Here is a 72,089-nt window from a genome sequence, read left to right as displayed (position 1 = left end):
TTGATTTGAACCAGGTTCTTTTGACATTTCATATTTGTATGTGGTTCCCTCTAGTGCCAGGAAGCTTTACTATCTGGAGCTGCTCAGCTTCTGGAGTGATGGCAGGGGTCACAGGTGAGCAGTGCTGGTGCCTGTTGGGACTAAAGAGCTGTTTCCTGCTTCCCAGCTGCAGTGCCTGTCTGCCTGTCTCTACTTCCAGGGCCTGTTGGCCAAGCATGCAGGTAGAAGCCTCTATACTTTGCACTTGTATCTGCTGTAGGCAGGGTCTCCCTCTGTCTGGCCTGGTGCAATGGCAGTGGCAGCCAGTTTTCAAACTGGTGCTGGTCAGGAGAAAGGTGTAGCAGGATGTGTATCACAGTGGGGTCCTTGGAGCTGCTTAGCCATCCAGGGGGATGGAGTACCTGAAGCTCCTGTTTGTTCCCAACCTGCTGGGTAGAGTGTGCTCAGACAACTTTTCCACCTATCCTTTCTCCTGAGTAGCAAGTTCTGTGCGACCCTTGTGCCTTTAGCAATCCTCTCACTGTTAGGAAGTCTCTCAGACTGCCTGCCTTTCTTTTGTCCCAGAACAGCTGGATGTGGATCCCTGTTTTCCACAAGCAGAGGGAATCTCAGTCTCTGTAAGTATTCCACCTGCCCTAGCTTTCCAACCCCACTTATCACCAGAACACCATGCAATGTAGGTTCTTTCTCCCAGAGCAGATCTCCAGAGCTAGGTGTTCTGCAGTCCTAGGCCTCCACCCCCTCCCTGCTCCATTTGTCTTCTTCCCTCTGGTGAGCTTGGGTTGGGGAGGGGCTTGGGTCCCACCAGGTCACGGCTTTGGTACATTACCCTGCTCCATGAGGCCTGTTCTTTTCTCCAGGTGTATACTGTCTGGTGCAGCCTTCTTTCCTGTTGCTCTTCCAGGATTAGTTGTATTAACTATATTTTTGTATTATATGTGGTCGTGGGAGGAGATTTTTGCCTCACCTCTCATTCTACCATCTTTAATCCATCAGGACCTCTCTGTGTTAGTCATTTTACAATGACATTTTTATGCATGTGGCTAAGTTTTAATAGTAAGAGTTGACCTGTGGCATCTTTCTATTCATTCAGGAATGTCTAGTCTTTCTTTTGAACTTTGCTATCTTTGTGTTACCTCTGTGCATATTTATAAGAAAAGGATATGGTGTCAGAGCAGAGTGAAAATTGAAGTCAATGCAAAAATAATCAGTTTTAAGGTCCTATTTAGAATCTCATTTTCTATGTGAATTAAAAGGAATATCTGTTTCTCAATCTTACCTTTATCTAAATTTAGGTATTCAGGAAGCATATGTTTCTAGATTAAAACTAAGATTCACATCCACTTTATAGAAAAACAGTTTTTAAATTATTTCACCAGAAAGCCCTCACCAGTTACAGTTGAGTCTTCTAAGGTGGCAAAGGTCCTAAACAGCTTTGTCCTCTCCCGTGTGGTTCATTCCTTTTGACTATAACAGAAGACAGCTTCTGGGCCAACTCTTGCCCACCCACCTTACAATAACTAAGTGAAATGGTGTGAGAGACAGAAACTTTGGCTTGGAGAAATGGAGGAAGAGGATGAGAGATTAGCTGGAGACTAGAACAAATGCATGTTAACAAGGGTTGGAGAAGCTTTTAGTGCTTATTGCACCAAAAGAAGGACAGAGAAGGAGCTTTGAATGAGTGAGTGTGAATTCCTTTCCATATTCTTTTATTCTCCAGTGGGCTCAAATCACCTGTAATCAGTGCCTCTTCAGAAATGGCTTTTCCCTTAATGCTTTCTCCATGTGACCCTGTTCTAGAAAACTCTTCACTGTGGGCATAAACACTGAAGTATCACACTCATTTCCCCCATTTTCCAGCTGAAGCTCTGCACTGTGTCGGGAGCCTGGGTGTCTTGGACCTAACTCACAGACTTTCATGTCTGGGCATGTGGATAAAGTAGATAAAGTGAAGGTTCCTACGGCCAGGATTTTCACCTGGCCCTGGTTGACTAGCTCACTACACATGAGTGGGCAATACATTCTTATTAACTCTATATAAGGAGCTCTGCCCAGTGGTCTGGGTGGCGTGGTGGCATGGCTGCAAGGCTTCAGGAGAGCAGAGCAGAGGCTGGAGTGCTGGCAGTGCCAAGAACAGAGACTGATGCCTGTGGGGGTAGCGAGGACCAGAGGCAGAGACCAGCTTGCTGCATGCCGACTCGCTCTGAGTGGACGGGATTCTACTGATTGACCTGCCATTGTAGAAATAAAGTTGGGTTTAACACTTTCACCTCAAGAACATTCTACAGTCATTTCCTTGGTCACATTGAATCCATAGTGAAATTTTCCAGGGCTGAAACCTATTGGCAAGACAGGGCACAATCATTTTTTTGGTCCTTTCCTTAGACTGAGAGTATGCAGTAGAATAAACACATTTCAAAAAAGAAATACTTGGGTTCTGCTTCTGGCCAAGATGGAGAAGGTAGAACCAGGTTTACCCATCACCCTGAAATAATGAAAAGAGGACAAAATATATAAAGCAAAGGTTATTAAGACACTGAAGATCAGACAATGATGGACAGAGACTGGGAGCAAGCAAGATAAGCCTTGAGAGTTCCCCAACTTCCTGCCAGGAATGAGTTTCCACATTGTGCAGGAGGAGCCTTGGTGGGGCCAGTGAAGCCTGGGGGCCGAGGAGGTAGAGCTGAAAGAAGAGGAGACAAAGGCAGTCTGCGTTTGCAGGGCAGAGTTCTGGGGAGAAGACTGCAGAGGAGAGAAGTTCAGAGACGGGCTGAGGGTCCTCCCGAGTTTGAAGCAGAATGTTAATGAATGCCTATGCATGAGAAAACCACTTTTGGCTACATAAAGATTTTCCCAGAAAGATTAGAAGGAAAAGTCCAGAAGTTCACATAGGACTGAGAATAGAGCCTGTTCCCACCAGCCAGACTGGAAAACTTATATTTCGTGGGGCACTGGATGGGATACTCAGAAAGATACTGCAGGCTGGGGAATAATTAGCTCTAGACTAAATGCCACTTGAGTCCTGCCTAATGAATCTCAAAAATAGGACTTGAAAGTATTAAACTGTTTCCAAGTAACGTAACTGTGCCTCACACCTAAACTCAAAAATACTTATTAATAGGAATGCAAAAATATCTGCACACATCATGGTAAAGTTCAAAATGTCTGCATTTAAAGAAGTTACCAGGCATGCAAACAAGTGGGAAGATATGACTCACAATGAGGACACTAAATTTAGTTCTTTATTTGTATTCTACTCTTATGAAGAAAGTTTGAAGTTACGAAAAGCCAAAATCCAGAAACTTGACTGCAAACAAAATAATGATGTCAACACCATAAAGACAATAAAGATATATTCAAAAAACAGAAATCACTTTTTCTAAACTATGAACCATATATCTTATATAGAAGACTCCAGAATCACTTAAAAATAAGACACAATGGGAAATGTTTTGTTCCTCAATAACTAGTAAGAGAAGAATTTCCTTCAAGTCAAAACCCATTGTCTGGAACCTGGACCTTGGAAAGCTGAGGAGTGGGTAGAGTAATAGTCCCTAGGGGTCAGTAACCAGGTGACAATCTCAGGCCACCTTGAAGGGCATAGTCACTGAGGGCACAGAACAGAGCAAATATTGTGCCAGGAGAGAGGAGACAAGAGTAGACCAGAGAAGAAAAGGAGGTTATGAGCTCAAGATTTCCATCAGTCAGGATGCCACATGGGAAGGGTTAGAAGAGTCTGAAGGTAAGTGAGAGGAGGCCAAGGGACTGAAAAGGATTAAACAGAGGTGGGAAGAAGCAAATGCAGGCTAGGCCCAAGTGGGAGCCTCTGGTGAGTCACCTTTTGGGACTTCCTCTGGTCAATGCTTAATGGACCTTGTGGGCGTGAGGCAAAGCCTAGAAGCAAAAGAAATGTGCTCAGCTGGTACAAGGCATTACTTAATTATCAAAATAATTTTTACATAGGTTATGTCAACATCCAGTTTACAACCCTTGATGGATGTGGTAGAAAATAAAAGGAATCTAAAATTTGTTTATTTAAACATCAGTGGAAGAAAGTATGGTTTCTGACCTACCACAGGGTCCCATCAAGGTATTCCCATCAGTCTGAGCTCTGAAACAGAAGGCTGCTTAGTCTATATATGCTGACACCTGACAAAGGGGTGTAACTAAATGTGAGAGATTTTATTAGTAATGCTTTACATTTACATATTTACATACAGAATTTTAGAATTCATTAAATTCTTCCACATGTATTTTATCTTGCTCATGTAGAGATCCCATATTTTATTAGAATTAGTTATTACACTGATAAAGATTAAAGTTATTTATTTATACCAAATAATTTTGGCGAAGTAGATTTCATGGTAGGCAGAATAACAAGAGTCACTGTGAGTCATCAACTAAGTTTAGAAATCATCAAAACAGAACTTTTAGCCTGAAACTTCAGAAATAATTAAATCTGCACTGCTTAATATGGTACCCAATAACCACATATTTGTTTTAAACTGAAATAAACTCAAATTAAGTAAAATGAGAAGTTCATTTCCTCATCATAGTACCCAGATTTCCTGTACTCAGTATCTATTGGCAGTGGCTACAATACTGTACAGCACGAATACTGAACACATCCTTCTTCGCAGGAAGTCCTAGTGGACTGTGTTGATCTATACACATTCTCACCTGTTTTCAGTGGCTAAGAACATATTTGTTAAAACTGAGCTTAATTTTTGGGTTGAGGAATTTGAAGGCTAGAGAAGATAAATTATTTACATGAAGTCACACCAGACAGACTTGAAAATGGAACTGAATCTCCTGATTATCACAGCACCTCACACCACCAAACTTGTCTGTCTGCTCTTGAATAAGAGAAGGTGGGACACTCCAAACTGGCAAGTAATAGAGCAATTGTTTAGTTCTTTGCTTTTTATAAGTAAGTTCTTTCTTATGAAGAAAGTTTGAAGTTTGGAAAAGCTGAAGTCCAGAATCTTGATTTCAAAATAATGATGTCACACCCAAAGATGTAAAGGAGATTAGATGCTTTCCAGTCTCCCTGCTCCGTCCCTTTCTACAAGTCCCTGTTTAATCCCCTCTACTCCATGCTGGGACCACACAGTTTGTTTTTAGGTTAACATAAAACAGGCAGTGCTTCCTCCTCTTAAAACATCCCTGGAGCTCAGTGGTCAAGGGCTTGGATTTTCAAAGGTTGCTCCGCAGGGCTTTGAAAATTAAAGAGAGCCCAGATGAGATGTGGGGAAAGCATGCAATTACATTTTAGGAGGTGCAGCCTTTCAACTGGATGAATTATTGCTGAGACAGCCAAGTGAGTCATTAAACAGTAGGCTGTCAATGAGGCTGAGCCCCAGATTTGCCTTGGGTCAGTTGCAATGCCAATAATTTAACCATCCAAAGAAACCACGGGCAGACACTTGGTGAACTCTTGGACCTGTTTTTATTACAGGCTTACCACCCTCGTTCTTCTGAAAAAGGAGTAGATATATATTGAAGAGTTGCTGATGAAATTCAAGGGCTCTTTTTAAAAAACAACTCATCATGCAGGGTCATTTGGGAAGGTCAGTGCTTCAGAGCCCCTTTACTGGCCTCAGGGAACAATGATCACTTCCACATTTGACTTTTGGTAAGAGCTGTTTTTCCAGGACCACTGTTAAATTCCATCCAGCTTTTGGCAGCAGTTCCTTTCCTGGCCCCTGCTGGAGTGCCGGCTGACGTGTTGTCTTCCATGGCTCAACAACTGTTCTATCGGGTTCTAGGAGAGCAGCCTATTTTTGTTGCCAGACGCTAGAGGATGCGTGACATGTCATTAACCTTCAAAACTGGCTCTGCACAAAAATACTGTCAACAGATGGTGGCTCTGATTCTCTTTCTCTCTTTCTCTCTTCTCCCTGCCCCTTCCTTCCCTGTCCCCAGGATATGTTCTGGCATAGAAAGCTCATCGGTTTCAAAAAGAAGTTGTGTGTGTGTGTGTGAAACAGACATTGTGGAATGTGGAACAAAGACTTGGAGTAAGGGTTTTTATATTTGTAATTGGGGATGATGGAAATTAAATGGTCAGAATAAACTACTACTAGTGTTCATATGCAAACAGGCTAACAGGGATGAATGATCATCTCTGCTGAGAGGCAGGCTGTTAAGCATAAGGAAGGGATGGCTGGGGTACTGGATAGAAGAGCTGAAAGCCAGACTCAGATTTACAATTTGGGTCTAGCCATTTAACTTTAAAAGCTCTCATTTTGCCTTTTCCATTTTTACTGGTGGAAGTCTATAATATTTAAGACATTAATTCCAACCAACCTGAAGATGTATTCCTGGAAAGAAGTTGATTGATTCATTTGGCAAGTATATACAGACGGGGGCTTACCATATACCAAACCCTATGGTAAGATAAGAAAGAAAGCAAAGTGCCTGTCTGGAGGAGGCAGACCAGTACACAGGTCTGAATTAGGTCTGAAATTAGTTCTGAGAACTTGCTACTGGAAGTTGCCCCTTGATGGGGAAGGGAGAAGTCTACAACCTATGACACAAGATGCCATCAGAAGCTCTCGAGGGTATGAAAAGCCACACGGAAAATGTGGCACATTTTCCCAATTTTATTTGACCAGAAATTTAAACTGTTTATCTTAAAATAAAACGTATGTTAAAAAGTAGAAAAAAATTTTCAAATAAATTTATTTCATTTATCCCAGGCACTGGTCCATTCTCCAGTCCCCTGGTGAAGACCTTTAAGTAAAAATATGAGCTTATTGGCCTAGGACACTATTACCAGCTTTTTGTTCAGGGGTCACTAAAGGCCAAACAGGCCCTTCCACCGCCCTCAGGTTAGCAGGGTCCTCACCACTAATGTTCAGTGGCACCTCATAGTTTGCCAAGTCATTCAGTGGATTCTGCACTTTGCAGTAAAGCCGTCCACCATCCCCACATAAGTGATGAGGAAACTGAAGCTCTATGAGATTAATATATTTCTGTGAAAGTCGCAGAGCTGGTAAGTGACACAATGAGACTTCACCTGAGGTTTTCTGACACTAAATCTATTATTTTGTCTGCTAAATCATACTGCTTCTCTTTCCAATAATTAAAAATTAGGAGACCTAGGTCAAGGTTCTCTAGCTTTCCCGGGGCTCGTTCCCATTTTCTTGCTATCTTTTTGAGACTGGACAGAGAAGGCAAGGAGGAGTGATGCTGACATGAAGGTCCTGAGAGGCTGGGGGCAACCAAGTGATCACTTAGCATCTGGGAAATTTTAGGAAAAATGGCATGAAGTTAATGAAGAGGGAGCTTGGTTAAGTAGGGACTGTAATGGTGACAATTTAAGAATCTGTCATGAAAGGTTTCAACATCTGTTCTTAGATTTTACTCCCAGTGTGGTGGCCTCGTGCGCATTGTCCCCTGTGCTCCCGTGGACGCCTGTGCCCTGGGGCTGGCCTGTTCACCATTTCCATCCACCAGAACTAAAGTAGGATACTGTGTAAAACAAGGGACATTTCTGATATTTGGGAAGGATATACCATCAGAAAAGTGTCTAAGATTCTCCATTTTCCGTTAGATCTGGAAGCATTTCGGACCACACTGAAGCTTACCGAAAAACGAATGGGGCAGCAGCCCACAGAACTTAGCAATGCTGAATTCCTGAATTGCTTATGTATATTCCACCTGCGCCTTTCCCATCAGATTAGATAAGGCATTTGCTGATAACAATAATAGCTGATTTGATTAAAATCATACACTCTGTTTCAAGATTTAAAAATTGAATGGCTGAGACAGAGAAGCACAAACTGACAGCCAGTTGTTGTCGGCAGGAATTGCGTGACTCACTGTGGACATGTGCTTTCATTGCTCACAACAATGGGAAGCAATGAAATGTTCACCTTACCAAACATTATGGACATTCCTGTCATTGAGGTTGTAGGAGACCGGGGAAGGGTAGCCACAGGCTGGCAAGAATGCTGAAGCGACCATGCTTCCATGTGAGAAACCTGGTGATAGACACTAGAAAAAAGACACGGACTGTTTCAAAGTAACCAACAGACTTGCTGTGTGCTAAAAGAGACTGTGTGTGATGAATCCCAGGAAAGTCCAGGTGGAGAAATTCCAGAAGTTAGGAAAGAAACATAATATGCCAGTGGGAGGCATGTTCCATTACCAATGGGGAGAGAATAGGATTAACTGGTGGGGAAATGCAAATAAGCATGTTTTCATTGCAGGAGAAGAGGGGCATTTCTAAAGTTCCTCCTAATGTGACCCTAATAGAGTATCATCTCCCGTATGGTATCTCATCCTGTAAGTGTCTGACAAAAAGAGAAGGAAAAGGATATTAACTCAGTTTAACCTCCATGAACTAGCCCAGAGTTACTGAGAAATGTAAAGGGTCTGGGAAGCACATGTGAGGATAGGAGGCATATGGGACATCTCTTCACCTTCCACTCAATGTTGTTTAATCTAAAACTGCTATAAGAAATAAAGTCTATTTAAAAAACGAAAAGCAAACAAACACACAAAGGACTTGGAGTTGGTGACGAAGTCTCTGGCCAAGGCGTTTCCGGGTTGGCCAGAGGACGCTGACAGCTGCAGCTCAGGCTTTGCCTCTGACTGGCTCTGTAACAGGTATACTTGCTTTTCTGGGCCTGTGTTTCTGTATCTGTCACTGAGAAGATTCCCCAAGTTATCCTCAAATCTTCTCCAGCTGGAAAATACTGTGATTTCTCTAAAGAGAAATATCTGTTTACATACCACAGTTTCAAAAGGAAGCACAGTTTTGCCAGTAGATAACTACCTTGAGTCAGTTTGCTGTTTCCCCAGAGAAATCTGTACTCTGTTATTATAGGTTTGCAATAACAGGTGTCTTGTTGGGCATGGGATGGGAACTAAAGGAAATGTTTATTGTGAGTGGGGGAAGGGGGTACAGATGGAGGGGATTAGTGATGGAGGCTGTGTTGGAGATCAGTTTTCACTGTAACCTTAGCCATCCTGCCCAGAGGGAGATCCCAGATTTGCATTTTCTCATTCCATCAAAAGGCAGCCCTGGAAAGCACTTGTGCAGCTGGGGCCCCCTTCGTAAAAAGAGTGCTGCGTTAGTCTGGAATTAGGAAAGGAAAACACACGAGGGGGTAACTGGAGTGCTGTGGCTTGTTGCACATCCTCCCCCAGTATGCAAGAATTCAGGCAGAAGGTGCCCACCTTTTCCTGCGTACATCCCTCATAACTCTATGGTGCACGTTGCAAGAAAATGATGCAGCGTGAAGCAACACTAAAGCAAAAGAAGCCTATTGTAAAAGAACCCTTGCAGCAACCTTGGACAGTCTCTAAATATTCTCCAGATTCATTTACTCAAGCATTAGAGCATCTGTTGGTGAGCCAGCAGAGCTTTTCATTTGGAATCATGACACTTTACAGGCAGTTACACAGAAGAAATCTTTTATCTCAGCTTTCAAAAAGCTCCACTAGGCAGATTCTTTTCCTCTTTTTGGAACAGATCCTTGCTTATTTTGGAAGAGGTATGCTCTTAACAAGAGCTCTTCCCAAAGGCAGTGTATTGTAATTCAACCCTCAGTAACTTGACGTGCTTTGGCTATTATCAGATTGGAGAGAGGAGCAGTCCACCGGAGTCTCTGGCTGCAAAGGTGGGTGTTAAATTAAGAGCAAAGCTCTGTTGCAGGCCTCCCAGAGGGTCCTCACCTCCCAATGGCTCATTTCAATTTGTATGTCAGAGCAGCATGGAGACCTAGCACAGTGCAGGAAACAGGTGTCGGTTTCTTGACTCCAATCTCCAAGGTTTCAGAGTATTTGAGTACTAATATTTATGTGGCATTTAGCTCACATTTCCTGGGATGGTCTTGATTTCAGATTATTTTTCTTGGTCTTCAATATTGAAAATGTGCTTTTTTCTGACAGTGGTTCTCAGACTTCAGTGTATATTAGAATCATATAAGGGTGCTTATTAAAAATGAAGATGCACATTCCCTTCCCCCAGAGATTCTGATTCAAAAGATGTGGGTGTGGTGAGACATTTTTATTGATGTTGAAATTTTTTTTATTGAGTTGTCCCATACCCACAGTAAAGTGCTCTGACCTTGAGTTCATAGTTGAATAAATTTTTTGAGTTTATATTTTTTAGATCAGTTTCAGGTTTATAGCAAAATTGAGAGTGAGGTACAAATATTCCCCATATTCCCTCTGCCCCCATACATGCATAGCCACCCCCAGTATCAACATTACTTACCAGAATGGCATATTTTTAATGAAGGATGAACCTACACTGACATATCGCAATCACCCAGAAGCCATAGTTTACCATAAGGTCACTCTTGGTGGTGAACCTTCTATGGGTTTGGGCCCATGTGTAATGGCATATATCCATCCTTGTAACATTGTGCAGAGTACGTTCACTGCCTTGAAAATCCTGTGTGCTCCTTCTATTCATCTCCCCAGCCCTCTACCCACTGGTAACAATGGATCTTTTTCTTGCCTCCACAGTGTTACCTTTTCCAGAATGTTCTGAAATTGGAATCATACAGTATGTAGCGTTTTCAGATTGACTTCTTTCACTGAACAACATGCACTGAGGTTTCTTCCATGTCTTTTCATGGCTTGACAGCTCATTTCTTTTTAGCAATGATTAGCATTCCCTTGTCTGCATGTAGTACAGTTTATCCATCATCTACTGAGGACATCTTTGTTGTTTCCAAGTTTTGGCAGCTATAAATAGAGCTGCAATAAACTTCCATGTGCAGGTTTTTGTGTGGGCACCAGTTTTCATTTCCTTTGGGTAAATACCAAGGAGCACAACTGATAGACTGCATGGAAAAACTATGTGTACTTTTATAAGAAACTGCCAAACTGTCTTCCAAAGTGGCTGTAGCATTCTGCATGCCCACCAACAGGATGTGAGAGAGTTCCTGTTCCTCTATACCCTCCCAGCACTTGGTACCAGTGTTCCAGATTTTGACCTTCCTAATAGGTGGGTATAGGACCTCGTTGTTATTTTAATTTACACTTCCCCAGTGACAAATTATGTGGAACATCTTTCATGATTATTTGCTATCTGTATATTTTCTCTGGTGAGGTGTCTGTTAAGGTTGGGACCATTTTTTAATTGGATTTTTGTTTCCTTATCCTTGACTTTTAAGATTTCCTTGTGCATCGTGGATAATAGTCCTTTATCAGATGTGTCTTTTGCAAATATGTCTCCCCATTCTGTGGCTTGTCTTCAAATGCTCTTGAGTTTGTCTTTCGCAGAGCAGAAGTTCTTACTTTTAATGAAGTGCAGCCTATCACCCCTTTCATCGGCCTTTGGCGTCTCATCTAAAAAGGTGTCACCAGGGGGGCAGAGCCAGGATGGCGGCGTGAGTAGAGCAGTGGAAATCTCCTCCCAAAAACACATAGAGCTATGAATATATAACAAAGAAAAATCTTCCTAAAATAGAGACCACAGGACACAGGACAACATCCAGACCACATCCATACCTGCAAGAACCCAGCGCCTTGCGAAGGGGGTAAGATACAAGCCCCGGCCCGGCGGGACCTGAGCGCCCCTCCCCCCGGCTCCCGGCAGGTGGAAAGAAACCGCAGCAGTATTTTTTTTTGGCAAGTGCTTTTTGGAAGCCTTAAAGAGACAGGGACCCCATTGCTAGGGAGGCAGGGTGGCGAGACTGGTGAGTGGGTGCCTGGGACAGGCGCCTGAGGACAAAGAATATCCAGCGTCTTTCCCTGCGGGACCGTTGGGTGGGTGCCTGAGACCGGCACCTGAGGATGGAGGAAATCGCGCGTTTTTCCCCCCTTTTTTTTTCTCTTTTTGGCGAGTGCTTTTTGGAAGCCCTAAAGGGACAGGGACCCCGGTGCTAGGGAGGCATGGCGGCGGGACAGGTGAGCAGGTGCCTGGGACTTGTGCCTGAGGACAAAGAATATCCCATGTTTTAACCTGTGGGACCGGTGGGCAGGTGCCTGAGACCGGCACCTGAGGACGGAGGAAATCGCACGTTTTTCCCCTTTTTTTTCTCTTTTTGGCGAGTGCTTTTTGGAAGCCTTAAAGGGACAGGGACCCCGGTGCTAGGGACGCAGGGCGGCGGGACTGGTGAGCGGGTGCCTGGGACCGGTGCCTGAGGACAAAGAATATCCAGCGTCTTTCCCTGCGGGACTGTTGGGTGGGTGCCTGAGACCGGCACCTGAGGACGGAGGAAATCGCGCGTTTTCCCCCCCTTTTTTTTTCTCTTTTTGGCGAGTGCTTTTTGGAAGCCCTAAAGGGACAGGGACCCCGGTGCTAGGGAGGCATGGCGGCGGGACAGGTGAGCAGGTGCCTGGGACTGGTGCCTGAGGACAAAGAATATCCCATGTTTTAACCTGTGGGACCGGTGGGCAGGTGCCTGAGACCGGCACCTGAGGACGGAGGAAATCACATGTTTTTCCCCTTTTTTTTTCTCTTTTTGGCAAGTGCTTTTTGGAAGCCTTAAAGGGACAGGGACCCCGGTGCTAGGGACGCAGGGCGGCGGGACTGGTGAGCGGGTGCCTGGGACCGGTGCCTGAGGACAAAGAATATAGCGCGTTTTTCCCTGCGGGACCGGTGGGTGGGTGCTTTTTGGAAGCCTTGAAGGGACAGGGACCCTGGTGCTAGGGAGACAGGGCAGCAGGACCAGTGAGCGGGTGCCTGGGACCGGCGCCTGAGGACAGTGTTTTATCCTAAAATCAAGTGTTTTATCCTTTTTTATTTTTTTTCCTGTTCCCTCTCTAATTATTGCTGTTGTTTTGGTTTGGAGAGTGCTTTTTGGAACTCTTAAAGGGGCAGGACAGGTCACTTAGACCAGAGGCAGGGAATCTGGGGATCTCTGGGCACTCTAACCCCCTGGGCAGCAGTGAGCACAGAGGCCCCTTATGGAGATAAATAGCCTCCCGGCCGCTCCCCCTCCAACGGGGCTCCACCATTTTGGAGGAGCAGCCCCAGGCAGGCTATACCCACAGCAACAGTGGAGATAAACGCCATAGCAACCGGGCAGGAAGCAGAAGCCCTGTCTGCACACAGCTGCCCAGCACAAGCCACTAGAGGTTCCTATTCTCCCAGGAGAGGAAGACCACAAACCAACAAGAAGGAAAGCTCTCCCAGCTGTCACTTGTACCAGCTCTGCAAACTATCTCTATCACCATGAAAAGGCAAAACTACAGGCAGACAAAGATCACAGAGACAACACCTGAGAAGGAGACAGACCTAACCAGTCCTCCTGAAAAAGAATTCAAAATAAAAATCATGAACATGCTGACAGAGATGCAGAGAAAAATGCAAGAGCAATGGGATGAGATGCAGAGAAAAATGCAAGAGCAGTGGGATGAAGTCCCGAAGGAGATCACAGATGTCAGGAAGGAGATCACAGAAGTGAAACAATCCCTGGAAGGATTTATAAGCAGAATGGATAAGATGCAAGAGGCCATTGAAGGAATAGAAGCCAGAGAACAGGAACGTATAGAAGCTGACATAGAGAGAAATAAAAGGATCTCCAGGAATGAAACAACACTAAGAGAACTATGTGACCAAGCAAAAAGGAATAATATTCGTATTATAGGGATACCAGAAGAAGAAGAAAGAGGAAAAGGGATAGAAAGTCTCTTTGAAGAAATAATTGCTGAAAACTTCCCCAAACTGGGGGAGGAAATAATCGAACAGACCATGGAATTACACAGAACCCCCAACAGAAAGGATCCAAGGAGGACAACACCAAGACACATAGTAATTAAAATGGCAAGGATCAAGGACAAGGAAAGAGTTTTAAAGGCAGCTAGAGAGAAAAAGGTCACCTATAAAGGAAAACCCATCAGGCTAACATCAGACTTCTCGACAGAAACCCTACAAGCCAGAAGAGAATGGCATGATATATTTAATACAATGAAACAGAAGGGCCTTGAACCAAGGATACTGTATCCAGCACGACTATCATTTAAATATGATGATGGGATTAAACGATTCCCAGACAAGCAAAAGCTGAGGGAATTTGCTTCCCACAAACCACCTCGACAGGGCATCTTACAGGGACTGCTCTAGATGGGAGCACCCCTAAAAAGAGCACAGAACAAAACACACAACATATGAAGAAGGGAGGAGGAGGAATAAGAAGGGAGAGAAGAAAAGAATCTCCAGACAGTGTATATAACAGCTCAATAAGCGACCTAAGTTAGGCAGTAAGATACTAAAGAAGCTAACCTTGAACCTTTGGTAACCACGAATCTAAAGCCTGCAATGGCAATAAGTACATATCTCTCAATAGTCACCCTAAATGTAAATGGCCTTAATGCACCAATCAAAAGACACAGAGTAATAGAATGGATAAAAAAGCAAGACCCATCTATATGCTGCTTACAAGAAACTCACCTTAAACCCAAAGACAAGCATAGACTAAAAGTCAAGGGATGGAAAAACATATTTCAGGCAAACAACAGTGAGAAGAAAGCAGGGGTTGCAGTACTAATATATCAGACAAAATAGACTTCAAAACACAGAAAGTAACAAGAGATAAAGAAGGATACTACATAATGATAAAGGGCTCAGTCCAACAAGAGGATATAACCATTCTAAATATATATGCACCCAATAGAGGAGCACCAGCATATGTGAAGCAAATACTAACAGAACTAAAGAGGGAAATAGACTGCAATGCATTCATTATAGGAGACTTCAACACACCACTCACCCCAAAGGATAGATCCACTGGGCAGAAAATAAGTAAGGACACACAAGCACTGAACAACACACTAGAACAGATGGACCTAATAACCTAATAGACATCTATACAACTCTACATCCAAAAGCAACAGGATATACATTCTTCTCAAGTGCACATGGAACATTCTCCAGAATAGACCACATACTAGCTCACAAAAAGAGCCTCAGTAAATTCCAAAATATTGAAATTCTACCAACCAATTTTTCAGACCACAAAGGTATAAAAGTAGAAATAAATTCTACAAAGAAAACAAAAAGGCTCACAAACACATGGAGGCTTAACAACATGCTACTAAATAATCAATGGATCAATGAACAAATCAAAATAGAGATCAAGGAATATATAGAAACAAATGACAACAACACTAAGCCCCAACTTCTGTGGGACGCAGCGAAAGCAGTCTTAAGAGGAAAGTATATAGCAATCCAGGCACACTTGAAGAAGGAAGAACAATCCCAAATGAATAGTCTAACATCACAATTATCAAAACTGGAAAAAGAAGAATAAATGAGGCCTAAAGTCAGCAGAAGGAGGGATATAATAAAGATCAGAGAAGAAATAAACAAAATTGAGAAGAATAAAACAAGAGCAAAAATCAACGAAACCAAGAGCTGGTTCTTTGAGAAAATAAACAAAATAGATAAGCCTCTAGCCCAACTTATTAAGAGAAAAAGAGAATCAACACAAATCAACATAATCAGAAATGAGAATGGAAAAATCACGACAGACTCCACAGAAATACAAAGAATTATTAAAGACTACTATGAAAACCTATATGCCAACAAGCTGGAAAACCTAGAAGAAATGGACAACTTCCTAGAAAAATACAACCTCCCAAGACTGACCGAGGAAGAAACACAAAAGTTAAACAAACCAATTACGAGCAAAGAAATTGAAACGGTAATCAAAAAACTACACAAGAACAAAACCCAGGGGCCAGACGGATTTACCTCGGAATTTTATCAGACACACAGAGAAGACATAATACCCATTCTCCTTAAAGTGTTCCACAAAATAGAAGAAGAGGGAATACTCCCAAACTCATTCTATGAAGCCAACATCACCCTAATACCAAAACCAGGCAAAGATCCCACCAAAAAAGAAAATTACAGACCAATATCCCTGATGAATGTAGATGCAAAAATACTCAATAAAATATTAGCAAACAGAATTCAACAGTATATCAAAAGGATCATACACCATGACCAAGTGGGCTCATCCCAGGGATGCAAGGATGGTACAACATTTGAAAATCCATCAACATCATCCACAACATCAACAAAAAGAAAGACAAAAACCACATGATCATCTCCATAGATGCTGAAAAAGCATTTGACAAAATTCAACATCCATTCATGATAAAAACTCTCAGCAAAATGGGAATAGAGGGCAAGTACCGCAACAAAATAAAGGCCATATATGATAAACCCGCAGCCAGCATTATACTGAACAGCGAGAAGCTGAAAGCATTTCCTCTGAGATCGGGAACCAGACAGGGATGCCCACTCTCCCCACTGTTATTTAACATAGTACTGGAGGTCCTAGCCACGGCAATCAGACAAAACAAAGAAATACAAGGAATCCAGATTGGTAAAGAAGAAGTTAAACTGTCACTATTTGCAGATGATATGATACTGTACATAAAAAACCCTAAAGACTCCACTCCAAAACTACTAGAACTGATATCGGAATACAGCAAAGTTGCAGGATACAAAATTAACACACAGAAATCTGTAGCTTTCCTATACACTAACAATGAATCAATAGAAAGAGAAATCAGGAAAACAATTCCATTCACCATTGCATCAAAAAGAATAAAAACATACCTAGGAATAAACCTAACCAAAGAAGTGAAAGACTTAAACTCTGAAAACTCCAAGTCACTCTTAAGAGAAATTAAAGGGGACACTAATAAATGGAAACTCATCCCATGCTCATGGCCAACAGACACATGAAAAGATGCTCCACATCGCTAATTATCAGAGAAATGCAAATTAAAACTACAATGAGGTATCACCTCACACCAGTAAGGATAGCTGCCATCCAAAAGACAAACAACAACAAATGCTGGCAAGGCTGTGGAGAAAGGGGAACCCTCCTACACTGCTGGTGGGAATGTAAATTAGTTCAACCATTGTGGAAAGCAGTATGGAGGTTCATCAAAATGCTCAAAACAGACCTACCATTTGACCCAGTAATTCCACTCCTAGGAATTTACCTTAAGAACGCAGCAATCAAGTTTGAGAAAGACAGATGCACCCCTATGTTTATCGCAGCACTATTTACAATAGCCAAGAATTGGAAGCAACCTAAATGTCCATCGGTAGATGAATGGATAAAGAAGATGTGGTACATATACACAATGGAATACTACTCAGCCATAAGAAGTGGAAAAATCCAACCATTTGCAGCAACATGGATGGAGCTGGAGAGTATTATGCTCAGTGAAATAAGCCAAGCGGAGAAAGAGAAATACCAAATGATTTCACTCATCTGAGGAGTATAGGAACAAAGGAAAAACTGAAGGAACAAAACAGCAGCGGAATTACAGAACCCAAAAATGGACTAACAGGTACCAAAGGGAAAGGAACTGGGGAGGATGGGTCGGCAGGGAGGGATAAGGGGGGGGAAGAAGAAGGTGGGTATTAAGATTAGCATGCATGGGGAGGAGGGAGAAAGGGGAGGGTGGGCTGCACAACACAGAGAGGACAAGTAGTGACTCTACAACATTTTGCTAAGCTGATGGACAGTAACCATAATGTGATTGTTAGGGGGGACCTGATATAGGGGAGAGCATAGTAAACATAGTATTCTTCATGTAAGTGTAGATTAAAAATTAAAAAAAAAAAAAAAGAAAGAAAGAAAGAAAAGAAAAGGGGGATTACTCTTTAACAGGATAAAACTATTGGTAAATCAAAGATCAACGCATGCTTTAAATATCCTTAATGTTGATCACTTAAAGGGTGTCAGATGATCAGCTATGGAGGTACTCTTTTCTGATAATATTCCTTTCTCTTAATTTAAAAAAAAAAAAAAGCAGTTATTGTGTGCTGACCTCCAATGAGTTCTGCACAGTGGTATAGAGGGCATGTCAAAGTGTGGGCAAAGGGTCTGTTTGTTTCTATGCAGAAGATCAAGGCCTAGCTTGGATACCCAGAAAATGAACTAAGATACGATATGAGGAGGAGCTTCCGGCATCAGCACTCTCTGGAGGACTTGTGCCGGGGGATGATCATCAAAAAGCCTCCACAGGGATCCGGACGATGCTGCGGTTGTGGCTGCATCCAGCCCACCGTCTCCTGGACTTGCCATAGGAATGAGGAGGGAGATGTCTAGGCTGGCATGTGCATACAGTGAGACAACGAATTTGACCGGATCTGTACTGTTGGAACTCAACCAGGAGTTGGGAGGGGTGCAAGTTGTAGCACTCCAAAATCTCATGACTATAGACTATCTATGGTTAAAAGAACATATGGGATGTGAACAGATCCCAGAAATGGGCTGCTTTAATTTGTCTGATGGTTCAAGTACAGTTGGACAATATCCATCATATCATAGATAAATTTTCACAAATGCCTAGGGTGCCTAAATGGTTTTCTTGGCTTCACTGGAGATGGATGGTAATTATAGATTTGCTTTGTTTATGTCACCATATTCCTATTATGTTAATATGTGTGTGCAAATTAGTTAGTAGTTTAAAACCTATACATACTTAAGGTACTCTACAAGAAGATATGTCAAAGAAATAATCAATCCTCCCATGTTTCCTTCATATGCTACCTCTATAGCTTTTCTTCTTCCTTCCTAATTACAACCCTTAAAAAGAATTCGTGCCTCATATCGAATTTACCGAGTATCATAATTCCTCCAGGTGGTAAAGATACCTCGAGACAAGTGCTGGGCATAGAAGCCACAGGGCATAAATCTGCAAAGAAGTAAAAAGCTAACCTTTGCAAACAATATGGCTTCTCTCTCACTTACCAACTTTACATTTCCCTGTATGGCCCCGGAAGATGACTGGTTAGCCAGAGACGGGTAAGATTCCTCAAGGGAGGAACAACCTAAGACAGGCACAGTCGCAGGGGGGCCATCAGGTGAGAATTTGGGGATCAACAGAGGTGAGGCTCAGAACCTCACCCCCCCTGCTTTGAGAGAAATCTTCTGCATCCGTGGATGTCTTGCTGCCCTTGTCTAGCCTGGATTAATACTTGGTCCATAGGCACACACCTGATCATCTGATCATCTACATTTGCCCTCTTACAGCACTAAACTATGTTTTCTACCTTTATCTTGCATCTACCTACCACTTCAGCATTTTATTAAAAATAAAAATAATAATAATAATAGAGGGAGAAATGTGGAATCAACATATAAATCAAGTACAAAAATCAAACGAATATTCATATTTGACCTGATTGTTTATAGGTCATAATGCATGATCAAAACCGAAAGTTTCTGTGATGAATGCCCTTGTACTGTTCACCATGTAAGAATTTATTCACTATGTAAGAATTCGTTCACCATGTAAGAACTTGTTCGTTATGCTTCAGAAGATTGGAGACTGACGAGAATTAGGCTTGAGATGGATTAATGATTGTACATTGAGCATTGACCCCCCTATACTGAATTTTATTGTTGTTAACAACCATTTGATCAATAAATATGAGAGATGCCCTCTCAAAAAAAAAAAAAAAAAAGAACATATGGGATGTGAACAGATCCCAGAAATGGGCTGCTTTAATTTGTCTGATTTTTCAAGTACAGTTGGACAATATCCATCATATCATAGATAAATTTTCGCAAATGCCTAGAGTGCCTAAATGGTTTTCTTGGCTTCACTGAAAATGGATGGTAATTATAGATTTGCTTTGTTTATGTCACTGTATTCCTATTATGTTAATATGTGTGTGCAAATTAGTAGTTTAAAACCTATACATACTTAAGGTACTCTACAAGAAGATATGTCAAAGAAATAATCAATCCTCCCATGTTTCCTTCCATATGCTACCTCTATAGCTTTTCTTCTTCCTTCCTAATTACAATCCTTAAATAGAATTCGTGCCTCATATCGAATTTACCGAGTATCATAATTCCTCCAGGTGGTAAAGATACCTCGAGACAAGTGCTGGGCATAGAAGCCACAGGGCATAAATGTGCAAAGAAGTAAAAAGCTAACCTTTTCAAACAATATGGCTTCTCTCTCACTTACCAACTTTACATTTCCCTGTATGGCCCTGGAAGATGGCTGGTTAGCCAGAGACGGGTAAGATTCCTCAAGGGAGGAACAACCTAAGACAGGCACAGTCACAGGGGGGCCATCAGGTGAGAATTTGGGGATCAACAGAGGTGAGGCTCAGAACCTCACCCCCCCTGCTTTGAGAGAAATCTTCTGCATCCGTGGATGTCTTGCTGCCCTTGTCTAGCCTGGATTAATACTTAGTCCATAGGCACAGACCTGATCATCTGATCATCTACATTTGCCCTCTTACAGCACTAAACTATGTTTTCTACCTTTATCTTGCATCTACCTACCACTTCAGCATTTTATTAAAAATAAAAATAATAATAATAATAGAGGGAGAAATGTGGGATCAACATATAAATCAAGTACAAAAATCAAATGAATATTCATATTTGACCTGATTGTTTATGGGTCATAATGCGTGATCAAAACCGAAAGTTTCTGTGATGAATGCCCTTGTACTGTTCACCATGTAAGAATTTATTCACTATGTAAGAATTCGTTCACCATGTAAGAACTTGTTCATTATGCTTCAGAAGATTGGAGACTGTTGAGGATTAGGCTTGAGATGAATTGTACATTGAGATGAATGATTGTACATTGAGCATTGACCCCCCTATACTGAATTTTATTGTTGTTAACAACCATTTAATCAATAAATATGAGAGATGCCCTCTCAAAAAAATAAAATAAATAAATAAAAAGGTGTCACCATTCCCAGGCTTCTCCCACTTGTGCGTCTGCTCCAGCAAGCAGGGACTCCCTGTATTCCCGTCTGTCTCTCTGATATTGGCTGTGGTTTGCCTGTATCTGCCCCTTTCTTATAGGCCCAGCAGGAGTTACTGATTTTTCAGTTTGTTTAGCTTTTTACTTGTTAGGATGGAGTTGCAACTTTCAAGTTCCTTATATGGGGAACCAGAAACAGAAGTCCCCAAGTTCAATTAATTTTACATATGTATACCTCTGTAGCCATCACCCTGATAAAGTTATGGAATGCTTCAACACCCCAGGACATTTGCTCGTTCCCCTTCCCAGACCAACCCTACCCAACCCTGCCTGACATAACCACTTTTTAATGATTTCTGTAGCTAAAAATAGTAGTAGTTAATATTGTTTGAGCATCTTAATTCTCACAACAAGCCTATTAAGATAGACTTTTATCTCAGAGAAGCCATATCAATTTTTTGGATAGGAATATAATAAGGCTGATCATTTATTGACTGTTTCCTATTGACTGTTGTGGTAAGTGCTTGAAAAGGATTGTCTTTTTTTTTTCTTTATTCCCATACTCAGCAGAGGGAAATAAGCATCAGTGAGCTTTCCCAAAGTCACTAATGGGTGGTAGATGAGCTTGAGCTGAGCCCCCATCTCACCCAAATCCTAATCACTTAACTTCTGCGCTGAGCTGTTTTAGTAAAGAAATTCAATCCATTTATTTCTTAGTTGGTGGAACTTTCATGTCTTGAGATTACATAACTTCCTTGGTTTTAACTGAAGCCTTTAAATTAAATGGATAATTTGGAGGTCTGAGTATTCATGCCCATCAGAAGACAAACTCCTACCAGGAGATAACTTCAACAATAGATTCCTAACTTGGCATTCTGGTTTATACATCATAATCTTGTGAATTTGTTTAGCATGTACCATCGGCATGAGAGAAATTAAGTTTCAGAACTTAAAAACTTGAAGATAATAGCTGGCCAAAGATAATTTTGCCATGGTCTTACCAGCAAACTCAGCTCCATCTCCTGATCAGCTCCCCACGATTCCCTCCAGCCTCACAGGAGTTTCTGTCCTAAAGGATTTATACACTCAGTTTGTCTTCCCTTACTTGCAAATGTTGTCCTAGGCAAGCCTTATTTCTTTCAGAAATTAGAATTACTGGTGCTATAATCTCCATTCCTGAATAATTCCATTTCCTTTTATTTCTAGTAAGCAAAATCCAATTGTATTGTCATAAACTGATGACCAATACCAGTCTTCTTTTGTTTGTAATTACATTTCAGCACAGAGCACACCTGCTGTTTGTTAGATACATCTGTTATCATTCACAGAGAGGGAAAAATGCCCTTTTCACTTTATACCTTCCCTTGGCTTTAACCCTGAATTCCACCTATGGGATCTGGCATTCATCAGGGTAAAGGGCAGTTTGATAACAATGCTGGCGATAATCCTATAGCATGAAGATACTAATTCTTATAGGTCTATACAGATGAAGCTAAATTCACTCTTGTAGACTCTGAAGAAATTTAATAGGGACTCAGAATTTAGAATTTATTCATCTACTATCTATTATCCCACTAGAATATGTGCTTCTTGAGTACAGGTATTTCTATCTGTTTTTGATCACTTCTGTGCCTCCTAGTATTTGGAACATAGTAAGTGCTCAAAAAATACTTACTGAATGAATTGATCCACCCATTCGATGCTTACCACCCCACCCCAGCTAAAGTGCATGCATCTTTAGGTGCATGGAAGGGAAAATATTGGCTCCCCCTAAGAAGGCTAAGAAGCAGCTTTCCTGCCCTGCACACAGTACCAGTTCATGTAGTGTTAAAGTATATCAGACTGCTGCATTTTTTTAATTTAGCCATCCTTTCAACCAGGAAAATAAGTTATTCTTCCAATGTAGATCATTTAAGCAACTGTATTTTCACTGAAGAGCAGTTTTCAGTAAACATTCACTTTGCAGCCCTAGTTTGTCCCTTTAACTCCATCATCTTTCATTCATGGAAATAATAGTTCCTTTTTTTAAATCAGTATTAAGGGAATTATTTGTCCTTTAAAGAGTTTGATTTACTAATAGGATAGATAAGGCATGAATGGAGGAATTAATCTTTAAAAGGCCACATTTCCCTTGAAAGGGTACTTAAGATCAGTTGGACTAAAAGAAAATGATGGGAAGATAGTTGTAGAGAGAACTTAGTGCAGCTCGGGTCCCATCCAGCTACCCCTGCTAGCTGAGCAGCAATGGTGGTGATCCTGTTGCCTTTCCATCATGCTTAGGTCTCACGTCATAACTTCAAGCGTATCACTTCCTCCCTGGTGTATTCTTTGTCGTCTTACTGCCCTGGAGCTCCAGGACACCACTCTCATACGTGCCATCCTGTGCTCCTGAATCCTGTACAGGCCTGGGAAGTGAGCACATTCTCAGAGGTATTGAATGCTTCTGCCTTGAGTGAACCAGAAGTGCCCAAGGCTAGACAAGGGGACAGAGCTCAATAGCTCCATGTCTTGGGTGGTTATCATTGAAGCCACCGTTGTCACAGAAACCAGGAAATGCTTAAATCCTAAATCTCATTTACACATCTCCAGGGCTTCTCCTTCACTGCCCCTGAAATTAATTATCCCAGTAGCTCAGAATCATAATCTTATATAGAACATTGTAGCCACAGATAGTCAAACTCCTTGCAAAGCCAAATCTTCATGGATCATTCAAGCTAATTAATACTGAGGGGTAAATGCTGCTGAAAATTCAGGGTCTCATGTATGGCAAGATTTCAGTTTATCAGTACTATGGGGGGGTTAGGTTGGTAGGTTAGCATGTCCTGGGATGTTTTATTCACAGTGATGAAGTGAATGCAATGGACTGGGAGACAGGAACATTATTAACATGGAATGTTATTTTAGCATGCCGGTAAAGCATAGCAGGCCTCTGCATCACTTTCTTAACTCTAGGGAGGTCCACTCTTGGCGGGTGCCAAAAATGAATGTCCTGTGGGACCTGGTGCTCTCCTTCAGATTCAGGTTCTACTATTGAGGGGAAGGGGCACTGTGCCAGGCTGTGGTCACATCCACAGACCACAGTGTGATGCATAAGAGCTCAGACACCAGAGTAAGACTGCCCCAAGTTCTAGCCTGGTTCCCCTTTTAAACTAGCTGTGTAGCCTTGGACAAGTGCCTTAACCTCTCTGAGCTTCTGTAAAGTGAGGGGAATAATGGCACTGATTACATAGGATTAAATAAGATAATGCATTTTTCCTACTGGGCATGGTACCTGGAATTCAGGAGGTGCTCAATAAGTATTAGTCATTATATTGTTGTTGTTCATTAGGGAACAGAATTTGAAAGGGGAGTGAGGTTAGAGAAAACTGGACAGTGGGCAGAACGTTGGGAAAGACATTTGACAAGCTATCTCTATATGTATACATTTTTTTTTTTACCTGTTAACTTACATAGCTTTTTTTTTATCATTAATCTGCAATTACATGAAGAACATTATGTTTACTAGGCTCTCCCTTTCACCAAGTCCCCCCCACAAACCCCATTACAGTCACTGTCCATCAGCATAGTAAGATGCTGTAGAATCACTACTTGTCTTCTCTGTGTTGCACAGCCCTCCCCTTTCCCCCACGCCCCCACATTATACATGCTAATCATAATACCCCCTTTCTTCTTCCCTGCCCCTATCCCTCCCTACCCTCCCATTCTCCCCAGTCCCTTTATCTTTAGTAACTGTTAGTCCCTTCTTGGGTTCTGTGATTCTGCTGCTGTTTTGTTCCTTCAGTTTTTCTTTGTTCTTATACTCCACAGATGAGTGAAATCATTTGGTATTTGTCTTTCTCCGCTTGGGTTATTTCACTGAGCATAATACCCTCTAGCTCCATCCATGTTGTTGTAAATGGTAGGATTTGTTTTCTTCTTATGGATGAATAGTATTCCATTGTGTAGATGTATCACATCTTCTTTATCCATTCATCTACTGATTGACACTTAGGTTGCTTCCATTTTTTGGCTATTGTAAATAGTGCTGCAATAAACATAGGGGTGCATCTGTCTTTTTCAACGTGGAGTGCTGCATTCTTAGGGTAAATTCCTAGAAGTGGAACTCCTGGATCAAATGGTAAGTCTATTTTGAGCATTTTGAGGAACCTCCATACTGCTTTCCACAATGGTTGAAATAATTTACATTCCCACCAGCAGTGTAGGAGGGTTCCCCTTTCTCCACAACCTGGCCAACATTTGTTGTTGTTTGTCTTTTGGATGGTAGCCATCCTTACTGGTGTGAGGTGATATCTCATTGTGGTTTTAATTTGCATTTCTCTGATAACTAGCTATGTGGAGCATCTTTTCATGTGTCTGTTGGCCATCTGAATTTCTTCTTTGGAGAACTGTCTGTTCAGCTCCTCTGCCCATTTTTTAATTGGATTATTTGCTTTTTGTTTGTTGAGGTGTGTGAGCTCTTTATATATTTTGGATGTCAATCCTTTATCAGATCTGTCATTTATGAATATATTCTCCAATACTGTAGGTACCTTTTTGTTCTATTGATGGTGTCCTTTGCTGTACAGAACCTTTTCAGCTTGATGTAGTCCCACTTGTTCATTTTTGCTTTTGTTTTCCTTACCTGGGGAGATATGTTCATGAAGAAGTTGCTAATTTTTATGTCCAAGAGATTTTTGCCTATGTTTTTTTCTAAGAGTTTTATGGTTTCATGACTTACATTCATGTCTTTGATCCATTTTGAATTTATTTTTGTGTATGGGTTTAGATAGTGATCCAGTTTCATTCTCTTACATGTAGCTGTCCAGTTTTGCCAGCACCATCTGTTGAAGAGACTGTCATTTCCCCATTGTATGTCCATGGCTCCTTTATTATATATTAATTGACCACATATGTTTGGGTTAATGTCTGGAGTTTGTAACCTGTTCCACTGGTCTGTGGCTCTGTTCTTGTGCCAGTACCAAATTGTCTTGATTACTATGGCTTTGTAGTAGAGCTTGAAGTTGGGGAGTGAGATCCCCCACCCCATACCTTATTCTTCTTTCTCAGAATTGCATTGGCTATTCGAAGTCTTTGTGTTTCCATATGAATTTTTGAACTATTTGTTCCAGTTGGTTGAAGAATGTTGCTGGTAATTTGATAGGGATTGCATCAAATCTATATATTGCTTTGGGCAGGATGACCATTTTGATGATATTAATTCTTCCTAGCCAAGAGCATGGGATGAGTTTCCATTAGTTAGTGTCCTCTTTAATTTCTCTTAAGAGTGTCTTATAGTTTTCAGGGTATAGGTCTTTCACTTCTTTGGTTAGGTTTATTCCTAGGTATTTTATTCTTTTTGATGCAATTGTGAATGGAATTGTTTTCCTGATTTCTCTTTCTATTGGTTCATTGTTAGTGTATAGGAAAGCCACAGATTTCTGTGTGTTAATTTTGTATCCTGCAACTTTACTGTATTCCGATATCAGTTCTAGTAGTTTTGGAGTGGAGTCTTTAGGGTTTTTTATGTACAATATCATGTCATCTGCAAATAATGACAGACAGTTTAACTTCTTCTTTACCAATCTGGATTCCTTGTATTTCTTTGTTTTGTCTAATTGCTGTGGGTAGGACCTCCAATAGTATGTTAAATAACAGTGGGGAGAGTGGGCATCCCTGTCTTATTCCTGATATCAGATGAAAAGCTTTCAGCTTCTCACTGTTCAGTATGATGTTAGCTGTGGGTTTATCATATATGGTCTTTATTATGTTGAGGTACTTGCCCTCTGTACCCATTTTGCTGAGAGTTTTTATCATGAATGAATGTTGAAGTTTATCAAATGCTTTTTCAGCATCTATGGAGATGATCATGTGGTTTTTGTCTTTCTTTTTGTTGATGTGGTGGATGATGTTGATGTATTTTCGAATGTTGTACCATACTTGCATCCCTGGGATGAATCCCACTTGGTCGTGGTGTATGATCCTTTTGATATATTTTTGAATTTGGTTTGCTTATATTTCATTGAGTATTTTTGCATCTACATTCATCAGGCATATTGGTCTATAATTTTCTTTTTTGCTGGGGTCTTTGCCTGGTTTTGGTATTAGGGTGATGTTGGCTTCATAGAATGAGTTTGGGAGTATTCCCTACTCTTCTATTTTTTGGAAAACTTTAAGGAGAATAGTTTTTATGTCTTCTCTGTATGTCTGATAAAATTCCGAGGTAAATCCATCTGGCCCCGGGGTTTTGTTCTTGGGTAGTTTTTTGATTACCGCTTCAATTTCTTTGCTCGTAATTGGTTTGTTGAACTTTTGTGTTTCTTCCTTGGTCAGTCTTAGAAGGTTGTATTTTTCTAGGAAGTTGTCCATTTCTTCTAGGTTTTCCAGCTTGTTAACATATGGGTTTTCATAGTAGTCTTTAATAATCTTTTGTATTTCTGCGGAATCTGTCGTGATTTTTCCATTCTCATTTCTGATTCTGTTGATGTGTGTTGATTCTCTTTTTCTCTTACTAAGTTTGGCTAGAGGCTTATCTATTTTGTTTATTTTCTCACAGAACCATCTCTTGGTTTCATTGATTTTTTCTATTGTTTTATTCTTCTCAATTTTGTTTATTTCTTCTCTGATCTTTATTATGTCCCTCCTTCTGCTGACTTTAGGCCTCTTTTGTTCTTCTTTTTCCAGTTTCGATAATTGTGATGTTAGACTATTCATTTGGGATTGTTCTTCCTTCTTTAAGTATGCCTGGATTGTATATTTATACATTTTTAACTGATATTTATTGAGTAATTCCTCTGTGCCATGTATTTAGTCTATGCATTTGGAATATGGTAGTGGACAAATATGGTAGTGGAGCTTATAGTCTGTTGGAGGGGTACTGTTAATCAGCAATAAGCACAATAGCTAAACAGATTGTGTAATAGGTTAGAGGATAATAGGTGTCATGAAGATTTTAAAAAAAGAAAGCTAGAGCACTCAGGAGCACTGAGTGGAGGGAGGGCTGGATTGAATCTAGCATTCTATGCATGACCAAAGAGGGGTAACCCTCCCCTTCCATCTGTGAGCCTTGAAATGATTGGATTTGTTTCTGCCAAGAGGAAACAAACATTGACTTATAATTTACTCTGCCTGACACTGTTCTGAGAGCATTACATGTAATACTTTAAAAAATGCTAACAGCAGGTAGATATCGTTATTTTCTCCATTTTTCAGAAGAGGGATTTCAGGAACAGAGATGCTAAGTAAATTGCCAAAAGTGACAGTTAATCCCTAGCAGAGCTGTGGTTCCCATAACAGTATTCTGTTCCACTGACCTACAGCAGCCCCACAGAGCAGGGAGTTGAAGTCGGAGATCCTGATGTAATTTCAGGCTAAGGCCAACTTGGCCTTTTAGAATAAAAAAGTAAGCTTCAAATCCAGTCACACCCAGATCCCTAGATTTTTTAGGGTAAATACTTCTCTACGATATGTTATCAGATATTCATGTGCTATGATATGAGTCAATGGATTCATACCCATTGACAGAGACATTACAAAATGATTAAAAGGTACTAAGTGAGTTTGAACTCAGTAAATCTTTTAAATCCATCTGTATTAGTAGTCTTCTCAACAGTCTCTACTAAGGCTTTTGATTCAGAGAACAGCATACTCTGCTTGGTAGACATATGGATTGGAGGACTCTGCAATAAATCAATAGTCCCCAGAGGTTATGACCCATAGGGGGATCTTCAAAGTAAATATCCAGTCAGATGTTTGCTGTCATCTTTGAACCGGGGATGGATGACAGTCCGATGAGAGGGGAAGGCAAACTGTTGTCTTTTATATCCATTTTCTTAAATGGAATCTTGTGAATTTCTCCAAATAGGGGATCCCAATTGAGAATTCTCTGATCTGAACCTGCATCAGCCTAGAGGCCTTCTTATTGGCTAACTTGCAAAAAATAATTAGTACACAGAGCTAAGGGCTAAAACTTTAGCAAGAGTGATGTATGGTTGTGTCCTGTCCAGTCAATACCTGGAAAATCTCTCTAAGCCTCAGAGACTTTTCTGTGAAATGGGAATCATCACCATTACCACCACCACCACCGCCATCACCATCATCACTGTTTTCTCCTGGGATTTCACCTGAGAGGTGAATGAGATATTACAAGTCAAATACTCATGGTGACCCCTGGCACCCAGGCAACAGTCAGTGAACATGCACACTCAGTATTAACAAACAAACAAGTCATGGGTGTTTTTAGCAGTTGTATGAGAGAAGAACTTGCAGAATGAGGAGAAATGACACCAAGTGAGTAGCTGGCTTTAATCGTGACTTTTTGCATTAGACACAACAAAACTTATGCAACTAGTGATCAGATCTGTTTTCACCCCTGAGCACTCTGCATACAAAAAGAAATAGAGAATTGTGGTAAGGAAGAAAGTACTTTCAAACAACCAGCATGAGTGCAGTGGAGATGATCCAAAGGCCCGTGTGCTATGATTGTGACGAAAAGGAAAAGAGGGTAAAGAATATGCTGATTAGTGGTATCTATCTGGAGAGAAGTCAAGGAAAACAGAAGACAGAAGAGCAACGACAAAAGAAATCGAAGTGACCAGATGGAAGGCAGAGGCAGCGGGTGGCGGCTGGGAGGCACCGGGGAATGTTGGGTGGGAGGAAAGGGGGGCTGGCAAAGAGAACCAGGCAGTGCAACAGTGCTTCTGTCCAGCTGCCTTTCCATCAGTCCTTGGAAGGACAGACCCTGGGCATTCTGTTCCCTGGGTTGGGTGGTACCTGGAGATGATGGTGTAGGACACATCTCTGTAAATAGCATGGTTTTTCTAACTAGGTTTATTATGCACAGTGTGCTTTTCTCACCTCATGAGTACATTTTCCCTATTTGGTAGATGCAGAAACAGAAGCTTAAAGATAGAAGCCCACTTAGCAAACTTCAGAATCGCCTGAATATTTCCTCCCTTCATAGCTCTTGAAGTTTCAAATGGTCAGCTCCTCAGTATCAGGAAAATTATCAGCTAGAACTACTCTTGTCAGAACTATGCCATATAACTGAGGGTCATTGTAGATTAAAAAAATATATGTATCCATACGCATATAAAATATAAAAAGGATACATATATCAGCAATATATGTGTGTATATTTGATATATATATATAGTGTGTGTATATAGTATGCATACAAACACACACACATACATGTATTGCTTTTATTTTTCTGTTTGCCAGAGTGAACAACCGACTTTTTAAAAAAGTAAAAAAGATAAGTATCACATGCTACAAATCTGGCATTTGATCATTTTCAGTTAATTATAAATGGCATTTGTTTAACATTTAGGCAATTTGAAAAAGAGTTATTGGGTATTAGCAGCATTAGCAACAAGGGTTCTTCTGAGCCCTTGGAATCATGAGTCAAGGTAAATAAAGGTCCCTTGATTAGAAGAGAGCACTAAAAAAGCTTTGAAAAGTGGTTCAACTTGAGTTTAATATTACATCCTTGGGAATTTGCCAAGTTTCAAGGTGAAGCTATTGAGACAGGAAGTACAAATGATAATGTAAGTATGGGGCTCCAGTTAACTCCTCATAGAAGCTGGCACTGAAAGGGCAATTAACCACAAACCCCAAAAATAAATAAGCAAAAGTTAGAGTTGAACTGTGACTTGAAATTCTCTATACTTTGCTATTAGTCCTGTACAGAAAATGAGTGTACCAATAATAAATGTATTTGTTCTGAGTTTTACCCAGCAAGTTATCTTGTATATACTTTTAAAAAACTGAAATATTGATGACATATTAATTAATGCTGACCAAAATCTATCAGTATTAAAAAAAACCAATTGCTTATTATCTGGCTGATTCATGACAATCCTTTACCTGTAACAATAAGCACTTTGAGAAGCTGGTATATTGTCACACAGAAAGAACTGTGGCATGAAAGGGGAAATGCTGCTTATGAGGAAGGACAAATAGACAAGTTCTAACATCCAAATTTTATCTCCCCTTTGTCCAGTTTTAGTTTTTAAGTACTAATCATCATTGGCTTCTTTTTTTGTTGACTAGACAAAAGAAACTGGGGAGCTTGGTGGAAAATCAGAGTAGAGAAGTGAGGGCATTTGGAAACAGGTAGAAAAGACTGGCCTCCAGTCAATCTAGCTTGGTTTTTCCTTCTGAGCACCGCATGCAGCAGCCCACCCCCATCTGATTCATTTCAGTGACTTTCAGAACATTTCGTTTTGCAGAGAATACCTCACTTTTTCCCCTGTGGAATAAGGATGTCTCAGAGATAACGATAACAGGAGTGGGTTTCTTTTCTCCCTTCAGGTGACTAGAAGAGCAAGACTTTTTTGTAAACAGGTAATTCAGCTCTAGTGGTCAGTTTGATTCAGTTCATGTAGGAGCTAACTTCAATTTCCACATTTCAGAAGAAGAGGTTGCCCTTTCTACACCAAGGCAACAGACCCCAACCTAACTAGTTTCATCGTTTTTTTCTAATTAAAGTGAGGGTTCAGACAATTATTCTTGAGTAAGGAGTCAGCACCTACATACACAAATAAATTTGTCCATCTGCCCTCTAGCTGGCCGAGAGCATCTGAGCCAGGAAATATATAGCAGGTATAGTAGGTGTGCCAAGCACTAAAGTAGGGTGTGTTTCTTTGATAAGTAGGTAACTAATTCACTCCACCCAAAGTCCAGTGTCTGCAGCCATGTTTCCTATGTACTTTGGGGACATTTCAAGGCATTGCTAGACTACACAATTGGTAGACTGGAGATTCTTCTTTTCTTTGTTTACACACTTGCTCATTCTTGTGGATCTACATGGAATCAATGACTCTTTCCAGCATTACTAGATACTGTTTAGATGGCAACTCAAGGTAGGAAGAGACAGCCAGAGCATTGAATACAGCCATACCACAATAGCAGGCAGGCCAGAGGTGAAAAGGTAGATGTGCCATTCCCACCAGCATTTGGAATGTTTAACAGGACAACCAAGCCCCCTACAGAAAGTGGAGATCAACTCTTGGCTGTCAATGGGCCTGTGCAAATAGGTGTATTAAGAAGGAAAAGCAGGAAGCAAGGGCCATGTATATTCGGCAATAGAATATAAGAACTGAAACAACCCTGATTTCCAGAACGGGTAGCTAATACTTATCTTAGAAAACAGTTGAGAGATGCTGGCCTCACGTGCACTGGGTGTGCAGAAGTACCCAGGGCTCTCCTAAGCTTTCCACTGCCGGGAAATCTAACCTAGAGGGCCAGTCATCTGTCTCAGGGACCAGACCTTTTTAGGGCAGAAGAATGAGCTGGTCTAATCACAAGCACCTGGAAATAACTGCAGGCAGACTTGCTTGTGTTCTCCAAATGAAATCCTCCAAGGGATACATTACCTTCCCAGCTCCCCTCCCTAAAAGGAAAACAATTTTGTGTAGTATTTGCTGCAGTGTTTTGTTGCAATTTTTTGAGAAATGTTACTTGTAATTTTCATGAATATGTAAAAATAAAGGCTTGTACCCCACTGTACCCTCCATTCTATGACAACATTCATCTCATTAAATAGTGTGATAATAGCTAAAGAGAGAACAGACACTTCTTCTACTAGACTTAAAACGTTAGCTCTTTTTAAAAGTACTTCTTTGAAGTAATTTACCATTAAGAAAAGTCCAAATTGTAAGAAATTTGGTGTGAGGACTTACTGTTTTTGAAGCAAAGGACTGATCACTTTCAGCCCTGCTATAAATTAGGTTCTGTGGCCTAAGGCTCCTGTTGTGTGTCTCCAGCTGAGTTCACTTCCAGGTCTGGCCTACCAACCAGAGGCCATGTGCTGGAACTTTGTTCCTCCGGCAGGGCTAGCAGTGTACTGACTGTGCTTCCTCCCTGGGCCCCACCTGTGACCACCAGGGCAAGTCCCAAGGTTGACTGGGTGGCAGAACTTTGCAGCTTGGCTCCAGAACAGAGACAATCTGGGCAGTCTAGAGCCCCGGCCCTCACCTTACTAACAGCACACTTCTTCCTTGGAAATAACTGCAGTGATTTCAACTTCAATATGGTCCTAATTCTGGGATGATGTCAAGCCAACTGGTCAACACTATAGAAATGCAGGGCAGTGAATGTCCAGAAACCTGCTCATTTTCTTTACTGTCATAAAGACTCAGACCCCAAACTTCCTCTTGACTTTATTACACCTTTCTCTTTATTCCTGGTATAAAAAGGATATATAACTGCTCTGCTGTATAGTGGAAAGAACATGGACTCCAAAGCCAAAAAGATCCAGGTCTGAATTTCAGCTCCTTGCCATAGATGACCTTTGTAATTTAAGGCAAACTTTTCAACTTCTTAGCATCCCTGTTAACTCATTTGTGAAAGTGAAATACATACTGTGGCATAGAGGAGGGACAATTAATTTTAGGAGCTGAGGAAATGAGTTTCATTCCCAGTTCATTAGCCCACTGGAGCTGAAAAGGTGTTAGTACCCACAGTATATGGTTGTAATGAGGATTAAGTGAGTGAGTTGGAGTGGATGTTTGAAAGTCTCCAGGACAATGCCTCGTGTACAGCAAGGATTAATTCATTTCCCTTTTCATTATCTGGGCAGTTTTGTAGAGATCAAAACCACCTTCGTTTTTCAGGAGCTAAGGACCTCTGCTCATACTGTGGGTAGTGTTTTGAACTGGAGGACCAGAACAGGTCAGCACACATCGCATACCATATTCAATGGAAAACGATTCTCCGCAGCCTTACTTTGTATGGGCTACTACAAAATACCACAGACTGGGTGGCTTGTAATCAACAGAAATTTATTTCCCACAGTCTGGAGGCTGGGAAGTCTAAGATCAAGGAGCCAACAGACTCAGTGTCTGGAGAGGGCCTGCTTCCTGCTCACAGGCAGCTGCGTTCTTGCTTTCTTCACCTGGCGAAAAGTGCACTGGGTGTCCTCCATAAGGGCATGGATCCCCTTCCGGAGGGTGCCACTCTCTGACCTAATCACTCCAAAGGGCCATCTCCAAATATGTTTATACTGGGGATTAAGATGTCAGCATGTGGGTTTGGAGGGGATACAAACGTTCAGTCTATAGATATAGGGTGACAGTAAAGTCTTGAAAACTTATGAGAATGCACATGATAAGTTCTTTGTGGATATTACCATCTAAAATGCAATGTGTTCACTGTGTCATCCCTCATTCACAACATAGAGTCCAGTGGGCTGTGCAGAGCTGCTGTAAGCCTGGGGCACCACGCGGTTTTGCCGTGAGTCTCCGTGCGTGATGCACCCTCCTGATGGAAGCACTCTGGACAACCTTCTCCTAGTCCCTCAACCACAGGCATTATTTAGTCACTTCACCATGGCAACCATTTGCCTATGCTTCCAGACTAAGTGACAGCCCTGAGTAAATCCACAGCATTTGAGTAAGATGAAGGGCTCCGGAGAGAGACTGCTCTGCTCTCTATGTGGCAGAATAACGAGAGCAGGGTAGCTGCCTCTTCCCTGCAGACTTAAGGGAGCAGAGTCCACCCAGGACTGGTATTTTCAGATGCAGCTGCTGAGAGGCACCCCTGTTAAGAAATGTATTCCCCAGGATACCCAATTCACATAGAATTAACGATTTTCTTCATGTATCCTTAAATTGATGAATTACTGAGATCCTGTACAATGAATTACTGAGAGCTTTTATAAATTCACTTCAATATTTAGATACTGGACAGATGAAGGGTGAAGGGATGATAAGGACCAGCCAGTGAGGCAAGAGAAGTAAGAGAGATGGATGTTCCAGGTCTAAGGGAAGAAGGTGCTTCAAGGAAGGAGTGATCGGCTCCGCCACATACTGCGCGTGAGTCCAGGACGATGAAGATGGAGAACTGAGTGTGGGTTTGGCACCAGGACTGTGAGAGCCTGTTGTAAGGTTGGGGCTGGGGCCAAAGACTGACTGCAGTGGGATCGAGAGAATGGGAGAAGTTGATATTGGTCACAGACAGCTCCAAGTTCTGCCATTCATTTGTGTCTTTATATTCAGTACAAACAAGTTAATTAAAATCATCACATCTGAAACATCCTATTTGTGATATAGAATCACTGCTATCTCTGATCTTTATTTTCTCTGATTTTTACTTTACAAAGAACACAGTGCTCAAGCCAACACATTGAAGCGAAGGGCCTGGATGGCTTCTAAGGTCCTTCTCAATGGGATAATCATGGAGCCCCACCTTCCCCAGCACTTTGCACCAGACGGTGCTTGGGACTTCTCTTACTTCTTTCAGGCCTGTGAACATGAGACATGGCTTTCAAAATTACTTAGGTGCAGGTTATAAGGATCCAACACGACGAAGCTAAGGGACTCGACACAATCATCACTGGAAGAGGAGCCTTACACTCAGGACAGGGGTTTCTGGGCGCCACTCTGCTCCTCCCCCTAAGTCACATCATATGAGGTCAGATGGAAGTGGATGATCTGAGGGACTATACCTCACAACAGCCTCACTTTCCACCAGGGAAACCTACTCTAGAGGAACCTTTTAAGGTGTATCTTTATACATTTACCCAGGAGGTGACTCCACTTACATGATTTCCCTGCTAAGAAAATTCTTTCTTCAATTTTCTGGAAAACACTATTGAGGAGGCTGTTGTTATTGAAAAAGAACATATTTCCCCATCCATTCTGTGCTTGCTTATGTATATTTCTCCAAACATTTCCATCTTTCTCCCCAGTGCATTTCTTGTTTTAAGATCAGCTTTTCTAAATCCAGTCCCCAGCATTCTGTTTTATGTCACTGTATCCCTGACTGACATGTAGGAAGCTTGATTATAATCGACAGATAAATCTGTTTTCTGGGAACTGCGCATTCTACAGCGCCCCAGCATAAAGGATTCTGAAATAATCTCTTTGTTTATTTCCTCAACAGAAGGCAGTCAGGTCAACCAGTTTATTCCGCCAGCATTGCAAGAGGGCTCCCATGCATTTTCCAGCCTTTTCTGTCTGTTTTTTGAGCTGCTGTTGTAAAAGTTTAGTGTGCTTTGGGACGTGTCATCTCTTATTTCTTAAGGGTCAGCTGTTCTGAGAGAGAAGGTCAGCTTCAGTAGTTCTCAGGTTTCATTTCGGGAAATTCCTGGCCCTGCTCAGCGCTCCATGCGTTTCTACTCATCAAGGCCAGCCCTCTGTTGCAGCTGCAGCCGAGTACAGAGCCCATTTATTCCCATCATTTGGAGCTCCCCGTAATGTTTTTTCCTATTGCCATTCAACTGATATTCTTTAAAATAAGATTTACCAAACAAGTCAAGCTTCACAGGGCTTTGGAATACATATCTTGAATGTCTGATGACTTTTAAACCTCAGATACAACATTAGGAGCAAACTATCAAAGACATCAACTGTCTGACTTCACTCAGCCTCCACCATTCTGAAGGTGGCTTCATGGGGGAGGGAATGAGGAGTGGAGAGACTCTTTCACTCTACTCACCCCACCCACACAGCAGCAGAGAGCTGGACAATCTTAGGAAGAAGGGGAACTCAGAGTTGGATCCTTGACCTCAACTCCTGTGTCCTAAGGTAAGAATTTCAGTGACTTGCCCAAGGCCATCTGGCTGATCACGCCATTATCCATTTTGGACTATTTTGGTGCATTTGATCTTGGAAAACGAGTCTCAAGTTGATAAACATGGAGTTCAGTCTCGCACAAAAAAATTTATTCTTGTTATTATTTATCCATTTAGGGATCATGGAACATTTTGTTTAATGACAATAGGTTTAATACAGTCAGCAGTCTGTATTTTGATAACAGAGATATATATATTTATACTATAAGAACATTTATACACATGCATGTCTGTTTTGCTTCTATTAAAGTTCCTTTGCAGTGACAGGAAGCAAATGTGTCTGAATTTGCACATAATGAAAACATCGAAGTAGTAAAATAAACTGATCCAATATATACTATATGAGGCATTTAAATTCTTGTAATTCACATCTGATAAAAGCGGTAGGAATATGAAATGGTACACGTTAATCTCCTTCACTCATGAAACTCTAAGCAAAAATGATAATGTTCTAAAATAAAGAGGAATGTTCTCTAAAAATTTAGGCCTGACCTTTTACTCTTCCTTCCCCCTTTTCCTGAAAAAATGCAGAGCTCTTGTTGATCCCGATTTTGAATCCTGTGCTTTAAAAAGGCCTCTTCTGGTTTTTCAGAACAGTAGTCACACTGCTTTTGTGTTCATCTTCTTTGGGAGACATTGGCTAGCTGGGCAGATTTGGACTAAAATCCATCTTTTAGCTGACTGGCCGATAATGACTATAAGGAAGGAGACTCTTATTTTGCTGATATTCCCTTCTGTTCCCTATAGTGCATTAATCAATTTACTTATCAATAGTAAATATTGTGTACTCTGGAGTCAGATTGCATGGGTTGGAATCCAGGTTCTACCTCTTGTTAGCTAGGCAATCTTGGGCTACTTATTTTAACTAGCTGAGCATCATCTTTCCAGTTTTAAAAATGTGGATAATAACAGGATTTCCCATACAGCATTGTCAGAAAGGTCAAATGAGATAATCCATATAGATATATTCTGTTCCCTGCTGCAAACGCAAAGCTCTATAAAGAGTTGCAGTTATTGTTACTGTTATTATGAAATTAACTATTCTAATCTTTGAGAGAGATGGAGAGGGTCAGATTACCTAGGTTTTCCAAAAGGTGCACCCGAATGGAACTGTGTTCAGAGCTATTCTGTGGCCCTGTCAGTAGTGGTGTTGTTATTCTCTCCTGCTTTCCTGGCTTTCAAATAGCTAAGAGGAAGGTCCATTGTTAGTCACTGAGGGATATCCATTGGCCAGACCATGGTCTTTCATAGAACAAAAAAATCATTCTTTATTCATGTTCTAACTTTCCCTCCAGGAAGTAAAACATTGCAATAGACAACAATCTTTTGTCTGAGGTGAGTTCAGACTAGAAAAACAGACAAATAGAGCTGTGCCCAGTTTTCTTTCTTCCTTTCTACCATTCTTCTAAATGTAAAACAGTACTGTTGGTATGAAGTCCCTGTTTCCCAGAGTAAATGCTCTCTGTACACATTTAAAATTCACTCATGCCTCTTCTCAGTGAACCACGTGCTATCTCCCAAGATGATCACTCTTCTGATTTTTTTCACTTTGTATTAATTTACTAGAATTTCATGTTAATTAAATCATAAAGTATGTACTCTTTGGTGTCTGGCCCTCTTCTAACTGTTGGAGTTTGGTGGCATGACTTATGCATAGGTACCAAGTTTATAAGTTACTAATGTATCTTTCTTCCTTTCTGTCCCCAAATGTCACTGCTAGGTGGAACTACTGCTTTCGAAAGGCTGAAATATGTGTAATCGGCTACTCAAAATGCATTTTCCAATAGACAAAATGATATACATTTCAGTTAGCTATAGTTGAAGTCTATCAGTAGATATTATTCAGATAAATTAGGGGTTAATAGACTTCTATGAAACAGTCTAGGAATCTGTAGCCTTGGGCCACCAGCCTGTGCATTTAAAAGAGGAATGGGGAGAGTCAGTTGAACTAGTAAGCCTCTTTTGTTAGGGCACTAATCCCATCATGAGTGCTCCACCTTCAGGACCTTATTATCCCCCAAAGGCCCTACCTACTAATTTCATTCCATTGCTATTAGCGCTTCAACATATGAATTTTGGGGGAGAACAAATACAGTCTAAAACAGGTATGTACATCTTCCTCTTTAGTATATAATACCAGAATAATCTTAATAATAAATGGTTAGTTTTCTATTTTATAAACTACCCATTTGATGAACTATAAACAATATGAAAAATTGTTTTTGAAGAATTTTTAGCGACTTAAACATCCTTTAGTGTAACGCTAAGTGAAAAAGGACAAAAATCTAAATTCTCTATAATTATATCCCTGTGTGTTTGTGTGTGTTCATAGAAGAAAAAAATTAAGAGAAAATATATCAAATTCTTTTTATTGATTTTCTCAGGATGATGGGGAAATGGAAATTAAAATATGTGTCTTTATACTTTTCAGATTCTAAAACTGAACATATCAACTTAAAATCAGAACAATAATACAAGTCTATTATAAACAATAACACATAAATGCATAATGTAAAAAGTGATAGTCCCTCAAACCCTTCACCTTTTCTGTGTCTTTCCTCAATCTTACTCTCTTGAGATAATCACTATTATAAATTTGGGATTCATTCTTCCACGCCCTTTTCTCCACCCATGTGTGTGTATTTATCTTTCTGGAAGAAGAAGCCCTTCATGCTTAGATTTATTTGAAAGTGAGCATATATTCTTTTCTTTTGTGTTCAGACAATAACAGAAAACTGTCAAATACTTGGCACAATTATTTCACTTGGAACAAAAAGAAGAAAAAAGAAAAAAAAAACTGAGTGGTAGGCCTGCAGGGCAGATAATTCTGTAATGAATTTCATTGATTATGTGCTGTTGGATTCCAGGCTACAATCTGCAAATTAGATGTAGGGCAAAATGGATTTAAACTGCAGGGTGAAGCCTATTATTAGATCATTGAATCAGTTCTTAAAAATTAGTATTATAAAGAAAATAGAAAATATTAGAATATATTATATGTATTAGGATAATTAGTGTGTATCAAACATTTGTTTACTTATACTTATGCATGTGTGTATTTCTATTATGTCATGATGTAAAACCTACATCATGTGCTAATTGTGCAAATTAAATCTTATTCTCAATGTTTGGGTGTGTGTATATGTGCAGCCCATTGGAGTTCAACAGTAACCCGCTGAATAATGCAGAAGAATAAGTAGGGCCCTGGACTATGAATTAGGCATACAAAGACTGGATTAGAAGATGGGAGAAAATGAAAGCAAGCACATGGTTTGTATGGGAATCACACTTCATTGCCTTTAGCTTAAAGAGTATGGCTCTCAACCAAGGCTACAGGATAACATAAATTAGGAGACACTCCATGAGTACATCAGGTTTCCTCTGGTTCTTCCAGAGAAGACAAGTTCACTTGGCTATTATCTTCAGCCTCATGAGGGAGGTCATCCTGAAAGTTTGAAGGAAGTGACAAATAAGGGTCTTTGTTGAGCTTTTTGGACCCTAGATTCATGTCACTCTAAAATTACAGATTACTTAAATGGTTGAAAAATTACTTTTGGCAAACCTTGTCATTTAGATTAATATTCAAATTTTGCATTTAGTTTCTTGCTATATGACCAGTGCATATTGTGTCATTAGCCTCATTATATACTAGCAACTAGGAAACACATAGGCACATTCTCATTACACTACTTTCAATCTGCCATGTCAAAGTCCTCTGAGCATGGTAAGCTCAACCAAGGGCCACACCAGAGGCTAAACCTGACCTTGGAATGAAGTCTACTACCTATTGTCCTTGTGTTATTTTAGCCACCATATCTCACACTTTGGAAATGTATTGCTGAGGGTATTTACTGTCTAGGAGAAGAGGGAGATGGATTCTAACATCTCCCTCTTGGTAAGGAATGAAGCTTCCTGAGAACAATGAGGAATTATATATGTGGAGGAATAGAGGAATGACAGGATTTATGCTGTATTCAAAATTGGCATAGACCCATATCCCTTTACCTAAATTCATTCACTGAGCCATCTATTCCGTTAGGCTAACTTCTGCAATGGATCTCCAATTCCCTCTCCTTTTCCCTTGCTCCTGATTCTCTTTGTTCTACCTTACCTTCTTCATTCAGTCCTGAGCACGCATCAATACAGGCAGTTTAATAAAGCAGGAATCACTGACATTCCATTACACTGTCGACCACTTGTTTTTGTAAACTCAGCTATGTACAAACATGCCCGGAGAGCATCCCTGCTAGGGCAGTCCATCAGGGATTTATTTTCAAAAAGGGCCAAAGCACCACTGGTGAAAAGATGTTATCCTAACAGAACAGACTGTTGGACAGCAGAACTCTGGCCAAACAGCACGGTTCTGTGCCAGAGCACAGTGGCCATGTCTCCTTCAGCACAATTTTTGTCAGTCTGATCAGCCTTTAGCAGGCCACCACTTGTGAGTGTGGACACTAAGTAAGTATTTCTGTAGGGCTCTCATCTATAAAAACAATTTTATTTTAAAATGAATTACAAAATGTATGGGCTCATGTGAGGTATAGGGATTTATTGGTGAAGACTTAGAGAAGAACTTGAGCGATCATATATGTCAGTTCCTCCTGCACATGAAAATTCTGTGTTGTGTCCAGTCATCATCTCTTCCCGTTCAGATTCAGGAACCCTCTTTGTATTCTTTCTTATCAAACGGTCTGTTCCTGGTCAATTCCCTATCTCCCACTGTGAAAAGAAGGGAGCGACACTCATTACCCACCATGCCATGACTCCTCAGGAGTCATTTGTTCAGAAACGGTATAGATCTTGCTTCTGCAATTCTCTAATACAACTTTAATTTAATGCTGCTTACATCATTGCTATGAAACTATGTCACTCTCATGCTGCCTATGAACAGTAGCAGCCAATGGCTCCCTCAAGGAGTGAAGGCTCTACTTCAATGCTGATGAACAGAGATGCAAATCTCCCCCAAGCAAGGTAACAAATGTGAGCAATGATTCATTTCCTCATCTTGTTAGATTTAGTATTTAGAGTTTTATACTGTATACAAAGAAAACAGATCTTTCAAACATGTCTTCTCTTGATCCCTTGGGCCATAATCACTGTACTAGACTGTGATCTCTTTGCCTTCCTGCCCCTGCACACTTCCACTAGTGGGAGGACAGGCAAAGGGCTCTGGGCAGGAGAAGACCAGGGCAGAAACCAATTGTTAAAGTGGCAAATTGGAATAATGATTGATCCAAATACACATGGAGGACTCCCAGGGAACTGTGAGTGCTGGAGAACTCACAAATGTGCAAACAAGAAAGTCAGCCCGACACGTGCCAAGTCGGAGATCTCCAACATGAGCTCATTCTCACAGTCAGCCACGTCAAAACTCACCAGCTCCTCTGACTTCTTCCACCTCCCCTGGCCCTCAGCTTAGAGAGTCTAGAACTACAGAAGCAAAACGGGAGAGAAGCTCTAGTTGAGGAGAGAGAAAAATAAGTCACCAACCGCATTCTCATTTCCTCTTGGTAGGCTGTCCTCCCTGCTGCAAACAGAAGCAGTACAAAGATAAGAGCTTCACCTTGAAAGCAAGTTTCAGGTTTTCCTATTACAAGGGACAGAGTGTTCTCATTGTTCAATTAAACATGTGTTTTATTGTTCGTGGTAATCAGAGAATTGTTTACAGTGGTGGTTGACAGTTGCCAACTGCTTTTGTGCTGGGGATGGGGTGGGGACTACTCTGGGCAGTGTTTGCCCTCCAAGACTGACTTTAGAGCTCCAGCATGACATTGCTAAATGTGGAGTAAGGAAGACATATGTGCAATTCTGTCTGGCAAGTCAGTATGAGCAGATTCAGCACACTGACTGTTACCTAAGAATGACCTGAAAAGACCATTTTCACCCAGGGTCAGTGAAAGATCCAGCCCAAGAATAAACTTAAAGACAGTGGAAGAACAAAACCAAATGCCTTCTAATTTCTCTTAACCACAATTGTTCAACATAGTAGTCATACATTTGAAAAAAAGAGCCTTGTTTTGCTGGAGCATCTTAAGCTATTGTGAACATGGAGATTTCACAGCAGGCAGGTCATGAGGCAGAAGGAGCATTTCCCTTCTTGCTGCTAGAAAGCTGACATATGAACCTCTCCTGACTTGGATGCGGAGGATGTGACGCACTGGCATTGTTCATGGTGTCGGTTTGGGGAGTGACTACCGACTCTGCATCTCTCCAGCAGCCATTATCACAAGTGTTGAAATAGGGTTAGAGGAAAGTGGCAGATACTATGTGGTATCTCTGAGGCTAATATAGAGCATATTTCAAATAACCTCTGGGGGCTTCTAGAATTAGACTTTTAAGAAATGCACTATGAGTACTGGGGGTTGGCTTAAAGATGGCAGTGTGAGAGGTGAGACACAAACCTCCTCCCAAAAGCACATATAATATGAAATATAGCAAATACAACTAATCCTGAAAGAGCAACAAGAAATAAGGCTGCAACAGATTGTCTACATGTGGGGAAATGAGCAGACATCACAGAAAAGGGTAAAGTATCAAACCATGATCCAGTGGGACCCAAACCCAGGCCCCACCCCAACTCACCAGCAGGAGGAAGGGAAAAAGTATGGAGGGGGAAGAGGCCTAGGACTGCTGAATACCCAGCCCTGGAGATCTACTCTGGGAGCATAAACCTACATTACATGGTGCTCCAGAGATTAACAGGGTTGGAAAGCTAAGACAGGTGAAATACTTGGAGAGACTAATATTCCAGCCACTTGTGGAGAACAGGTACCCACAAATGGCCACTCTGAGACAAAAGAAAGGTGGGAACTTTGAAAGACTTCCCAATAGCAAGAGGGCTGCTAAAGGGGCAGGGATTCCACCGAGGTTGCTACTCAGGAGAAAGGACAGTTGGACAAATAGTCCTGATGCACTCAGCCCTGCAGGTTGGGAACTTTCAGGAGATTCAGGCACTCCAACCCCCTGGTTGGCAACCCAGCTATGAGGACTCCCGGCCACAATACACAGCCTGCCTCTTCTTCCTCCCAGCAGACAACAGCTCGCAAACCTGCTGCCCCCACCATTGCGCCAGGCCAGCCAGAGGTAGGCTCTGCCTATGGCAGATACAAGTGCATAGCATGAAGGTTCCTCCCTGAGTACTTGGCCCACTGGCTCTGGTATTGGGGGCAAGCACTGCAGACAGGAAATAGGAAAGAGCTCTTTCCTCTTGGCAGGTACCAGCACTGCTCACCTGGGACTCCTGCCATCACTCCAGGTGCTCAGAGAGTAGAGCTTCTGGGCACTCAGAGAGAGCTGATTACACCAAGTTATTACTACAAATATGAAATTTCAAAAGAACCTGGTACAAACCAAAATCCCACAAACACCAGAAAGAGGAACATGTGAAACTGAACTCACCAATCTTCCTGAAAAAGATTTCAAAATGAAAATCATAAACATGCTGATAGAGATACAGAGAAATACTCAAGATCTTAGGGATGACATCAAGAAAGAGACAGAAACTTTGAAAAATACAGTATCCAAAATGAAACATACAATGGAGGAATTCAAAAGCAGATTAGATGAAGGAGAGGAGATAGTAAATGAAAGAGAAATTGGAGAACAGGAATACAAAGAAGCTGAGGCACAGAGAGAAAAAAGGGTCTCTAGGAATGAAAGAATATTAAGAGAACAGTGTGACCAATCCAGACAGAAAAATATTCACATTATAGGGATACCAGAAGAAGAAGAGAAAGAAAAAGGGATAGAAAGTGTCTTTGAGGAAGTAATTGCTGAAAACTCCCCCAATCTGGGGAAGGAGATCATCTCTCAGGCCATGGAGGTACACAGATCTCCCAACACAAGGGACCCAAGGAAGACAACACCAAGACATAACAATTAAAATGGCAAAGATCAAGGATAAGGACAGAGTACTAAAGCAGCCACAGAGAGAAAAAAGATCACCTACAAAGGAAAACCCATCAGGCTATCATCAGATTTCTCACAGAAACCTTACAAGCCAGAAGGGACTGGCATGATGTATTTAATGCAATAAACAGAAAGGCCTCAAACCAAGAATACTCTACCCAGTACAATTATTACTTAAATTTGAAGGAAGAATTAAACAATTTCCAGAAAAGCAAAAGTTGAGGAAATTTACTTCCCACAAAATGTCTCTACAGTGATTTTTGAAGTGCTCCTGTAGATAGAAATGTTCCTAAGGCCAAATAGTTGTCACCAGAAAAATAAAACCACAGTAAAGGAAGTAGACCAATTAATTACTAAGCAGATGCAAAATTAAATCACCTATTCCCAAAGTCAGTCAAGGGATACACAAAGAGCACAGGATATGATACCTAATATATGAAGAATAGAGGAAGAAGAAAAAGGAGGGGGAAAAAAAGGACCTTTAGATTGTGCTTGTAATAGTGTACTAACTGAGTTAAGTTAGGCTGTTAGATGGTAATGAAGCCATCCTTGAACCTTTGGTAACCACAAATCTAAAACATGAAATGGCATTAAGTACATACATAACAATAATTGCCCTAAATATAAATGGACTGAATGCACCAATCAAAAGACATAGAATTACTGAATGGCTAATAAAACAAGACCCATCTATATGCTGCCTACAAGAGACTCACTTCAAACCCAAAACCACCCACAGACTAATGTGAAGGGATAGAAAAAGATATTTCATGCAACTAATAGGGAGAAAAAGCAGGTATTGCGGTACTTGTATCAGACAAAATAGTAAAACAAAGAAAGTCACAAGAGACAAAGAAGGACATTATATAATGATCAAGGGTCAGTCTAATAAGGGGATGTAACCATTATAAATATCTGTGCACCCAACACAGGAGCACCTACATATGTGAAACAAATACTACCAGAATTAAAGGGGGAAATAGAATGTAATGCATTCATTCTAGGAGACTTCAACACACCACTCACTCCAAAGGACAGATCAACCAGACAGAAAATAAGTAAGGAGACAGAGGCACTGACAACACATTAGAACAGATGGATCTAATAGATATCTACAGAACACTCACCCAAAAGCAGCAGGATACACATTCTTATCAAGTGCACATGGAACATTATCAAGAATAGATCATATACTAGGCCACAAAAAGAGCCTCAGTAAATTCAGAAGGATTGAAAGTGTACCAACCAGCTTCTCAGATCACAAAGGTATGAAACTAGAAATAAATTACACAAAGAAAACAAGAAAGCCCACAAACACAAGGAGACTTAACAACATGCTCCTAAATAATCAATGGATCAATGACCAAAGAAAAACAGAGATCAAGCAATCCATGCAGACAGATGACAACAATAACTCAGCACCACAAAATCTGTGGGATGCAGCGAAGGTCATGCTAAAAGGGAAGTATACTGCAATACAGGCGTACCTCAGGAAATAAGAACAATCCCATAGGAACAGTCTAACATCTCAATTAATGAAATTAGAAAAAGAAAAACAAATGAGGCCCAAAGTCAGTAGAAAGAGGGGCATAATAAAGATCAGAACAGATAAAAATAAAATTGAGAAGAATAAAAAAATAAAAAGAATCAATGAAAGCAGGAGCTGGTTATTTGAGAAAATTAACAAAATACATAAACCCCTAGCCAGACTTCTCAAGAAAAAAAGAGAGTCTACACATAAAAACAATAAAAAATGAGAAAGGAAAAATCACTATGGACACCACCAAAATACAAAGAATTATTAGAGAACACTGTGAAAAATTATATACTAACAAACTGGATAACCTAGAAGAAATTGACAACTTTCTAGAAAAATACAACCTTCCAAGGCAGACCCAGGAAGAAACAGAAAATCTGAGCGGACCAATTACCAGCAACAAAATTGAATTGGTAATCAAAAAACTACCTAAGAACAAAATGCCTGGACAAGATGGCTTCACCACTGAATTTTACCAAATATTTAGTGGAGACTTAATACCCATCCTCCTTAAAGTCTTCCAAAAAGTAGAAGAGGAGGGAGTACTTCCAAATGCATTCTGTGAGGCCAGCATCACTCTAATACCAAAACCAGGCAATGACACCAGAAAAAAAGAAAATTACAGACCAATATCCCTGATGAACATAGATGCAAAAATACTCAACAAAATATTAGCAAACCAAATTAAAAAATACATCAAAAATATCATCCATCATGATCAAGGTGGATTTATTCCAGGGATGCAATGATGGTATAATATTTGAAAATCCATCAACATCATTACCACACTAACAAAAAGGACAAAAATTGATAGATACTGAAAAAGTATTCAACAAAATTCAACATCCATTCATGATATGAATTCTCAACAAAATGGGTATAGAGGGAAAGTACCACAACATAATAAAAGCCATATATGACAAACCCACAGCCAACATCATACTTAACAGCAAGAACATGAAAGCTTTTCCTTTAAGATTGGGAAAAAGACAAGGATGCCCAGTCTCCCACTTTTATTCAACATAGTACTGGAGGTCCTAGCCATGGCAGTCAGACAACACAAAGAAACAAAAGCATCCAGATTGATAAGGAAAAAGTTAAACCATCACTGTTTGTAAATGACATGATATTATATAAAAAACCCTAAAGAATCCACCACGAAACTACTAGAACCAATGTCTGAATTCAGAAAATTTGCAGGAAACAAAATTAATACACAGAAATCTGTTGCATTTCTATATACTAACGATGAACTAGCAGAGAGAGAAATCAGGAAAAAAAATTCCATTCATAATTGCATAAAAAAGAATAAAGTATTATTACCTAGAAATAAACCTAACCAAGGAAGTGAAAGACCTATACCCTGAAAACTACAAGATACTCATGAAAGAAATTAAAGAAGACACTAAATAATGGAAATACATCCTGTGCTCATGGATAAGAAGAATTAATATTGTCAAAATGGCCATCCTGTCTAAAGCAATCTACAGATTCAATGCAATACCTATCAAAATACTAACAGCATTCTTCAACAAACTAGAACAAATAGTTCTAAAATTCACATGGAACCACAAAAGACCCCAAATAGCTAAAGCAATCCTGAGAAAGAAGAATAAAGCTGGGGGTATTACACTCCCCGACTTCAAGTTCTACTACAAAGCCACAGTAGTCAAGACAGTTTGTTACTGGCACAATAACAGACCCATAAATCAATGGAACAAAATAGAGAGCTCAGATATAAACCTAAGCATACATGGTCAATTAACATATGATAAAAGAGCCATGGATATACCATAGGGAAAAGACAGCCTCTTCAATGACTGGTGTTGGGAAAACTGGACAGCTACATGTAAGAGAGTGAAACTAGGTTATTGTCTAACCCCATATACTAAAGTAAACTCGAAATGGATCAAAGACCTGAATGTAAGTCATGAAACTATAAAACTCTTAGAAGACAACATAGGCAAAAATCTCTTGAATATAAACATGAGCAACTTTTTCCTGAACACAACTCCCAGCAGGAGGTTGACATCCAAAATATACAAATGACTCAAATGCCTCAACACCCAAAAGGCCAATAACCTGATTAAAAAATGGGCAGAGGATATGTACATACACTACTCCAAAAGAGAAATTCAGATGGCCAACAGGCACATGAAAAGATGCTCCTCATCACTAATTATCAGGGAAATGCAAATTAAAACCACAATGAATTATAACCTCACACCAGTTAGGATGGCCAAAATCCAAAAGATAAGGAATAACAAATGCTGACAAGAATGCAGAGAAATGGGAATGGGAACCCTCCTACACTGCTGGTGGGAATGTAAGCTAGTTTAACCATTGTGGAAAGCAATATGGAGGTTCCTCAAAAAACTAAAAATAGAAATACCATTTGACCCAGGTATTCCACTTTTAGGAATTTACGCAAAGAAAACAAGATCACAGATTCAAAAGACATATGCACCCCTTTGTTTATCGCAGCACTATTTACAATAGCCAAGAAATGGAAGCAACCTAAGAGTCCATTAGTAGGTGAATGGATAAAGAAGATGTGGTACATATACACTGTGGAATATTATTCAGCCATAAGAAGAAAACAAGTCCTACCATTTGCAACAACATGGATGGAGGTAGAGGGTATTATGCTCAGTGCAATAAGCATGGTGGAGAAAGACAAGTACCAAATGATTTCCCTCATTTGTTGAGTATAACAACAAAGCAAAACTGAAGGAACAAAACAGCAGCAATCTCACAGACTCCAAGGGACTAGTGGTTACCAGGGGGGATGGGTGGGGGTGGGTGGGTGGGGAAAGAAGGAGAAGGGGATTGTGGGGTATCATGATTAGTGCCCATGGTGTGTGGGGGGTCATGGGGAAGACAGTGTAGCACAGAAAAAGCAAAAAGTGACTCTGTGGCATCTTACTACACTGATGGACAGTGACTGCAATGGGGTATGGGGAGGGATTCAATAATAAGGGTGAATAACCACATTGTTTTTCTTGTGAAACCTTCATAATAGTGTATATCAATGATACCTTAATAAAAATAAAAAGATCAAAAAAGAAAAAGAGAAAATGCACGACATTTTGTAACAGCCAATAAAATACATGCTCCGATGTGGATGATGACAGTGATGGCCCTGACATGGCCTGGGAAATTTGTCTTTTCTTAATTCTTTTATATCTAGTCCTGAATTCCAAGTTGGAGTGCCCTTCTAAAAAATTTGTTATTATTTTTAGCACCAGGACAGTTATCTACACAGTTTTATCCTTGGGACTGGAACATTTGCTGAATGTCTGGTGATGATGGTGCTGAGCAGGCCACCCAGAAGGACAGGATTCTTTCCCAGAAGGAAAAGCAGATGCCTGTCCTCTTAGAAGTCTGCACACTCAGAGGTGAAGTTTTCCTCTCTCATAAGCTAATGAAAGCTGTAATCTGCTTTATAAACTCCCCATTATATAAGTTCCGAAGGATGGAACCCATTTGACCTTTTAATTATTAATGCCTGTGCTCAAATTATGATTATATTCTTAATCCCTGCCCTGCTAACTAGCAATTTTCTGATTGAGTTTTCATTCTTCCCATTTCACTAATTGCAACTTCTTTACCATATAATAATAGAATCTTCAGAACAGCACTTTGCAACTACAAAGGTTATCAAATGTTAATGAGCAGTTTTTTTAATGAGCACTTTTAATAGCTGTTAACTCATTACAAGGCTTTTCAAATTCCACATTTGCTTTGTTATTTCTCTATTTCTTTGTACATTCTTTCTTTAAAAGTATTTCCTCAAAGCTAATTGGAATATTCTTGGAAAAAACTAGCCTATTTGACACTTTTCTGTAGGTCAAACATGCTATATGGTCATCTTATTTATTCCTTTAACAAGCCCTGGGAGTGAGGTGTTCGTACTCTTCTCCAATAATGAAAAACAGGGACAAAAAATGCTAAGTGATGTGCTCAAGGTCAATGGTGCAGAAGGATTTGAGTTCAAGTTTTCTGTCTTCAACTTTCAAATCTTGTGTTCTTTTCTCTACAGAACTCAAGGGACTATGTTAAATGTTTACTGTAAAGACAAATAAATGGGAAAAAGCTGGTACTTAATAAATAACAATGGAAGAACTTTCCCCCATCAGGTGCCATCATCAGCTTCCACTATCATTACTGTCTTATTTCAGTTTTCTTCATTATTCCACTTCCTTCTTGGCTTTATCCCTTTAATCAGATGTAACTTTAGTACTTTTCACCTTTTCGTTTTCCAGGTTGCCAGTTAATACACTGGAATTATGTTGGAATCACTCAATTATCCAGATAATGATCTATACTGTCCAAATAGGTAAATTACCATCTACCTCCATTGGATTTCACACAATTTGAATTTAAGCATACTAAAAATGCCCCTTTATAATGGCTTTTGTGTAACTGGTACAAACCTTATCACTTCCTTGGGCTACAAATATAACCATGTCTTATTTTTCTAACTGATTCTTCCAGACATCCCTTTTGCCCTTCTGCAGAATACCCTGTACCTTCTTACTGAGACTGCCTGCCCACTGCACTCCCCAGGATGCTGAGCTTTACTGGACCCTTCAGGTAGAGCCTGTTTGTAAATGAAGGCAGAATGAGAGGGGAAGCCTAACCTGCCCACTGAAGGCCACTGCACCTGCCTCTGTGTCAGCATTTTGTAAACCGTTGCCCAGCTCAGATGGACTCCTGTCCCCTGCTTGTGCACTGGCCCTGCGCATCTAGAACTTGGATGACCTGCATTTGGGAACGGAGATTATAGTTCTCCCAGTGCACTTCCTGATGCTCAGCTGCTGCTGCAGAAGTGGACCATGACATCAGAGGGTCTGGGTGGGGTGAGCTTGTAGCCTTGGCTGTCTGTGAGGTTAGAATCCTACCCATGAGCCTCTGCATGAGGAATGGCTCAGGCCACCAGGGCAGACCTTTCCCCCTCACCTCTGCTGCCCCCGGTGATCTTTCCTGCCAGTGAGATTGACAGGAGAGTTTCTATGAATAAGTGTGGCATAAAACTTCTGGATAGTGTTGGCCGTCAGAACTATTTTTCATGATTTTTATTAAGAGGGCTAGTTATTTCACAGTAGTTGTTAGGGTTTTATGAAGTACTCTTTAAAAATTATGTTTTTAATGCCTTAGTTCACTCTTTGGAGCAAAGTTGTAGATTTACCCATAATTGTCAGAAAGTTCTGTCTGGCTTCACCGTGATACCTTGGCCATGTTTTTTAACCTCTTTGAGGCTTAGGACCTTCATTAGTGAAATGAAGCTATTGGATCAAAACAGCACAGTCTACCTTAGGTATCCTTTTTTGGCCCACAGACTGCTATAGTAATACATAATCTCACTAACCCCCTCAGGTTTTTGAAAATCATCTCATTATCTTAGGTGTTTCAGAATAAATAATTATACATTTTATATGCTAAGTAGTATAACCAAAAATTCTGGTTTCCTCAAGATAGCCCTGCATTTTATATATTATTCTGGCGGTTATTTGCAGCACCTTTCACTCTCAAACTATTCTGATTTAAATGAAAATTACATGGTTACCTTACTTACTTGGTTGTTTAAATGCAATCTTAACAACAGTTATTTAAAGACACATTTTAACTTTTCCTAATTTAACAAGTAATATGTGCTATGCAATTTTTAAAAATTAAATATATAACTAAAAGCCTAATTGAGAAACCAGAAATATAAAATAATAGCTATCATGTTTAGCTGGGGACTAAATGTACATTAAGTGTACATGCAGATATCAACTTAGCTTCTTGAAACATCAAAAAACTGCTTATTTTATAAGACTGAATTTCTTGTATTTTGCTCTTAAAAACATGAAGTGTTTTATTTACATAATCATGTTTTTGTTGCTAAAAAATTAGCTCAATGAAAGGATTTATGTTGTTATTTGCCAGCTTTTGTTCTCAAATAAATCATTTTCTTATGGATAATTTTATTCCACTAAACAAAGAAACCCCTCCATTTTATTGGCTAAATATTTTCCCTTTTAACACCGGTTTTTGTAAAACTAGGGACACCCTGATGTGCTATATACATGTTTGGGTTAGTTAAATTGAACTGGTGAACTTACTAAAGAAAATCTTGAACTATACAGAATCATCTTTTCTGTGTTCCTTGTGAATTTGTATCGCATCAGTGCTCTTGCGCCGACCGTGTACCAACATGTAAATTAAACAATGAATAGGAACAAAAGCAAATGAAGCTGCATAATGGTCAACGTTTCCTGTGGCTGGCTTCCTGAGGATGCGCTGGGAGAGGTCCGGCTCACGGCCGCGGTGCACGCCCAACCCCCCGCCTCCCAGGGACACCGCAGGCCCGCGGCCGCAGGCCCAGACGCGGCGCTCCGGCCGCTCCCGACGGCGGGCCGCGGCTCCGGTGCTCCTGTGCGCGTGCGTGCGTCCACTTCCCCTCGGCCGTGACCGCCTTGCACACGCCGCCTCGGCCCTGAGAAAAGGCGGCTGCTCTGTTAGACCGGGCTCCTACTAGGGGCACTATTCTTTCCCACGGACGTCAGAAAGTACATTTCATTATTCTAAGATTTTTAGAATTTTGATCTTTTTTTTTTTTTTTTGAGAGGGCATCTCTCATATTTATTGATCAAATGGTTGTTAACAATAAAATTCAGTATAGGGGGGTCAATGCTCAATGTACAATCATTAATCCATCTCAAGCCTAATTCTCGTCAGTCTCCAATCTTCTGAAGCATAACGAACAAGTTCTTACATGGTGAACGAATTCTTACATAGTGAATAAATTCTTACATGGTGAACAGTGCAAGGGCATTCATCACAGAAACTTTCGGTTTTGATCACGCATTATGAACTATAAACAATCAGGTCAAATATGAATATTCGTTTGATTTTTATACTTGATTTATATGTTGATCCCACATTTCTCCCTTTATTATTATTTTTTTTATTTTTAATAAAATGCTGAAGTGGTAGGTAGATGCAAGATGAAGGTAGAAAACATAGTTTAGTGCTGTAAGAGGGCAAATGTAGATGATCAGGTGTGTGCCTATGGACTAAGTATTAATCCAAGCTAGACAAGGGCAGCAAAACATCCACGGATGCAGAAGATTTCTCTCAAAGCAGGGGGTGTGAGGTTCTGAGCCTCACCTCTGTTGATCCCCAAATTCTCACCTAATGGCCCCCCTGCGACTGTGCCTGTCTTAGGTTGTTCCTCCCTTGAGGAATCTTACCCGTCTCTGGCTAACCAGTCATCTTCCAGGGCCATACAGGGAAATGTAAAGTTGGTAAGTGAGAGAGAAGCCATATTGTTTGCAAAGGTTAGCTTTTTACTTCTTTGCAGATTTATGCCCTGTGGATTCTATGCCCAGCACTTGTCTCGAGGTATCTTTACCACCTGGAGGAATTATGATACTTGGTAAATTCGATATGAGGCACAAATTCTATTTAAGGGTTGTAATTAGGAAGGAAGAAGAAAAGCTATAGAGGTAGCATATGGAAGAAAACATGGGAGGATTGATTATTTCTTTGACATATCTTCTTGTAGAGTACCTTAAGCATCTATAGGTTTTAAACTAACTAATTTGCACACACATATTAACATAATAGGAATACGGTAACATAAACATAGCAAATCTATAATTACCATCCAGATTTTGATCATTTTAAAGACTGAGAATAAAAGAAGGGATGTACAACCCATACAGATCCTTCCTGGAGTTCCGCCTTGGCAGGTCCTTGCTTCACTGCTGGTAGCCAGGGATTGCTCACCCCCTACCCAGTCACTAGAGCTGGTATCACAGTGTTTAGACTTCAGTGTTCAAGATGAGCCCCTATCTAGAAAATGGGAAGGTTCCCTTTGTCCTCAGATCCTTCGAGAGTATCTCCCAAACCCTCCTTTCTTGCCTTAGGACGGGCTTCTCTGAGGGACGAATGGCAGTGGGAAGACCAGGCTTTCTTACCAAGGAAGCGTCGCTCTCGCTCACCGTAGTACACTGAGACCCTGTGGCTACAGTGAGTGCACTCATTCCCCAGTCCCCAGGCCCTAAGTAATGCCACTCTGCGGGGCTGAGTGCTCAGCCCAGGCTGTTCCCACTGAGTTCAGTGCCTTTTCAGTTTCTCTCCATCTGGGAGTCAAACTGTATTAGGATCTAGTTTTGCCCAGGAAAGCCTTTACCATGTAACCTTTAACAATATCCAGGACACAAGTTAACCACCCCCAAACACTTCAGTTTTTTTCATTGTTAAATTGCCAAAAGCCATTCTGGTTATATATATTTTAAAAAAGCTATTTTTTGTAGTAGAATATGAATTTGGTTAAAATCAGACAAAATTTACTTTCATGATCTTGATGCCTGTCTGTGGACTCAGGAAACAGCACTGCAGTGGAGAGCCCAAGTTCATCCACTTCTTTCTCCTCCTGACACTTAGCTTCCTTCTACAACATCCCCGGCAGCATGAGCTCAGACCAGCTGGGCCGCTCAAAACTGTGACTACGTGGGGATAGAGGCAGGGACTCTCCAGGGGGCACAGTGGGGGTGCATGAACCCAACAGAAGAGGGTAAACTTGTGGACACATGTGCAAGAGCAATTTAAAATATATTGCCCCACAAACTCATGATCAGTAACTTCTCTGTAATGAAAAGAACGCTCATCTCTGTCAAACTTCTTATTTAGAAAACAGAGGTCAAAATAATAGGAGTCTGGTGGAAAAGGGCCCTGGGTCAAGAAAATGTGCAGAAAACTTAAGGCTTACAGAGAAGAAAAATCATGGATTTAGGAAAGGGATTTAAAAGAAGTGACCTAGGCTGGGGCCAGCACAGGGACCGGGGAGTCACAGGATGAGAATGACGTGATTCGGCCAGGCCTGATGTACTGAGACCCTGTGGCTATAGTTAGTACACTCATTTCATACAGTACAGATCGGTCCCAGGACTGACCTTCAGGGGAGCAGAAGGCTCATGGGGTCAGGCAGTGTACCATTCTGAGAGCTCCTGCCCTGCAGTATCCGCATTGGCTTGGTTGTGTCTTAAATTTTTCAACAGGGAAGAAATTCTCCATAAAAGGAGATAAATAACATAAAATCAAAATGTGAAATTGAGACCACAAAGCCGTATCCTGTTAGTCAAACAGTTTGTGCGACTCTTTTTAGGCCACTATTGTCTCACACTGGGGTGACAGTAACACCCTCCTACCCAGTCCCCTAAGTGGCCTGAGTGATTTTTCTCAAACTCATAACTACTCACATCTTCGCTAGTTAAGCTCTTTCATTGTCCTCTAGTTGCCTTTAAGATTAAGAAAGAAAATTTTCTTTACTTCACTAGAGTTTCCTTACATGGTCAAGGCCAAAAAAAAACTGAACAAGTTATTGGTCGGTTGGTTGGTTTTAAGTCTGGCTGCCTGTGAAAGGATGCTGTGTGCCCGTTGTCTCTGTTTTGTTTTCTTTTCCAAGCTTTTTGTATCTATTTACATTCAGGTGCTTGCATTCTCTTTCAGACTCACGCCTTCCAACGAGATGCACTGTGAGGATGTGGTGAAATGTATGACATACAGGGCAGCATTATGAGCTACTCAAGAAGTTTTGACTGTAAAAAGTACAGGATGGGCAAGAGCCCTTGAGGTAGGCAAACTAGTCAGTCCTATTTATGCTATTAATTATCCACTTTTTCTCTACTGTCCTCTAAGCAAACAAAATAAAACGTAAAATTAAAAAGTTAGGCAGTGTTATTTGGGGATTCCTTTCAACTCTTACATTTTATCAATCTAAGAAATTTGAATGAGTATTCTATTCGTAATCTCACGGAACTTCTCAGAGAACCCCACGGCACTCAATCTGCCCCTCGTTTCTTGGGTCGCTGTAGCTCCGTGGCTGCTGTAGGCAGTGGGGTCTTTTTTTCCTTTTCCATCCGAGTCATTTTCTGATTGCTCCAGATGTGCATCTTCCATTTTGATATATCCACACATTGTCCTAGTTTATGTTTAAAGCTAGTTAATGTTTAAAATCTACCTTGGAACCATACTTACTAAAAGCTCTGTGTTTCCTTCCATAGAATTCCAAGATGGTTTTAGTAATTGCATTCTGTAGACCTCAGTAGATGTTGTTATCAGAAATATTTGGCTTCTTTCTTGGCTTTTAAGAAGGCATTCAGAACACCCATTCCCCAGTGCTCAGCCTGAAGGAAAGACAGTCCTCTGTGCCCCTGTTAATACTGAACAAAAAAGACCAATTCCAATAAAATGGTCTGGGAGATTCTAATTAAATGGTGATTATTAGCATCTTTCAAAGCTAGACCTGCCTTTAGGCTGTCTGTGGCTTTCTATTCTTTTGCAATACAAGGATAGATGCCCGACAAGACAAAATAGAATTTAGAAGTGATGGATGAAACATTATTCCTTTGCAAGAGGAAAAAATCACTTTGTTCAAGTACCTGCTTGGTTTCATTGCTGCATTTGAACCTCAAGGACAGAAATGTGGAGCAGCTTATCTACAATTGTTCTTCTATTACAAGTTTACCAAGTGGGCTCTTTTGTGTATGTGTGCAATTTTCATTGAGACTGTAATCACAATTTGGAATATTTGTTCTTAATTTCTTACAAGTTGGTAAGCATAGCCATAGGGAAATCTATGCGGAAATTGTATTTTCCAATGGTTTGACAGTTTCTTTCTAATTAGTCCTTAGGGTATCTATGGTTTCACAAATTTATGTTGAACTAGATGAGAAAAATTCTGGCATCAGCAAGAACCTTGTTTTGCCCTGTAAATCAGAGAAAGTCATCACTCAGATATTCAAGTAAACCTTTTTCAAATGCATGCCCTCTGAAGTTCACTTTAGAGTAGGGTATGAGCCCTAAAGTGTGATTCAAACATAGGAGCAAAAGCTGCTAGTAAAGGATGGAACCTGCATAGCTGTGCTCTGGCTTGCTGCTCTGACACTGCTAGGATGGGTGAGAACAAGGGAAGAAATGATGCTCTGAGCTGATGAAAACAGACGCTGGAAGCAGTTGTGACCCAGATGTGGCTAGAGAAACAGACTGAGAAATAATTTTACAAAGTTCCCAGAAAGGCTTGTGCATGCTACACACAACCAGCAACAATATGGCTTCAGGGTAAGAACCTGGACCCAAGAGGCAGACAGACCTGGCTTGTATCAAACCGTGGGCAAATTTACTACACTATCCTGTGACTCAGTTTTCTTATTTGTGAAATGGGATAATAATAAGCTATTTCTCATAGTTGTTTTGAGGATGGAATTAGATAATGCTTGTCAGGCATATGGTAAGTATTCAATTGCATGTGTCAAAAAATGGCCCTCTTATTGCTGTTGTAATGAATAGGTTGTACTTTGGCATGGACTCCATCTATTTCCAAAGAATTTTGTGGAGGTCCAAACCGTGGCCAAGGTCGGACCCCAGCCCTTCTAAGATGGCGCTCACATCCGGCAGTGGAACATCCCACGCATCCACCCTGCCGAGTAGGAAAATCCCCCTCCCAGACCATATAAGTAGTTCCGCGTTTGTGCTAAGCTCGTGCTCTCCGGTTAGTACCTATCAGCTTAAAGGTCACGCGTGATCGCTCACCCAATAGGCTTAGCTACCCTATATAAGTGATGTACTGAATAATAAAGAGAGAGCTCTCCCCCCACCATTAGCTTGGCACGTACTGAAGACTCAAGAATAAAGATTGGAGAATGAACCAGGTCTGTGTCTTTATCACTGTCGCCACCGACCAGAGCCCTGGGCGGGACACAACCCGATAACTGGTGCCGAAACCCGGGAGCCTCTCCGAGCTCCATGCGTAAGTCAGAGCTTTCTTCACGAGACACAACCACCCGGCAGAACTGACGACTGCGGACGACATAGAGCTTCTTGCCCTGCAACAGTTCCAGTGGACTCCATTTGGAAAGATCGCCAGAGAAGCCCCCGTAGAGGAGGAGGGTGAGTGGACCAACGAGCAAAACGAAAGTAGGGTTAGAAAAGGTGAGGGTGAGCAGCTGTGGTGGGTGTTCCTGTCTTGTCTGATTGTCATAGTGTTCTTTGTTATACTGTTTTGTATTGTCATGTATGGAATGAAAGGGTGCCAGTGAAAGTTCGCGAGGGAGCGACAAAGCAATAAAGTTCGCAGGATAGCGACGGATGCAATAAAAGATCGCGGGATAGTGACAAGAATACCCCTTACCCATTTAAAATTTACCAATCTCCCTGTAAAAAATGGGCTCTGAAGTGTCTAGACTCAGAGCAGAGGAGCCTTTAAGGGTGCTCCTGAGAGCAAATGGAACCCCATTGAAAACGAAAACAGCAAGAGCCTTCCTACACACAGTAGAGAAGCATGCGCAGTTGTTCTTGGATGAAGGGAAAATCACTGCCCCCTTGTGGAACAGGCTAGGTGATGATCTGCACGAGGCAGATCAAAGGGAACCACTCCCGGCCGGACGCTCCCTATATGGGGCATAGTTAAGAACTGCCTAAAAGAAAATAAACCTAGATGTAGAGAAGCAATAAAGGAAGGAGAGGAGGTCCTAGAAGAAGTGAGGGAAGAACGATCCTCTGCGAGGGCTTCAGAGAGAGGATCTGAACACGAAAAATCCTCAGACGAGGAAGAGGAAGAAGAATTGTCAGGAGAAGAGTTAGAATCTAGACTCAGTCAAAGCTCTTCACTTGAAATATCACATCACAAGAGACCAAGCAAGAGCCATAGTAGTCAGCAGCAAATGGTGTGTAACACTTCTACTCCCCGTCACAGAAGGAGTTAATCCAAAGGGATTACTCCCCAACCACATTTGGCAAATGGATGTCACTTACATCCCAGAATTTGGAAAGATGAAATATGTCCATGTGTCTGTAGACACTTGTTCAGGCATCATTTTTGCCTCTTGCCATACAGGAGAAAAATCCAGAGATATCATCTCTCACTGCCTCCAGGCATTCTCAGCCTGGGGAAAACCCAAACAATTAAAAACTGACAATGGGCCAGCATATACATCCAAACCATTCCTCAACTTCTTAAAAACACTGAATATCACCCACACCACAGGAATCCCCTACAACCCTCAAGGACAGGGTATGGTGGAACGCACACACCTCACCCTCAAGAATGCATTATATAAACAAAAAGGGGGAATAGGGGAAGACTTCAGATCTGCAAAAGACAAACTAAATCTTACTATTTTTTTTTTTTTGAGAGAACATCTCTCATATTTATTGATCAAATGGTTGTTAACAACAATAAAATTCAGTATAGGGGGGTCAATGCTCAATGTACAATCATTAATCCATCTCAAGCCTAATTCTCGTCAGTCTCCAATCTTCTGAAGCATAACAAACAAGTTCTTACATGGTGAACGAATTCTTACATAGTGAATAAATTCTTACATGGTGAACAGTACAAGGGCATTCATCACAGAAACTTTCGGTTTTGATCATGCATTATGACCTATAAACAATCACGTCAAATATGAATATTCATTTGATTTTTGTACTTGATTTATATGTTGATCCCACATTTCTCCCTCTATTATTATTATTATTATTATTTTTAATAAAATGCTGAAGTGGTAGGTAGATGCAAGATAAAGGTAGAAAACATAGTTTAGTGCTGTAAGAGGGCAAATGTAGATGATCAGATGATCAGGTGTGTGCCTATGGACTAAGTATTAATCCAGGCTAGACAAGGGCAGCAAAACATCCACGGATGCAGAAGATTTCTTTCAAAGCAGCGGGGGTGAGGTTCTGAGCCTCACCTCTGTTGATCCCCAAATTATCACCTGATGGCCCCCCTGTGACTGTGCCTGTCTTAGGTTGTTCCTCCCTTGAGGAATCTTACCCATCTCTGGCTAACCAGTCATCTTCCGGGGCCATACAGGGAAATGTAAAGTTGGTAAGTGAGAGAGAAGCCATATTGTTTGAAAAGGTTAGCTTTTTACTTCTTTGCAGATTTATGCCCTGTGGATTCTATGCCCAGCACTTGTCTCGAGGTATCTTTACCACCTGCAGGAATTATGATACTCAGTAAATTCGATATGAGGCACGAATTCTATTTAAGGGTTGTAATTAGGAAGGAAGAAGAAAAGCTATAGATGTAGCATATGGAAGGAAACATGGGAGGATTGATTATTTCTTTGACATATCTTCTTGTAGAGTACCTTAAGTATGTATAGGTTTTAAACTACTAACTAATTTGCACACACATATTAACATAATAGGAATACGGTGACATAAACAAAGCAAATCTATATTTACCATCCATCTCCAGTGAAGCCAAGAAAACCATTTAGGCACCCTAGGCATTTGTGAAAATTTATCTATGATATGATGGATATTGTCCAATTGTACTTGAACAGTCTGAGAAAAATCAGACAAATTAAAGAAGCCCATTTCTGGGATCTGTTCACATCCCATATGTTCTTTTAACCATAGATAGTCTATAGTCATGAGATTTTGGAGTGCTACAACTTGCACCCCTCCCAACTCCTGGTTGAGTTCCAACAGTACAGATCCGGTCAAATTCGTTGTCTCACTGTATGCACATGCCAGCCTAGATATCTCCCTCCTCATTCCTATGGCAAGTCCAGGAGACGGTGGGCTGGATGCAGCCACAACCGCAGCATCGTCCGGATCCCTGTGGAGGCTTTTTGATGATCATCCCCTGGCACAAGTCCTCCAGAGAGTGCTGATGCCGGAAGCTCCTCCTCATATCGTATCTTAGTTCATTTTCTGGGTATCCAAGCTAGGCCTTGATCTTCTGCATAGAAACAAACAGACCCTTTGCCCACACTTTGACATGCCCTCCATACCACTGTGCAGAACTCATTGGAAGTCAGCACACAGTAACGGCTTTTTTTTTTTTTTTTTTATTAAGAGAAAGGAATATTATCAGAAAAGAGTACCACCTTAGCTAATCATCTGACACCCTTTAAGTGATCAACATTAAGGATATTTAAAGCATGCATTCATCTTTGATTTACCAATAGTTTTATCCTATCAAGGAGTAATCCCCCTTTTCTTTCTTTCTTTCTTTCTTTTTTTTTTTTAATTTTTAATCTACACTTACATGAAGAATACTATGTTTACTATGCTCTCCCCTATATTAGGTCCCCCCTAACAACCACATTACGGTTACTGTCCATCAGCTTAGCAAAATGTTGTAGAGTCACTACTTGTCCTCTCTGTGTTGTGCAGCCCACCCTCCCCTTTCTCCCTCCCCCCCATGCATGCTAATCCCCTTATCCCTCCCTGCCCACCCATCCTCCCCAGTTCCTTTCCCTTTGGTACCTGTTAGTCCATTTTTGGGTTCTGTAATTCTGCTGCTGTTTTGTTCCTTCAGTTTTTCCTTTGTTCTTATACTCCTCAGATGAGTGAAATCATTTGGTATTTCTCTTTCTCCGCTTGGCTTATTTCACTGAGCATGATACTCTCCAGCTCCATCCATGTTGCTGCAAATGGTAGGATTTTCCCTCTTCTCATGGCTGAGTAGTATTCCATTGTGTATATGTACCACATCTTCTTTATCCATTCATCTACCGATGGACATTTAGGTTGCTACCAATTTTTGGCTATTGTAAATAGTGCTGTGATAAACATAGGGGTGCATCTGTCTTTCTCAAACTTGATTGCTGCGTTCTTAGGGTAAATTCCTAGGAGTGGAATTCCTGGGTCAAATGGTAGGTCTGTTTTGAGCAATTTGATGAACCTCCATACTGCTTTCCACAATGGTTGAACTAATTTACATTCCCACCAGCAGTGTAGGAGTGTTCCCCTTTCTCCACAGCCTCGCCAACATTTGTTGTTGTTTGTCTTTTGGATGGCAGCTATCCGTACTGGTGTGAGGTGATACCTCATTGTAGTTTTAATTTGCATTTCTCTGATAATTACCGATGTGGAGCATCTTTTCATGTGTCTGTTGGCCATCTGTATTTCTTTTTTAGAGAACTGTCTGTTCAGTTCCTCTGCCCATTTTTTAATTGGGTTATTTGTTTTTTGTTTGTTGAGGTGTGTGAGCTCTTTATATATTCTGGACGTCAAGCCTTTATCGGATCTGTCATTTTCAAATATATTCTCCCATACTGTAGGGTTCCTTTTTGTTCTATTGATGGTGTCTTTTGCTGTACAGAAGCTTTTCAGCTTAATGTAGTCCCACTTGCTCATTTTTGCTGTTGTTTTCCTTGCCCGGGGAGATATGTTCAAGAAGAGGTCACTCATGTTTATGTCTCAGAAGTTTTTGCCTATGTTTTTTTCCAAGAGTTTAATGGTTTCATGACTTACATTCAGGTCTTTGATCCATTTTGAGTTTACCTTTGTATATGGGGTTAGACAATGGTCCAGTTTCATTCTCCTACATGTAGCTGTCCAGTTTTGCCAGCACCATCTGTTGAAGAGACTGTCATTTTGTCATTGTATATCCATGGCTCCTTTATCAAATATTAATTGACCATATTTGTTTGGGTTTATTTCTGGAGTCTCTAATCTGTTCCACTGGTCTGTGGCTCTGTTCTTGTGCCAGTACCAAATTGTCTTGATTACTATGGCTTTGTAGTAGAGCTTGAAGTTGGGGAGTGAGATCCCCCCTACTTTATTCTTCTTTTTCAGGATTGCTTTGGCTATTCGGGGTCTTTGGTGTTTCCATATGAATTTTTGAATTATTTGTTCCAGTTCATTGAAGAATGTTGCTGGTAATTTGAGAGGGATTGCATCAAATCTGTATATTGCTTTGGGAAGGATGGCCATTTTGACGATATTAATTCTTCCTAGCCATGAGCATGGGATGAGTTTCCATTTATTAGTGTCCCCTTTAATTTCTCTTAAGAGTGACTTGTAGTTTCAGAGTATAAGTCTTTCACTTCTTTGGTTAGGTTTATTCCTAGGTATTTTATTCTTTTTGATGCAATGGTGAATGGAATTGTTTTCCTGATTTCTCTTTCTATTGATTCATTGTTAGTGTATAGGAAAGCTACAGATTTCTGTGTGTTAATTTTGTATCCTGCAACTTTGCTGTATTCCGATATCAGTTCTAGTAGTTTTGGAGTGGAGCCTTTAGGGTTTTTTTGTACAGTATCATATCATCTGCAAATAGTGACAATTTAACTTCTTCTTTACCAATCTGGATTCCTTGTATTTCTTTGTTTTGTCTGATTGCCATGGCTAGGACCTCCAGTACTATGTTAAAGAACAGTGGGGAGAGTGGGCATCCCTGTCTGGTTCCCAATCTCAGAGGAAATGCTTTCAGCTTCTCGCTGTTCAGTATAATGCTGGCTGTGGGTTTATCATATATGGCCTTTATTATGTTGAGGTACTTGCCCTCTATTCCCATTTTGCTGAGAGTTTTTATCATGAATGGATGTTGAATTTTGTCAAATGTTTTTTCACCATCTATGGAGATGATCATGTGCTTTTTGTCTTTCTTTTTGTTGATGTGGTGGATGATGTTGATGGATTTTCGAATGTTGTACCATCCTTGCATCCCTGAGATGAACCCCACTTGATCATGGTGTATGATCATTTTGATATACTGTTGAATTCTGTTTGCTAATATTTTATTGAGTAATTTTGCAACTACATTCATCAGGGATATTGGTCTGTAATTTTCTTTTTTGGTGGGGTCTTTGCGTGGTTTTGGTATTAGGGTGATGTTGGCTTCATAGAATGAGTTTGGGAGTATTCCCTCTTCTATTTTGTGGAACACTTTAAGGAGAATGGGTATTATGTCTTCTCTGTGTGTCTGATAAAATTCCGAGGTAAATCCGTCCGGCCCCGGGGTTTTGTTCTTGGGTAGTTTTTTTATTACCGTTTCAATTTCTTTGCTCGTAATTGGTTTGTTTAACTTTTGTGTTTCTTCCTTGGTCTGTCTTGGGAGGTTGTATTTTCCTAGGAAGTTGTCCATTTCTTCTAGGTTTTCCAGCTTGTTGGCATATAGGTTTTCATAGTAGTCTTTAATAATTCTTTGTCTTTCTGTGGAGTCTGTTGTGATTTTTCCATTCTCATTTCTGATAATGTTGATTTGTGTTGATTCTCTTTTTCTCTTAATAAGTTGGGCTAGAGGCTTATCTATTTTGTTTATTTTCTCAAAGAACCAGCTCTTGGTTTCGTTGATTTTTGCTCTTGTTTTATTCTTCTCAATTTTGTTTATTTCTTCTCTGATCTTTATTATGTCCCTCCTTCTGCTGACTTTAGGCCTCATTTGTTCTTCTTTTTCCAGTTTTGATAATTGTGATGTTAGACTATTCATTTGGGATTGTTCTTCCTTCTTCAAGTGTGCCTGGATTTGCTATATACTTTCCTCTTAAGACTGCTTTCGCTGCGTCCCACAGAAGTTGGGGCTTAGTGTTGTTGTTGTCATTTGTTTCTATATATTCCTTGATCTCTATTTTGATTTGTTCATTGATCCATTGATTATTTAGTAGCATGTTGTTAAGCCTCCATGTGTTTGTGAGCCTTTTTGTTTTCCTTGTAGAATTTATTTCTACTTTTATACCTTTGTGGTCTGAAAAATTGGTTGGTAGAATTTCAATATTTTGGAATTTACTGAGGCTCTTTTTGTGAGCTAGTATGTGGTCTATTCTGGAGAATGTTCCATGTGCACTTGAGAAGAATATATATCCTGTTGCTTTTCGATGTAGAGTTCTATAGATGTCTATTAGGTCCATCTGTTCTAGTGTGTTGTTCAGTGCCTGTGTGTCCTTACTTATTTTCTGCCCAGTGGATCTATCCTTTGGGGTGAGTGGTGTGTTGAAGTCTCCTAAAATGAATGCATTGCAGTCTATTTCCCTCTTTAGTTCTGTTAGTATTTGTTTCACATATGCTGGTGCTCCTGTATTGGGTGCATATATATTTAGAATGGTTATATCTTCTTGTTGGACTGAGCCCTTTATCATTATGTAGTATCCTTCTTTATCTCTTGTTACTTTCTTTGTTTTGAAGTCTATTTTGTCTGATATTAGTACTGCAACCCCTGCTTTCTTCTCACTGTTGTTTGCCTGAAATATGTTTTTCCATCCCTTGACTTTTAGTCTATGCTTGTCTTTGGGTTTGAGGTGAGTTTCTTGTAAGCAGCATATAGATGGGTCTTGCTTTTTTATCCATTCTATTACTCTGTGTCTTTTGATTGGTGCATTAAGTCCATTTACATTTAGGGTGACTATTGAGAGATATGTACTTATTGCCATTGCAGGCTTTAGATTCGTGGTTACCAAAGGTTCAAGGTTAGCTTCTTTAGTATCTTACTGCCTAACTTAGCTCGCTTATTGAGCTGTTATATACACTGTCTGGAGATTCTTTTCTTCTCTCCCTTCTTACTCCTCCTCCTCCCTTCTTCATATGTTGTGTGTTTTGTTCTGTGCTCTTTTTAAGGGTGCTCCCATCTAGAGCAGTCCCTGTAAGATGCCCTGTCGAGGTGGTTTGTGGGAAGCAAATTCCCTCAGCTTTTGCTTGTCTGGGAATTGTTTAATCCCACCATCATATTTAAATGATAGTCGTGCTGGATACAGTATCCTTGGTTCAAGGCCCTTCTGTTTCATTGTATTAAATATATCATGCCATTCTCTTCTGGCTTGTAGGGTTTCTGTCGAGAAGTCTGATGTTAGCCTGATGGGTTTTCCTTTATAGGTGACCTTTTTCTCTCTAGCTGCCTTTAAAACTCTTTCCTTGTCCTTGATCCTTGCCATTTTAATTACTATGTGTCTTGGTGTTGTCCTCCTTGGATCCTTTCTGTTGGGGGTTCTGTGTAATTCCATGGTCTGTTCGATTATTTCCTCCCCTAGTTTGGGGAAGTTTTCAGCAATTATTTCTTCAAAGAGACTTTCTATCCCTTTTCCTCTTTCTTCTTCTTCTGGTATCCGTATAATACGAATATTATTCCTTTTTGCTTGGTCACATAGTTCTCTTAGTGTTGTTTCATTCCTGGAGATCCTTTTATCTCTCTCTATGTCAGCTTCTATACGTTCCTGTTCTCTGGCTTCTATTCCTTCAATGGCCTCTTGCATCTTATCCATTCTGCTTATAAATCCTTCCAGGGATTGTTTCACTTCTGTGATCTCCTTCCTGACATCTGTGATCTCCTTCGGGACTTCATCCCACTGCTCTTGCATTTTTCTCTGCATCTCTGTCAGCATGTTCATGATTTTTATTTTGAATTCTTTTTCAGGAGGACTGGTTAGGTCTGTCTCCTTCTCAGGTGTTGTCTCTGTGATCTTTGTCTGCCTGTAGTTTTGCCTTTTCATGGTGATAGAGATAGTTTGCAGAGCTGGTACAAGTGACCGCTGGAAGAGCTTCCCTTCTTGTTGGTTTGTGGCCTTCCTCTCCCCTTTCGCAAGGCGCTGGGTTCTTGCAGGTGTGGATGTGGTCTCGATGTTGTCCTGTGTCCTCTAGTCTCTATTTTAGGAAAAGTTTTCTTTGTTATATTTTCATAGCTCTATGTGCTTTTGGGAGGAGATTTCCACTGCTCTACTCATGCCGCCATCTGGCTCTGCCCCCCCATGCAATGGTTTTTTAAGAAGAAAACAAAATAGACAAACCCCTGGCCAGACTTGTTGAGAAAAAAAGAGAGAGTACACAAATAAACAAAATCAGAAATGAAAAAGATATAAACAAAATCAGAAATGAAAAATTGTTGCAACTGATGGCACAGAAATGCAAATAATTATTAGTTAATTCTATGAAAAGTTATATGTCAATAAATTGGACAACCTAGAAGACATGGACAGATTCGTAGAAATATACAACCTTTGAAGGCTGACCCAGGAAGAAGGAGAAAATCTAAACAGACCAATTAATTACCTGTAATGAAATTGGTAATCAAAAAATCTCAACAAAAAAATTCCAGTACCAGATGACTTCACAGCTGAATTCTACCAAACATTTAAAGAAGACCTAATACCCATCCTTCTTAAAGTATTCCAAAAAGTAGAAGAGGAGGGAATACTTCCAAACTCATTCTATGAGGCCAGCATCACTCAAATACCAAAAGGAGACTAAGATACCAGAAAGATAATTTTAGGCCAATATCTTTGATAAACACAGATACAAAAATCCTCAACAAAATATTAGCAAACTGAGTTCAAAAATACATCAAAAGGATCACCCATCATGAAAAAAGTGAGATTTATTCCAGGAATGCAAGAATGGTACAGTATTTTTAAATCAATCAGCATGATACACCACATTAACAAAAAGAAGGATAAGAGCCACATGTCATCTCAGTAGATGCTGAGAAAGCATTTGACAAAATTCAACATACATTCATGATAAAAATTCAATAAAATGGGTATAAAGGGAATGTACCTCAACTTTATAAAGGCAATACAACAAACCAAATCACACATAATACTCATCATACGCAAAGGCAAAAAGCTGAATAATGTTTTCCTCTAAGATCAGGCACAAGACAAATACGTTCACTCTCACCACTTTTATTCACATGGTACTGGAGGTCCTAGCCATGGTCATCAGACAAGATACAGGGATAAAAGGCATCCAAATTGGTAAGGAAGAAATTAAACTATCACTGTTTGCATATGCCATGATACTGTATATAGGAAACTGTAAAGACTCCACCAAAAAACTATTAGTACTAATAACTGTATTCAGCAAAGTTGCAGGATACAAATTAAAACAAAGAAATCTGTTGTGGTCCTATACACTAATAATGAACTAGCGGAAAAAGAAATCAGGAAAACAATTCCATTTATAAGTACATCAGAAAGAATAAAATGCCTAGGAATAAATCTAACCAAGGAGGTGAAAGACCTTCACTCTGAAAACTACAAGACCCTCATGAGAGAAATTAAAGAAGATATCAATAAATGGCAATCTATCCTGTGCTCATGGGTAGGAAGAATTAATATTGTCAATGTGGCCATCCTGCCCAAAGCAATTTACAGATTCAACACAATCCCTATCAAAATACCAGTGGCATTTTTCAATGAACTACAGCAAATAATCCTAAAATCCATATGGAACCACAAAAGCCCCAAATAGGCAAAGCAATCCTCAGAAAGATGAACAAAACTGGGAGGATTATGTTCCCCAACTTCAAGCTCTACTACAAAGCCACAGTAATCAAGACAATTTGGTCCTGGCCCAAGAACAGACCCATAGATCAGTGGAACAGAATAGAGAGCCCAGATATAAACCCACACATAAATGTTCATTATGGTAAAGGAGCCATGAATATACAAAATCAGCCTCTTCAACAACTGGTACTGGGAAAACTGGACAGCTAGATCTAAGAGAATAAAGCTGGATTATTGTCTAAATTCATACATAAAAGTAAACTCAAAATGGATCAAAGACCTAAATATAAGACATGAAATCTTAGGAAAAAACAGAGGCAAAAATCTCATGAATATAAGCATGAGAAATTTTTTTCTGGACATATGTCCCTGGGAAAGGAAAGCACAATAAAAAATGAACAAGTGGGGCTACATCAAACTAGAAGTCTTCTGTACAGCAAAGGACACCATCAGCAGAACAAAAGGCATCCTATGGTATGGGAGAATGTATTCATAAATGACTTATCCAATAAAGGGATAACATCCAAAATATATAATATGCCAATCATATACCTCAACATAAAAAAAAATTAACTTGATTAAAAAATGGGTGGAAGACCAGACATTTATCCAGAGAAGAAATACAGATGGCCAACAGGAACATGAAAAGATGCTACACATCACTAAACATCAAAGAAATGCAAATCAAAACCACTATGAGATATCTCCTAGTGCCAGTTATAATGACCACAATCCAAAAAACAAGAAATAACAAGTGTTGATGAAGATGTGGAGAGAAGGGGACCCTCCTACACTGTTGGTGGGAATGTAAATTGGTGCAGCCGCTGTGGAAAGCAATATGAAGGATACTGAAAAACCTTGAAATAGAAATACCATACGACCCAGGATTCCCACTTCTAGGAATTTACCCAAAGAGAACAAATTCCCTGATTCAAAAAGATATATGCACCCTTATGTTTATCACCACATTATTTACAATAACCAAGATATGGAAGTAACAAAAGTGTCCATCAGTAGATGAATGAATGAAAAAGAGGTAGTATATATACACAATGGAATATTATTGAGCCATAAAAAAGAAAGAAATGCTGCCATTTGCAGCAACATAGATGGACCTAGAAGGTATTACACTGAGTGAAATAAGCCAGATGGAGAAGGACAAATACCATATGATTTCATTTATTTGTAGAATATAAATACAAAGCAAAACAGAATGAACAAAACATCAGTAGACTCATAGACACTGAGAAGTGACTGGTGGTTACCATGGAGAAGGGGCTGGTGTAGTGTGTAGGGTGGGTGAGGGGGATAAAAGGGCACAGAAATTCTCAATCATACTGTTAATTGGTCACAAGGATGGTAGCACAGCATGGAGAATATAGCCAATGATTCTGTAACATTTTCCTCTGTTGACAGTAACTGCACTAGTTGGGGTGAGGATTTAATAATATGGGTAACTGTTGAACCACTATTATTGTATACTTTAAACTAATATAAGATTGTATATCAACTATACTTCAGTGAAAAATAATTAGGCTTTGGAGACAAGCTCCCTGAGTTCTGGTCCTCATTTTACCATTTCCTGACTCTGTGACTTTAGGAAAATTCTCTGACAGTGGAATAGCAAATTATTCAATATCAACCCTAATTTCCTTAACTATAAAATGTACTCAATGAATTTCTTAATGTGATTGTTAACCTCAAATGAGATAACACTTGTAAAAATCCTTAACACAATGTCAGACATTTACAAGCTGTCCGCATGAACATAAGGCATTATTTCTATTAAAGAAATGTAATTTTTAGCCCCAAAGTACTCCTCAGAGAAGTGTGCATAAACATTCCACAACTCGTTATTGAATGATTGGACTGATAGGAAGCAAGCAGAAAGCAACTTCTTTTTTCCCATTCCTACCCTTTAAGCCCATTCCACTGAATGATTCTTCCCTTCCCTTGGGTGAAATTGAGGCTGACTCATGGATTTTCATGCCATATAAGTATCATTTCCAGGCAATGAACAGTCAAGGACAGTTCAAAGCACACCTTTTAATTTCTAATCCCACTCATCCCATCTCCATTCTGGCTAAAACTCTGGATTGGAAAGGTGAGTTTAGGTGGTCTTTTTCCCCTTCTCCTTGCCCTCCTTCCCCATTTGCTAAGCTGCCTCTGGATTCTCCGGGACTGGGGAGGAGGCTGGAGGGATGGGGGAAACACTGAGCTAGGAAGGACATCCCTAGCTCTCTGGGCTCTCTACTGTCTCTGCCTGGCAGACATGCCAATACTGCCTCATGGTGAGGTTTTATGGGTAGTTAGGGCACCCCACAGCTGCAGCTTATCCGTCTGCAGTCCCTGCGTCTGGTGATGCTTCCTGCGAGCTGCCACTTCATTTCCTCCTCAGCCTCGGACCTCCAGCGGCCCAGCATCCTCAGATTCCCCTTCCAGGAGGGCTTTTGATGCAGAGTTCCTATAAAGAGGGTTCAGGGTGCTCAGCACCTTTGATAGAATCCATATTTGGTCCTCAACGTACATACTCTTCTGTCCCACCACTGGGAAGGGAAGTTACCTTCCACTGTGCTCCTCTTTTTGCACTTTATTCTCAGGGGAACCAAGGTTTCATGTTTAAATTGTTTCAGGTGCAAGTCAGATACAATAGCCTATGTCACCTAAACTTCAGGAGACACAGTGGTGCTTTCCAGGTTGTCTCTGATGCCCCCACACTTGGTTCATGATGGAGTGGAAGCATTTCCTCCTGCTACAACATGGAGGGGTGGGGATGCCTAACCCCTAAGTCTCTCTAAGGAAATCTTTACCACTCACATTCGTAAAGTAGCAGTATAAGCCGAACCCCACCTGTGTGTGTGTCAGAGCTCACATATCAAGTTTTACAGTCTTAGTCCTGAATTAATGACTCTCACTCAACTGGCTTTGGTCTCATTATACTCAGCATTTGGGCCCTGTTAAAATGGGAAAATTGATTTAACAATCTGTTACAATTTTCTCACGGAGACTGTAAGATTGATGTTTAGGCGGACAAAGTGGAAGGCAGTCAGTCTGCAGGGCTTCAGAAACCGTCACTGTGCTCGGCATGCAGCTGTTGACAAGTACTTCAGGGCATGGAGACAAGGAACAGGAGCAAAAGGGGACATTATGTGAGTGTCACACACACTGCATTGTGATAAGTGGAGGCCACTGAAGACTTTTTCTTATTTATAACTTTTTCTATGGCAACCAGTTTTTTAAAGAAGCTGTCCCTGAATTCTGGCTTTTAATTTTCAGGGTTGGCAGGACTTTCATCTCTGTTTCTTTGATCATACTGAGTAGTCCAAGCTCCAGTGACAGAGAAAATTGACCTCTTCAGTTCCTTGACCAGAACATAGCTTCTGAAACAGTGGTTCTGCTAGACTTGGCTCTTTCCCTGTCTGTGAGAGGGGTGCTATGCTCTACTGTCCCTGACCAACCGCTTTCTCACATCCTAGAGATACCATCTGGGACTTATGGCCACCTAAGGATCCTTCTATTCACAAATAGAAAGAACAAAATATATATATATATATATATATATATATTATATAACATATGGGACATAATATATTATATAACATGATATTTATAATATGCATTTGTTATGTACCTATAATAAATAATGCTTTATAAGTACAGACTGATGGTATAATAATGATAATCATATGAAGTAAGAGATATTTCAATATACACAGACTGAATAAACAATTATGTAAATCTCCATTGATTTGGATAAAATGAATATAGTAACTAAATAAAATCAATACTAGCTTCTACTTACAATATAATTATCTCTTTTATGTAAAATATTCTATGGTATTTGGAAATAGTTTGCTTTTTTAAATAGGTGAACATGTGCCTTGCAACTTTTTAATTTTTAAATTTAAAAGGCTAACATTTTTTCATAAAGAAAAAAGATACATTTCAACCTAATCTCCAAATTGTTTTTTTAATTCATAAGGAATTCCTATACTTGATACTCCTCATGGGACTTAAAAAATAGTTTTAAAAGTATCTTAATAACTCTTAAGAAAATAAGATTGTATTTTTATCCGAATTTGATGGGGGGTTCAACTAAGTCCAGTAAGTGTGAGTGGTTGTGAATAATTATGGAGATTGTTGCCGGGGTTGTGAGACACTCCCAATCCCTTCCTCCCTGTGGCTGAACTTCAGTGGGGGCACTTATGCCTCAGAGCCCTAGCATTTCATCCTTCCAAAGATTCTTAAATTTTGAACTCAATCCCCTCGAAACCAGAAGCAACCTACTGGAAAAATAATTACTGCTGACTTTGCATGTCGTCACCTTCTGGGACTTTCCTGACCAAAAGTATCATTTGTATAGTAATGTCAAGACTTGGTAGCCATGGACATTCAGAAGCAA

At 40.4% G+C, this 72,089-nt stretch overlaps 1 long non-coding RNA gene across 1 annotated transcript; it reads left to right on the top strand.

Moving 5' to 3' along the window:
• Window positions 1-35,753: 35,753 nt before the first annotated feature.
• Window positions 35,754-51,808, top strand: LOC118969388 (uncharacterized). The gene is made up of 3 exons (XR_005057324.2): window positions 35,754-36,188; window positions 48,923-49,078; window positions 50,178-51,808. It is a non-coding gene; the product is annotated as an uncharacterized lncRNA (long non-coding RNA).
• The last annotated feature ends 20,281 nt before the right edge of the window (window positions 51,809-72,089 follow it).

Source organism: Manis javanica, chromosome 10, assembly GCF_040802235.1.
Source record: "Manis javanica isolate MJ-LG chromosome 10, MJ_LKY, whole genome shotgun sequence".
Lineage (NCBI taxonomy): Eukaryota > Metazoa > Chordata > Mammalia > Pholidota > Manidae > Manis > Manis javanica.
This window is presented reverse-complemented; position numbering and strand designations above follow the sequence as displayed.